General features: G+C 44.3%; 2 protein-coding genes across 3 annotated transcripts; both read right to left on the bottom strand.

Annotated features, from left to right (window-relative positions):
• Positions 1 to 5,463: 5,463 nt before the first annotated feature.
• Positions 5,464 to 11,387, bottom strand: golph3l (golgi phosphoprotein 3-like; the record flags this gene model as incomplete). The annotated part of the gene is made up of 5 exons (XM_080531624.1): positions 5,464 to 5,912; positions 7,420 to 7,534; positions 8,674 to 8,805; positions 10,493 to 10,682; positions 11,380 to 11,387. 5 exons carry the CDS (start codon positions 11,385 to 11,387, stop codon positions 5,464 to 5,466), a joined length of 894 nt encoding a protein of 297 aa, XP_080387750.1.
• Positions 11,388 to 30,717: 19,330 nt separating this feature from the next.
• On the bottom strand, positions 30,718 to 48,465 carry LOC308158643 (synaptic vesicle glycoprotein 2A-like; the record flags this gene model as incomplete). Of its 2 annotated transcripts, none has more annotated exons than XM_080532323.1 (12): positions 30,718 to 30,901; positions 31,531 to 31,690; positions 33,428 to 33,631; positions 34,323 to 34,456; positions 34,699 to 34,863; positions 37,462 to 37,550; positions 39,261 to 39,368; positions 39,944 to 40,033; positions 42,774 to 42,907; positions 43,417 to 43,568; positions 46,779 to 46,959; positions 47,784 to 48,465. In XM_080532323.1, 12 exons carry the CDS (start codon positions 48,463 to 48,465, stop codon positions 30,718 to 30,720), a joined length of 2,283 nt encoding a protein of 760 aa, XP_080388449.1. The 2 variants fall into 2 exon arrangements, with proteins under 2 accessions (XP_080388449.1, XP_080388450.1); XM_080532324.1 differs by having other exon boundaries at positions 47,817 to 48,465.
• Positions 48,466 to 72,089: the final 23,624 nt, after the last annotated feature.

Raw genomic sequence — 72,089 nt, 5'->3', positions numbered from 1 at the left:
AGGGACACAGCACTTTCCCGTTTTCCACATATTGTCAGGGTCTTTGAGCCTCGGAAAAGCGCTATACAAATATAATGAATTATTATTATTACTGAGGCATTTCGAAGAGAGCGCCTCAGTCAACTTTGGACCCGGAAACACGTCACGACTTAACAACCAAATAGGATGAAAGGAAAACCCTGGCCCTTCTCCCTGCCACTCACACATCTCTCTCCTCACATGTTTCCACATTGCATCGCTGAAACAATCCCACTAGCAAGTCATTAAAGTAGGATGAGGAACAGTAGCCTTGTGGCTTCCCAAGCACACTAACTGTCAAGTCGGTAAACCACAGTGGTAAAACCTTGAAAACGGCATCCTTTTTGCAAACCCCAGAATGCTTTGCAGCTGGTATTTGCATAATATATTAATGTACCATTAACTAAGTCAATATACGTTTTGTCAGTGTGTTGTTAATGTAGCTGCTTGTCAATGTATCAGTTCATCAATGAGTGAGGGTGATTGATATTTTGGATATGGACTCATCATTAATTAGCCACCTTGCTGGGGGGTGGGGGGGTGGAGGAGGGTTTCAGGACGAGCCGTGACCCGTTTATCCCCGTGACCCTCCTCTCTCTAACGCTCCCACACGCTCACTTTGAGCAGGAATCGTCTGGACTAAATAAATGGCAGGCGGTGTCCTCCCTCTCGACAGGTTACCATGGCAACGAGATGATGAAGCGCGATATTGATCGAGGTGTCCAGTCGGAATTGTCTTGCCCCTGAACCACCATTTCCCCCCCCTCCCGCCGGTGAGAGAGCCATGGATCAATACAGTATACCATTTTGGGGCCAACACAGGTTTTTTTTTTGGGGGGGGGTCGTCTGCTTCTCTGTTAATTAAATGTAGGGCGCTAAGGAGGAAAAGAGGGAATTGTGTGAATTCAAGAAACAGGGTGAAATTCTATCTGTTGAAACCGAAAGCATTCATTGTCCACCAAATTGAAATTTCTGAGTCAAATCGTTTCATTCAGATCTGAAGAAACATTTCATGGTGGCTTTTCGTTGTAGAGTGTAGCTACAACACGTGTGTCGACTCTTTAATCAACAGCTATGAAATCAAGGCTTTCTAGGTGTCGTTGCGGGTTCATTCTTTGTTATGTTCATCACCCCATGGTCTTACTGAGGCCCAATTAACATGAAGGTTAATTAGGCTACCGTATTCAAAAACACATATATTCTATGAGCATTGTAAAGTAAGCTTCATAAATAATATTTGGGACTTATGACGTGACCCTCATGTGGAAGAGGTAACCAACCGGCACAATCCCCTTCCCTTCATCCTCAGGATTAGATTGGTGGACAGACAGATTCTACTGTATAAGGGAGGTCATTTCTACTGTCCATGGAAGGTGACCTGTAATCTTATGCCCTCCCCCCATCCCCCACCGTCTCCACCTCCACCCTCATCCCCATCCCTGCCTCCACCCCCACATTCAAACCAGGCATACACCATACGGAGAGGAAAGGCTCAAAAGAAAAGAAAGAGTGTGGAGAATGGACAGAGGAACACATTGACATCTCTACCACTTCATCCACAATACAAATGCTGTTCCCCAGGGAGCCCCGACAAATGGTGAACCTATTGTGATCAGCATCCGCTGAAGAACACCGTGTTCAAAAGGAGGGAGGATGGGTGGGGGGGTTTGGGGGGCTTTTTGTTGAGCTTTGTTGACGGTCCACATTGATTACACATTGTGGTGACAACCGGCACGTGGCTGTTTTTCTACGTTTAGCATGGGAGAAGAGATGGATGCCTTTCTTTTGAGAAAACAGTGTGTAATAGACTAGACAAGTGCCCAGGTTCAAATCCTAATAGCAGGAGGTCTTTTTTCCTTCTGTTTTTTATGAGTAGGAACAGAGACAGAAGTATCCACCATTATTTAAAGGAGAAATCTGGAATTCAATCCATAACAAAACATTCTCACCTGCCACTTTATTTAATAAACCACTTAGGGACGGGGCTGGATAAATGCAGCCACTCTAAAATACATACACAGAGCTATATGCAAGGCCTGACCATCCATGAGATCAAAATGATAGTTTTCATTATCAATGACTATATCAAGAATTGTAAAAGTCCAAAAATTGATGTACTGAATCCCCGATTGCCCTTTTAAGTATAGCATAGGAAGGTTGCTTCGGATGAAAGTATAGACATGGATGTCAAGGATCTCTAGATCTCTAGACTAAACATCTAGTCTAAAGGAGTTCATACAGGGACGATATGACAACATAGAATTGGCATTATTGACTGTGTTACATCATCATGCCACTGAAAACACCATGTAGGTCATCTGTAGCCCTAGCCCCTATAGGGTGGTACTGGAATACAATTTGGTCCCATTTCTACATCTACTGCCTTCTACTACTGTGTACCACAGAGAAGAAGAGATTTGGTGAGGCTGCATTCTCATTTTATGCACCCAGATTGTGGAATGCACTGCCAGTTTACATTAGGGATGCAACCTCAGCACATTATGTTCAAGTCAAGACTACAAACCCATCTTTTTAATATTGCCTTTAAATGACTAAATAATTAAATTATGATTCTATAATGATTGGAGCACTTTGAAAAAAAAAGTTGTTATTATTATTATTATTATTATATCTATGCTTCATGGCATATCAAGAGAGTAAAATGAGCATAACAGTCACAATGTATATGAACCAGAGTGACTGCACTAGCATAATGTTATTGATCATCTAAACGTTGATCTACTTGAGGAATGTACAGTAAAAGAGGATTATTTCATGTCACAGTGAGTCAACACCTCCGCGCATGTCCTCTGTGTTAGTTAAAGGATGGTAAGACTTTATAAACAACAATAGACATTACAAACATGTAGATCATATGTATGTCAAATGCATATCATGGGCTAGCTAGATGTGTGTCTCATGGCAATTGAACTCATAATATTGGACCCTTGGAGATTTTTTAAACAGGATAGCTACTGTGAGACATTCATTACTGCTATGGAGGCATCTGCACTGTAGTATATGAGGTGTTGGCGCCCCCATGTGGACGCAACAACGCATGACTCCCTGATCCTATTAGTCCGACTTGGCAATCAATTAAATCAAACTTGCATTAATGTCACTTGTCAGCTTTATTTCCCGAAATTCTTGATATTGAAATATATGTGTATTTTTTAAAATCAACACCCCCTTTCAAAGTGTGATCCATTTAGGTTAATAGATGATACATGATACATGCAGTGTGGCAGGTATAGCCTATAGATTAGATACATGCAGTGTGGCAGGTATAGCCTATAGATTAGAGCAACGAGCCTGCAGCAGAAGCGTTGCCAGTTTGAATCACAGTATAACAGGGACATCTGGCAGGGTGTGAGTGTGAAACCGGAGAGAAGCTGCCATCCCTCTCTCTCTCCAGTGCTAACTGCTGTCATCCCTCTCTCTCCAGTGCTGTCATCCCTCTCTCTCCAGTGTGGTCATCCCTCTCTCTCCAGTGCTAACGGCTGTCATCCCTCTCTCTCCAGTGCTGTCATCCCTCTCTCTCCAGTGCTGTCATCCCTCTCTCTCCAGTGCTGTCATCCCTCTCTCCAGTGTTGTCATCCCCCTCTCTCCAGTGTTGTCATCCCTCTCTCTTCAGTGCTAACGGCTGTCATCCCTCTCTCTCCAGTGCGGTCATCCCTCTCTCTCCAGTGCTGTCATCCCTCTCTCCAGTGCTGTCATCCCTCTCTCTCCAGTGCTGTCATCCCTCTCTCTCCAGTGCTAACTGCTGTCATCCCTCTCTCTCCAGTGCTAACTGCTGTCATCCCTCTCTCTCCAGTGCTAACTGCTGTCATCCATCTCTCTCCAGTGCTGTCATCCCTCTCTCTCCAGTGCTAACTGCTGTCATCCCTCTCTCTCCAGTGCTGTCATCCCTCTCTCTCCAGTGCTGTCATCCCTCCCTCTCCAGTGCTAACTGCTGCCACGTGCTAACTGCTGCCCGTCTTGGAGGATGTGGTGACAAGATTCCATTTGATAATAATTACGTTTTAGACAATTGTGACCCATTAAAGTAGACATTTACATTGTTGGCATTTAGCAGACCTTATTCCACTTATCCCTGCAACTTACAACAAATACATTTGACTCAGTAAGTGAACCATCTGTCCACCAGTCATAGAATCATCTGTCCACCCGTCACAGCAGGAAGAAGTCATCTCTGCTCAGGCCAGGGGGGAAGCAGGCAGTCGTCGTGGAAGCTTTTGTATTATTATTTTTTTTGGACCTGCTGTTTTCACATGATTACAAATCACATTTCGTCAGACTCATGACAGATCACAGAAATAACAACAGACTCGAGATCACACCCGAGACCACATAATCATAATAAAAATATTATATATTATTATTTCAAAATATATCTCTCTACATAGATACTAGGGTAAAGAATGGATAAAAAGGTCATAGGCACAGTTAACCAGTTCAATGAATGTATTCTTAAATAAACAATATCAAAGTAATCTGAGAGTCCTGAGAGTCAGCGAACCCTTTCACACCAGTAAACATAACACCACCATTGTTAAAGGTCAGGTTGCTACACCACCATTGTTAAAGGTGAGGTTGTTAGTCCACCATTGTTAAAGATGAGGTTGTGTTGGCCTGTGTAAGTGACTCCAGTCCTACCGGTCTGGCCAGCATAACAACAATACATTCAAATGAGTCAGAGGTATGTAGAGTACTTAAAGTAAGAGAAAAAAAAAAGGTCTTAAGGTCTTAAGAGAATTATGTGAACAGAAAGCAGCAACAAAAACAACTTCAATAGGAGGTTAATGTTCTTCCACAATGGAAGAACCCGTTGATATTATGATCAGAGAAAGATAAAGATCGCTTCTGTAAAAGTGGTTTCTGTAAAACAAAAAGCCAACCACACCCAACTGAGAACTGGGAGGTATTCCATCAATTTCGCTAAAGGACAAGCCAGGCTTATTTTGTAAATCTCGCGAGATGTACAAAGAAATCCAGCCTTATTTTGACAGCTCTCGCAAGACTTATCAAAATAAGCCTGGATTTTCCTTTAGCGACGTTGATGGAATATCCCCCAGTTTTCTTTATAATTATACAAGTAATATAATCAGACTGATTTTTCCTTTACGAGCTCAGTGACAATGATCGTGGTCAGATAGTTATGATGCTCTAGATTGAATCAAAAGTTGATGGGTTCGTATATAAAAGCATAAATAAAAACCCAGCCACATTAAACATTGAATAGCTACAGCTGCAACAAACACTGTAGAACAACAACAACAACAACAACAACAAAACGGAGAAATCAAAACAGAGGAAAGTAGATGAGATTTACGGATCTCAGGACTTATGAAAAACAACCATGAATGTTATCGAGTCGACCCCCCCTTGCGCTACTAACCCTCAGCCTAGAAACTGAGGAGTGATTCATCTGTCGGTGGTCAAGTGTCACACAGGCAGATCCACCCAGGTCCTGTTGAACGCGGCCAAGACGGCCCAGATAACTTCGCGAGGGCCACTGCTGCTCCGGCCCTCCACATTGGGGTCGCTTTTGACGAGGGCCTGGTAGCGGGCAGACACAACCTCGTAGCTCTCGTTAGGGAGCTGGGCCAGAACATCTTCCAGCACGTCAGCGCAGTGAGCCAGGACCAGCACGGCCAGCACCCTGGCCTCCATGCGCTGGTGGTCCTTCACCCAGCGGTCCAGCAGGGAGTCTTGCACCCGTCTGACCAGACGTTGCTTCTCTGTGGTGTTGGTGAGCGGGTGCGTGACCATGTCAAAGAACAGGTAATTCTGCTTGACGGTGGTGAGGACGCCCTTCTCCGCCAAGCTCTTAGCCAGGCGCTCGCGGACGTTACGCATCTGGTAGTGGAGCTTCATGGGATTCCATGTTTCGCCTGACACCAAAAGCAAGACGTGTGAAGATGAAAAGACTTACTTGAGATACTGTCATGTAGAAAGCACATCTAAGAAAACACATATATGCAGGGGTGCACATAACTGGTGCGCCAGTGCGCATGCGTCTCCAAAATGCATGCTGCGCGGCAGATCAGCCGCATGAACGCGCTCTTGCGCACCAACAGCTGGAAGCGCTGGGAGAGGAATTTACTTCCTCGAAATCCAACTGCTGACTGCTGCATCACTGCAAGCCCCACTAAGTAACTATTTGCCGTCCCCTCAGCCGAAGGCCCGACGAGTAATCCATCACAACAGTCGACCGATGACGACCACGGCGACTCCCCTCACGAAAACATTCGGAAAGTATCGTAACTCGTACTTTCATTCCACGTATCGCGTATCGCACGGTTATCACGCCGCCACGTGAAAATTCAGTCCCGAACGACTCGTCGCTAAAAGGGACACGTTTCTTTTCTCTGAAGCTTTCAAACGTTCAGACGTTTGTTTTACAGCTTCATTATCGCACCTAGACCCCTGACCCAGGATATGGTTGGGAATTCTATTAGAAAAAAAAGACTTTGTTGCACAATCAAAATAATGAGCTATTTAAAGTGATAGCCTAACATCCTCTACCATGGTTGAAATTGAGGACAGTGATAACAGCAGTCAAGAGAGCAGTGATGATGATGATTAAGCTTGTAGCATAAATAAATGCTTAGGCTGTAACTTTTTGTTGAAAAGTTGATTTCAGTGTTTACAGAACAGAGCAGTGCTTAAAGAGATGTCAGTTGATTTCATTGTGTTTAAAGAACAGACATTCAGTTAGTGCTTAAAGAGATGTCCGTTGATTTCATTGTGTTTAAAGAACAGACATTCAGTTAGTGCTTAAAGAGATGTCAATTGATTTCATTGTGTTTAAAGAACAGACATTCAGTTAGTGCTTAAAGAGATGTCAGTTGAATTCATTGTGTTTAAAGGAGTCTGACAGACTTTCATGCTTAAAGAGCAGTCATTTGATTTTGCATTTGTTTCTTTTGTTCTGCACACAATACTTTGTTCGTTCATCTTTATTTATGAATAAATGTCGTTTTGCTAATATAAGTTATCCATGTATCTGTTTAATGTAAATGTAAATGTAAAATGTATCCCTTTTTTATCCATCCTGTGGGACGGGTCGTGACTCGCGAGCTCGGGGAGCACCAAGCAGCATCCCTAGGTGCTCCTCTGAGCACTGGCCCCAAAAAGTTATGTGCACCCCTGCATATATGACTGAATGACTTCTGGACATTGAGCTACAGTTGACATCTGCGTACGTATCTACTAAACGATTATTATAGATTTTTTTTTACAGAATTGTGAATCTCTCTCAGGCTGACACCAACCCGGTCCCTGACAATTATGACTATAATGACATGTATATACTGTACAATGTTGTTGCTAGAGTCATTAAAGCATTACTTCCCAGGTTCAGATCAACTTCCTGTAAAGCGACACCCCCGTTCGCACCTGTGAGCAGCTCGATCCAGTTGGCGACGGTCTCTGCCGGCTCCGTGGCCTTGATGTGCTTCAGCGCCTCGTCCAGTAGCGCGTCTCCGGTGGGGGCAGCTGACTTCAGCAGCACCTGGTCATGTAGAGGTCAAAGGTCACCCATGAGTACACACGTACACACACGTATACACACACACACACACACACACACACACACACACACACACTCTGAGACTCAACAGGTTCAGAACCAAGTGCCTAAATCTTAGCGAAAGATTGAAAGGATAAACATATCAGCTGGCTTTGGTGCAGGAGTAGAGCCGGGGTCAAATGATCGCAAGGTTGGCAGATCGGCGGTTCGAGCCCTGGCTGGCCACATGTCGAAGTGTCCTTGGGGCAAGACACTGAACCCCAAATTGCTCCCAGTGAGCGGGCCGGCGCCCTGCATGATAGCTTGCCGCCATTGGTGTGTGAAGTGTGCATGAATGAGAGGCCGTTGTCAAGCGCTTTGGATAAAGGCGCTATATAAGTGCAGTCCATTTACCATTTCCATATCCAAGGATTAAGAAGGATAGTGTAACTTGCCAGAGTTCTTTATTCTATTGTGTTTATGTGAAGGAGGTGCGTTACCGTGTTTATGTGAAGGAGGTGCGTTACCGTGTCTATGTGAAGGAGGTGCGTTACCGTGTTTATGTGAAGGAGGTCCGTTACCGTGTTTATGTGAAGGAGGTGCGTTACCGTGTTTATGTGAAGGAGTTGCGTTACCGTGTTTATGTGAAGGAGGTGCGTTACAGTGTCTATGTGAAGGAGGTGTGTTACCGTGTTTATGTGAAGGAGTTGCGTTACCGTGTTTATGTGAAGGAGGTGTGTTACCGTGTTTATGTGAAGGAGGTGCGTTACCGTGTTTATGTGAAGGAGGTGTGTTACCGTGTTTATGTGAAGGAGGTGCGTTACCGTGTTTATGTGAAGGAGGTGTGTTACCGTGTTTATGTGAAGGAGGTGTGTTACCGTGTTTATGTGAAGGTGCGTTACCGTGTTTATGTGAAGGTGTGTTACCTTGTTTATGTGAAGGAGGTGTGTTACCGTGTTTATGTGAAGGAGGTGCGTTACCGTGTTTATGTGAAGGAGGTGCGTTACCGTGGTTATGTGAAGTAGGTGCGTTACCGTGTTGATGTGAAGGAGGTGCGTTACCGTGGTTATGTGAAGGAGATGAGTTACCGTGTTCATGTGAAGGAGGTGCGTTACCGTGTTTATGTGAAGGAGGTGCGTTACCTTGCGCTGCAGCAGCTTCTTCCTCCGGGTGGTGACAGGCTCCAGCTGGATGCGGCCCCGGAGGGCCAGCTCGATGACGATGCAGCCACGCAGTCCAGACGAGATACACTCATTCCAGAAGGACGTGTAACCCTAGGAGATGAACCAAAGGCAGGTGCTTCAGCAGTTTACTGCATCAGATAATAATAATAATAATAATAATAACAATAGTAACATAACAACAATAACAACAACAACAATAATAGTAGCATAATAATAATAACAACATCAACATCTAATGCCACCTAGCACATTTTTCACGATGACAGTGTCGCAAAGTGACATCCGTGTTAGTGGTGGCTGCATTCATTTGTTTCATCATCAACCCTGTTTTGTTTGCCAGTGTCAGATCTACTTTAAAGCAGTGGAAGGATCCACCGACATGAATAACAGGAAGGACCTGCTGTACCAGGGGTGAGCATGTAAGGGCCTTGAGAGCAGCAGCGTATCCAACGTCTGCAGTGTGTACTCTTTATCTGTTCATTTCTTATTTGAAGGTCCAACTAGGGACTGATGCTGAAAAAGCATGATGGTGTAATGCTTACTCTTGATTATTCAATGGGTCAAAGTTGTAATCACATCTGTCCCTACTGAAATAAACTAATATTTTTATTGTTATTATTAAACGTATTGCTTCAAGCTCATGATTAGCTTCCTATCTTGGTCAGTGTAGACTAGTGTTGGCATGGAGCAAAAGTCTGCACACACCTTTGTGCTACACGGAAAGTTGCTCTTGTGTGTATGTCAATGATAACATTAGTGATGTCTTTGTCCTTAAGAGCAAGGAGAAAACATACACTATATCAATGTTTAATTACCCTTTAGCAGGAATTGACTTGGGTGTGTCGGTTTGTAAACTATGCAAAGTAAAGCAAGCAGTGACGGACATTGCGAACCATTTGCAAACATTTCGTAAGAACATTTTTTTATTGTTATCCCAACAATAAAAAAGGATTGAAACAGGATGTTGAGTCTTGACTGGAAACAAAGCAATGTTAATATAATCAGACACCACCATCCTGGATGAACATAGAAGATTAGACTTTACATTACTCACAGATGAGCAAGACCCAAATTAAGACATATTAATATAATCAATTAACTTAATCACTGTCTTACGTTACTCAGCCACCCAATCTAGTTTATGAGCGGCCATAGGCAGCCATTTTCAATACATACGAGTCTCCACAAAGTTAGCTGACTTTGGGCTCCTATGAGGTTGCAGAGAGAGCCCCCATACTTTTAGAACTATTGGCTGAAATTATCCTAATTATTACTTTAATGATATGCCAGTTTATTCCAGAATAATGCCTCATTGAAATGTCTTATTGAGACAGAGTGTCTCCTTCATCTTTAAAGCTCGGTTTAATTTCAGTCTGTATAATTTTAATTTTGTATCATTCCTAAGCATCGATTAAACCAATGGGTGAATTTTCTTTTTTATTGTCAACAACTATTCTTAATGATTTATTTGATATTCTCTTGTAAATACAGCCTGCCACTGTGGATGTGTTTTCACAAGCCCTTATACCTTCCCTGATGTTGAACACACAAAGACTATGAAAGAAAACCCATTTCTGAAGTCAAGACAGGGGCAGCTTGGAGTGTTTATTCAATATCCATTGTGCTAATTTAAGGTTAGAGGTTAGGCATACGGTTAGGGGTGAGGTTAGGGTAATGGATTAGGGATAGTGTTCAATACCATATTTCACAGAGTTCTACTTTATGATTAGCAACATGGCCTGATATTGACGAGTGGTTCTGAGGGGGGTTTATGTACCTGGTCCTTGAGCCCCAGAAGCAGGATATCCTCCATAAGAGTGAGCCGAAGATCCTTTGAGTCCCCTTTGTCTTCATCTTCCACTACTCCTTCATCTTCCTCTTCCTTGTTTGGACCTCGCTTCTCCACAGGCGCCTCTATATGCCGGTTCCGACGGGTCACGGTAGTCATCCTGCCCCGACCAGACCACCTGGGGACACAGGGGGATTCTACGTCATTTGCAGGGGAGTGAAGAGGGGGGGAGGAAATGAGAGGCACAGTATTTTGATGCGTTTCTTTCTTTCTTTTTTTGACTCGTCAAAAAAGCGTTCCCGATACTACCACAGATTCGTCCGCTCCCTTTATGTACCTAGTCCATTTGTGGGGTATTAAATCCACTACACACGGTGTAGACTTTCCAGAGCTAATGCGGCTTTATCTTATCAAAATACTGTACGACGCAGCAGCCCCAAGCCCCGCCCTCATTTTAGTATATCCACGTAACTCTGTTAGTTTAGTTTATTAATTTAGCACATGATTAAACAACAAAGAACACATACATGTAAATAAGACAAGAGAAACCATAAACAAAAGCATATCCATGGGGCAAAACAGTAGGATAAAAAACGGGAAAAAAGACCAGGACAGGTGAGCACTTGTGTCACCTGTAGGACAGGTGAGCGAAAATCGGTCAGATCAAAGCAGCAAATACCACCTGGAACGAAAATGTTCAAGTTTCTATTACAGCAGGGTTGAGCGTGTTTTTCCATCAGAAGCCCGAACACTGCATCATGGAACGGCGACAACTTCGTTGGCATTACGTTAATCTTAGTCCAATTGTTATACAGTTCAATAAAGTTGCATGTCCCATTGCATTCCAGCAGGTAGACTGAATCAAATTGACCTACAGCCTCATCGTCACCCATCGATCGGTCACAGCTTTTAAGAAACTGTAGGTTGCTTACTTTCAGTAAATGTGCAGTTGTTTCGTCGAGTCAAAGGACGAGATTCGTTAAGTCTGTTGCGGGTTACAACCACGAAGTACTGTCAGCTACTACATAACTTCCTGGTAATGCAACAACCTACAAGAACACGGATGCTTTGGGTGCGTTCGTAAATTCGCTGAGAGCGCCGGAGCGCACACTGGGTTCAACGTTATAAAGCAAAGCGGCCAAGTCATTTGATTGGACAAGATGCATTCCATGAATGCTGATCAGAGTTCCAGAGCGTATTCACGAACGCACCCTTTTACGGTGCACTGAGCATCCGACCGTCATTGGCTCTTGTCCAGTCAGAATCATAGCAGGTGGATTTAGGTAAAGGTATGCTTCACAGCATTTTAAAGCATCACAGCAGTTTAAAGCGGCAATCTGGCATTCAAACAACAAAGCGAAAGAGTAAACTCTTGGTACACCAGCGGCACCTACCTCTCCACCGAGGCCGTGTAGATCCCTCCACCATGGCCATCGAGCGTTGCGTCAAATGTGCGTTGCGCCCGGAATTGGGATCAAATGCATTGTAATCAATGAAAGGTGCTCCACTTGCTGCGTTGCGTCAGCGTTGCGTTGCGTCCGATGGCTGCGTCAAAAGTAAAAATTCGGCGAAGTTTGATTTTTGATGGCGGACGCAGACGTCACAATGAGACCAATTGTATATTGACTGGTGAACTTGCAAACAACACTCACTCGAAGGGGAGAAGAAGTGAAACTTATTGTGTCAACAATATCTCGTTTTCGGTTTTTTTTCTTAACACCAACTTGAAATTTCACCAGGAGCTGTCACATATTGGTTATAATATAGCCTATTGGTTGTTTTCTGGTGTTGTTTTCTTGTTTTGCTCTGTTTGTAGTCTACTTGATGTATTTTTATCAGCTGTTAAATCACCACAGCGGTTAATCCACTAATAGAGAAGATACCAGATTGAAAATGCTTGTAGCCAACTACTCTATATTAGTCCGGGTAATATGTGAAAAAATAGTTAACTTTTTCATAAAAGCACAAAACTCGGTACACTTGTACAGTTTGGGGTCCTGAAATTTTTCAGACGTGGAGCCCTCGCAAAAACTCCTCCTAGTGGCCATGGCGGCCATTTTCCTTTCCGCCATAGCCGCATTGTGTATTTTGCTTCATATCTCCTGAACCAAACATGATAACACCGAACAGATGATGTCTACCCCTATGTTTTGAAGGTCAAGGATTACAATGATACCATATACAACATCATGAAGTGTTCAGGTGGCCATTTTCCTTTCCGCCATAGCCGAATAATGTATTTTGCTTCATATCTCCTTAACCAAACATTCAGTGTTATCCACTGAACAAATGTCTACCCCCATGTTTTGAAGGTCAAGGATTACAATGATACCATACACAACATCATAAAATGTTCTGGTGAATAGTTAGTGGTGAAATCAGTGACGTTGTGAGAATGATTAAAATGAAATCGCAGTATCTGAGAATATGCATATTCAATTTTCATAATATATTTCATGTAATAATTTATTCACTATAGTTCTCTAGGTCCAGAATTGTCTATTAGGCTATGAATGTAGGTATTTCAGTTGTTGCACCTTACTTGGAAAGTGTTGACAGAGTGGATGTGGTGTGGGACTGCTATGAAGCAAACAGCTTAAAGTCCCAGACAAGGCAGAAGCGAGGAACGGGCACAAGAACAAGAGTGGATGGAAAAAACAAGATACCAAACAACTGGAAAGGCTTCCTGAGAGTGGATGAAAACAAAACAGAACTGTTTCACTTCCTGGCCAGGAACCTTGTGGAAATGTCAACGACCAAACAAATTGTTTCCAGGTACGGATGGACCCAATGCTCTGTCAACTCACCCACTACTAGACACACATCATCTTTCCCCTTGCACACATGAGGAGGCAGATACAAGGATGCTACTCCATGTGGCGGATGCTACAAGAAAGGGGTATAGAAAGATCATCCTGCGCACTGTGGACACAGTTGTGTTGTGGTCCTAGCCATTGCACACGTGTCTGAGCTGGACATTGAGGAGCTGTGGGTGGCGTTTGGGACTAGTAAGAACTTCAGGTACATACCCATCCATGAGATCAAATCAAAGGCTCTTCCTGTCTTCCATGCTTTTACTAGTTGTGACAGTGTCTGCATTTGCAACCATGGGAAACCTGGAATGCCTATGACATGGCAACAGAGGCCTTCATGGCTCTGTCACAGGCTCCAAACAGCATACCGGAGGAAGTTATGTCTACTGTGGAGCGCTTCACAATTCTTCTCAATTTGCCTACAGAGCTAACAGGTCCACGGAGGATGCCATCGCCACAACTCTCCACTCTACCGTGTCCCACCTGGAGAGAGGGGGGGGGCTACGTACGGCTGCTCTCCGTGGACTTAAGCTCGGTATTTAACACCATCCTACCCGACAGATTGGTGCCCAAACTCCTAGACCTCAGACTACTAGACCACCTCCTCTGCCGGTGGTCCAAGGACTTCCTGTCTGACCACCCCAAGAGGGTCAGGATAGGCCCCCACACCTCCACAGCCATCAGCCTCAGCACCGGATCCCCCCAGGGCTGCGTGCTGAGTCCCCTATTCTATTCCATCTACACCCACGACTTCATCGCCGTCCACCCCAGCAACGCCATCATCAAGTTCGCTGACGACTTCTCTGGTGGGCTGCATCTCTGAAGGTGACGAGGCCACGTACCGCGACGAGGTGGAGCAGCTGTCAGTCCTGTGCAAAGCAACCTGCAGCTGAACAAGCTAAAGACCCAGGAGATGATTGTGGACTACAGGAGGAAGAAGACAGGGTCATCGATGGGGGCTGCGTGGAGAGAGTCTCAGTCTTCAGATTCCTGGGCGTCCACCTGGAGGATGACCTGACCTGGAGAACCAACACCACGGTGACCGTCAAGAAGGCACAGCAGAGACTCTACTTCCTGAGAATACTCAGAAACTACCACCTCAGACAAGACCTGCTTGTGTCCTTCTACCGCTGCTCCGTGAAAAGCATCCTTACGTACTGCATCTGCGTGTGGTTCCTCAGCTGCACAGCCGCAGAGAGGAAAGCGCTCCAGAGGGTCGTCAACTCGGTCCAGAAGATCATCGGATGCCCTCTCCCCTCCCTGGAAGAACTGTACAACTCCCGATGTCTCAACAAGGCAGTCAAAATCCTCAAGGACCCACACCACCCTGGCTACAAACACTTGATACGGCTGCGCTCAGGCAGGCGCTTCAGTATCATGCCTTATGTCTATTTATGTCTCATTCTTGTTTTTTATTATCTTAGGACTGTGTTTGATTGTTCGAACCTAGGGCTTGCATTTCAATTTTGTTGCACCTGTTACGATGACAATAAAGATCATTCATTCATTCATTCACTCTATAATCGCACCAGCAGCCAACTCAACATCGATGAAGCCCGACACGGTTGGGGACAAGCTCTTGTGGTTGCACCTAAGATGCCATCACCAACAGACTGGGGTTGGATGGATCCAAGTGACTGGAAACCTTTGTGGTCAACTCTTCCACAGGCAAGCCAGTCCATCCTTGAACTTTTGAGTTGTGGCTGCAAGAAAGGCTGCCGGGGGCATTGCAAGTGCAGAAAAGCCTCCTTAAAGTGCACTGCTCTGTGTCAATGTGGAGGAGACTGTGGAGACAGTGAAGAATAGGTGTCAGGGTAGTGTGTGGTGTCTTTGTTTTTATTAAACTTCCTTAAACTTGTTCCCTTGTCCCAGTGTATCTGCTTCGGTGATCCCTGGCACATTATGAGGTCTGAGGTCACCACTTAACTATTCACCAGAACACTTTATGATGTTGTATATGGTATCATTGTAATCCTTGACCTTCAAAACATAGGGGTAGACATCATCTGTTCGGTGTTATCATATTTGGTTCAGGAGATATGAAGCAAAATACACAATTCGGCTATGGCGGAAAGGAAAATGGCCGCCACGGCCACTAGGAGGAATTTTTTCGAGGGCTCCACGTCTGAATATGTTCAGGACAACAAACTTTAGGTTATTTACATAACCCCGGTTCTCTGAGTAGTATTCGTGAGTATCTCACTATGGGAACGCCCCTGCGTGACCTCATCAGAAGCTGAATTACACTGCGCCAGCCCATTGGCTGACGCTTGTATCAGGAGGGACGGGACCCTCCGCCTATATAAGGCTTACACACAGCGTCTGTCCTCATTCAAAACAAGCAACCTCTTCCTCGCTTCTAAAGCAAGGAGGGTGGTCCGGTGAGATACTCACGAATACTACTCAGAGAACCGGGGTTATGTAAATAACCTAAAGTTCTCTTTCATAGTATTCGTTTCGTATCTCACTATGGGAATATACTTACTCCCGTATTGCCAGACCTGCCTGCAAAACGACAACTGTCCCAGAATGGACCCTCACACTCTAGGAACTACGTCCTAAGAGGAACCCAAACTGAGGACTGATAGGGCTTTCACACCGGCAAAGAACCGTGCGTTCGCGAACCAAGTCTGGAACCGGCCGGCGCTTTCAGACCGAAGCTCAATTGGTTCGGAACCTGAAAAGTTGGTTCGCAGCGGGCACCAAAAAATAGTGGTTCTCAAGCGCGAACCAAAACGTAGAACAGTCACGTCGTCAGTGGGTGTGTCATATTCTAGGCTGCAGAGACCAGCAAGGAGGAAGTAGACCAAATCTAATCTAATCTAAATCTAATCATTAGTGATCAAACACAATATCAAAAGTCTCATTATTCTCTTTTTCTTCCTCACATGCTCAGCAAACAAACACACACGCACACGCGCGGACATGCGCGAACGCGAATTTCGTATGCCATTTCTATTCCAGTAACGGAGCAGCTGATTAGTAAAAGAACGCATATAGAAAGTGTCTTTTGTTTTGTTTCACAGAAAATTGTGTTTATTTCAGATACTGTAGTGGAAGATATTATCCTCTTTTCCAGTGAAGTAGCTGCCATCTAGTTGTGAAATGTTTGTTTATCCCGCCCCTTCATCACCCAGCGTTGATGACGCGGATGGTTCAGGTTACACTGGTATGAACGCGGGCTCGTTCGCCAGACAGCACCAACGTTCAGAGGTTTCCGAACGCGAAAGCGAACCGGCACGGTTCTTTGCCGGTGTGATAGCGTTGGAGCCGTAACATCCAACCTATAAAATCTAGCGAACGTGTGGGGCGAAGCCCAGCACGCCGCCGCACACACCTCCTGAATAGACACGCCTTTAAAGAGTGCCCAGGAGGCAGTGGTGTGCCGTCAGGGCCAGCAAGGCCTTCTCTGCTGGCCTAAACATCATCAGAATATACATTTTATTTTAATATATTTTTTCCACAAATATGTATTAATGATTCCCCATAGTCTATTCTCTTCATTTCATAGCTTTCCTCTTGGTTGCGCTGCTTCCAGTCTCCGATTGAGATTTGGAGGGCTGGCCTTTATGTTAGAGCTTTTATCCAATCAAAATGTGTTGCTAGGGGGCTCCAAAAATCTGCCCGCCTGCACATTAAACGGTGCCGCGGATACGACCTGTAACTTAACGTTGGAACGAGAAAACCTGTGGCGTACCTAGTAAACCTACGTAGATGCGAGCAAAAGCAACAACGGCGCCTGCTGTAAGGCTCAATGATGTCAGCACCCAGCACGTCTTTTGATTGGATACGCACTATTGATACGCACTATTGATACGCACTATTGATATTCACTATTGAGATGCGTAACTATGCCGGTAGATGTGAAACTTTTGAAAGTGCGCAGGGAAACGGAGCGACACAACGAAAGCTTTCGTTGACTGATCGATAATACTGATCGATTGTGTCCTGTTTTTGGGTAAACAATAACTTTCATTTAGGGGACACGATAAAAGCGCCAAGTCCACAAACAGAGGAAACTACTTTGAGCTTCTTTCTTTTCTGGCTGAAAACAACCCAGATTTACATTACCACCTGTCCACAAACAAAGTGTTTACTGGGACGTCAGGCAAAATACAAAACGACCTGATTTTTGCTATTGCTGAAGGGATGGGAGAAGAGATCAAAATGGAGATTAAAAAGGCACCCTTTGTCGCTATTATGGTGGACGAGACGACAGACGTGGGTAATGTAGCGATCTTAAAGATGTTAGTTTAACACTCTTCATTGTAAATGCGAATTTATTGATTAAAAATGCTTCGGAAATATTAATATAACTCTGTTGTACTTGTCTGACTATGTTAAGGTGATGCAACGCCCGGTTATACTGTGTTTCTGTCTAGTTTCTAGAGCCATGGCGTCATAACGATGGTATTAAGAGGTAGAATAATTCAGGTAGGAATGTGTCGGACATCACTGAAGGCCTAGGTGTGAAATGCACCGCCCGCCACTGCCAGGAGGTCGCCAAACCTCTAGTAGAGTGCGCACGTAAGCCCGCGGGGGGCTGTAGACCCTTACTAGAGTAAGCCAAGGCAATAGCCGCCACTACCCAATGGGAAAGGCGCTGTTTTGACACTGGCTTTCCCGTGTGTGGATTCGCCCAGGATACAAACAACTGGTCACCTTTCCTGCAACCCTGAGTCCTGTCTATGTCACGCAGCGTGTTTAGCGTTAACACTTTCACCTCCACCTGTTCCAGCGGTTCGAACGGTGGGCAGGAGAGAGCATCTAGTACCATAGGGAGGTCCCATGAAGGAGCTAACGGCCTAGACGTAGGCAATTTCCTTCGGGCCCCTTTCATAAACTGGCACACCAACGGGTGCTGGCTTATCGACTTTCCACCCAGGCCAATATGACAAGCCGAAATAGCTGCCAAATAGACCTTAACGGTTGAGAAAGCCTTACCCTTCTCAATCAGGTCCTGTAGAAATGACAGAATAACTGTCACAGAACACTGAAAAGGGACAGCGTGTGACTCTGAGCACCAAGTCTCGAACACACGCCACTTATGCCCATACAACTTTCTAGTTGATGAGGCTCTGGCGCACTGAATAGTGTCGATCACCCCTTGGGGAAGACCCACTAGTGCAAGGTTGATCCCTTCACGGGCCAGGCCCACAGAGACAATCTCTCTGGGTGGGGATGGAATATCTCCCCCCGCGCCTGGGTCAGCAGGTCCCTGCGCAGCGGTAGTTGCCATGGCGGACCGGATAGGAGTTGAAAAATCTCCGCCAACCAGTGCTTTCCCGGCCAACGCGGGGCTATCAGCACCATGGACAGATCTCCTTCCCTCACTCTGGCCAGAGTCGGGGGAATGAGTGCCACCGGTGGGAACGCATACAGGAGGGTCCTCGGCCACTCGTGCGCTAATGCGTCCACTCCCAGCGGGGCTCCCCGATCGCGCAGAGAGAAGAACAGAGGACACTGGGCGTTCTCTGCCGTAGCATAAACGTCCACGGTCGCTTGACCGAATCGTGACCAAATCTGTTTCACTACTTCGGGGTGAAGTCTCCAGTCTGCGTACAGTGGGTTGCCCCTGGACAACAAATCTGCTCCGTAGTTCAGAATGCCCGGTACATGGGTTGCTCTCAGCGACCGCATGTGTACACTGCTCCACACTATCAGTCTGTGTGCCATAGTGTGTAACTGGTGGGACCTCAGTCCCCCCTGTCTGTTTACATATAGGCAACGACCGTGGAGTTGTCTGTCCTCACCAAAACATGATGTCGCGGTGGGGGTCCAGGCCCAGAGAGGCCACCCAGCGCTGGATGCCTCTCATGTACAGGCGCCCCAGGGGTATGGCCACCACAGCGGAGGCCATCAAGCCTAACAACCTCTGGCATTGTTTGAGGGTAACTATGTTGCCCCTGCGAAACAGCGCTATAGTCGCGCGCATCGTCTCCACTCTTTCTGGAGACAAAAACGCCTTGGCTCGGATAGAGTCCAGTGCGAGCCCTATAAACGCGATGCGTTGAGAGGGTGTCACCATGCTCTTTTCCATGTTTATTTGGAACCCCAGACTCGTTAGGTGTTTCGAAATGACCGCTGTGTGACGCGCCGCCTCCTCGCGGTTGGTGGCTGCCACTAACCAGTCGTCGATATATGTGGCCACTCTGATACCCCTCTGTCTGAGAGGGGCCACTGCTGCCTCGGTGCATTTTACAAACACCCTTGGGCTTAGTGACAGGCCGAAGGGAAGGACCACATATTCGTACGCTATCCCTTGGAAAGCGAATCTCAGATATTTCCTGTGTGGAGGATATATCGGAATGTGGAAATAAGCGTCCTTCAGGTTGATTGATGTGAACCAATCCCCTGCTCGTATGAAACTTAGCAGGGAAGAGTGTGTCAACATCCTGAATTTGTATTTTCTGAGATTGATTGATTGATTGATTGTACTGTATTGTCCCCGAGGGGAAATTTGTCTTGGGCATGGTACTTTCATGCTTCAAGTGCAACAGTGACGATACATACAACATACAGTAGACAAAGTAAACAACAGGACAGCAACAAACATTGAGTGACATTGGCAGCAGTTTCCACCTGGACATGGCATCATTTGGTATAAATATATATTGCACATAACCCTTCAAGTGGTGTTTTCGAATATTGCACATGGCCCTTCAAGTGGTGTCTAAGATAAAGTGCAGGTGCTGGTGATCATGTCCTAATCATCGTTTCTGCTTGAGAGAATTTATTAGTTTAATGGAGAATGGGACAAATGATAGTTTTAAGAGCTTATAGTTACATCTTGGCATGCGAAGCCTTCTACCTAGGGGGAGAACTTCGTATTCTGTGGAGAGCGGATGTTGGGGGTCTGCGATTATCTTGTTAGCCTTGTCCAGGACAGCTTTTTCATATATGTTATTTAGGATCACATAGTCTCTTTCACCTACAATTTTCATAGCTGTTTTGTGAATGCTGACTAGTCTGTTTTTTTGTTGTACAGTTAAGTTGCCAAACCACACAATTATTCCATATCTGATTACAGATGCTGATTACAGATGCTGATTCAAGACGTGGAGGTCTAGAATAGCCCTCATGCCCCCCCCCCTTTCTTTGGCACCAGAAAATACTTCGAGTAGAAACTGTGGGTCTCCTCGAGAGGTACAACTGTTATATTCTCCCTTAGAATGGAAATTTCCTCCAGGAGAATATTGGCTCGTTCGCCCTGAGCTTGAGAGTGGATGGAGAGTGGGTGGAGCGACACAGAATTGGAGCCTGTAGCCCCTTCGTAGTGTCCTCAACACCCAGTCTGACTGTGTGCAGTCTGCCCATTCCCGCTGATGTGTGGAAAACGGGCTGACTGGCCACATCGTCACATGCGAGTTGTTGGCGCCCCCTTGTGGCCGGGGCGCGCAACAGCCGCCTAGCGTGCCTTCCCGCGCTGTGCGCGGTCGGGCCGCTTTCTGCATCACAGCCGCGGGACGGGTTAGTCCCACGGTCTGCGTTATGGCAGAGAAAGATTTGTTTTTCAACATCTCTTTTATTTTTATGTTTTTCAACATTGTTAACAACGCCCTTGGCACTCTGCCTGGATGCGCTTGTCGGGACATTTTTAATACATTGTGCATTAACGTGCTTGAGTGACAAACAACTTTGCAGTATGAACAGTCTCTCAGCTTTCCCCCGGAAGGCGTGTGAACACGGACGCCGACCGTGGTCTTGCACTTTGTATGGAACATGTCGTACCGAACTTGCTCTGGAACGGAGCTGGGAGGGTACAGAGCGGTCAGCGAGGGGGGCCAACTGGACTCGCTCTCCTCCCGAGGAGAGGCTGTCAGATCACCCGCTTCTTCTTCCTCGCCGATGCGGCGGCCGGGGGAGGGGGCGGGGATGCCTGAAGTCTGGCCCGGGGAGCCTGTTTCCTGGTGTCGTATATTTCTGTAGTATGTATGATCTATGTATGAATATGTAGTATATTTTAAACACACACACATACCAGGGCATGCAAGGACATGAATGATGCCCTCTAACAATGAGGGTTCTATGGCAACCAGATGACCAACTCTGGGGGTTGGGCAAAGACACACATGCACGCTGGCCCCTCCCCTCTGGAGCGGAACGGGGAGAGAGAGAGGGATAGCGCTCTCTTGCAGCCCAGGGTCCACGGGGAACAGACGTAATGTATAAATCTGCCTGTAACTGATTAAATTGTCTTAAACTCGATATCTGTTCTTTGATTCATGATCAATAGAAAAGAAGCAACACTGGCCCATGGGTTCTTGGGACCTCTGGGTGCCTGAGGCACTGCCTGCTGTCTAGCCGCTCTGGGGGTCTTGAAAGCAGGGGCCGGGCGAGAGACAGCCTGCGCATATGACTGCCGTGGCTGGGTCACGGGCGCTGCGGGCTGCGCTCTTCTCGGAAGGCAGAGCTCCATAGCCTCATCCTCTCTCTTTTTCTCCTCACATCTCTTCTGCATTGAGGTGACTGCTGCACCAAAGAGACCCTGCGGTACGATAGGGGTGTCGAGAATTTCTTCTCTCTCCTTCGCCGACAGGTTGGTGAGACCGAGCCAACGCGCCCTCTCCTGCAGTACCATGAGACCCATGGATTTACCCGTGGCTTGAATGGCCATCTTGTGGAGACGGAGGATGTGATCCGTTATAACGCAGATTTCTTCCCATAGGGTATTGTCTGGCTTAACAGTCATATCCTCCTCCAGCTCAGCCTGGTAGGCTGATAGGAGTGCGGAGGCATTGAGAGCCCTGGCTGTCAGTGCCGCTGCTTTGTAGCACTTGTCTGTAAGGCTAGCTTGAAAGCGGTCCGACTTGGAGGGTAGGGACGGGGCAGCCGAAGATACAGGGGTCTTCGGGTGCAGGTGGCGCGCCACCACCGGCTCGACCGGTGGGATGTGGCGGAGGCTGAGGGAGTCCATCCCCTCACAATCCAGTTGAGAACCCCCGATTATTGGGTGTTTCTTGCTGAATAGGGCTGTTACGATTATTCGACGTCGTCGACGTCACCGACTACGTCAATACGTCGGTTAGCGTAATATGCGTCGGTTAGTCGCAAATAAATAAAAAAAATATTTTTTTTTTTTTTTGGGCCTTTATTTTACCAGGCGAGACAATTAAGTGTATGAGTGAAAAATGGATAGCTACTAGCTAATGTTACACAAGCAATGTAGCTCACCACAGTTCGTATGTCTTGTCTTCTGGTGTTAGTAACGTTAGCTATGTAGCTGGCTAGCTACGGTAGCCTATTGTCATTGTGGTGCGAGCACCTACTGTACGTTATCTAGCTCGTAGCTCGCATGCTGCGTTAGCATCAATTTAGCTAATCATAACATAGCAGCGAGAGTAACGTTAGCTAGCTATGTGTTGTGGTGATGGACAGACTTCTAAATGGCCATGTTGGCATTCAAGTTGGCTAAACATAGCAGTGAGGTGGAGACAAAAATTTTTTTTTTTTTTTTTTTTTTTACAGTACAAAAATTATCGTTAGACTTATCGATAAATTAGTCGTTAGACTAACCGAATAATCGATAAAATAATCGCTAGATTAATCGTTAGAAAAATAGTCGTTTGGGACAGCACTATTGCTGAATGGCCGTTCTTTCCACGTAACTGCTATCTCATCGAGTAGCTCGGGGAAGAACGGCATAACTTGTTTCCCCGTCTTACCCGCCGTCTGCAGTCTTTTGCCGTCAAAGCGTGACTTAGCAGTTTCGGTTTGGGCGACGGGCCAGGGGATATTCAGCCTTTTTTCTGCTCGCTTGCACATGTCCTGCATGTCACAGTCCATGAGAGATGGGGCGGAGGGTTGGTTGCCTCCGCCAGGCGTGGGGGGCTTTTCAGCTCCGCGCCTACTGATTGAGAATGAGGAGTCCTCCTCATCATCGGTGGACAAAATGAGGTCAGAGTCGTGCGACCCTCCCTCATCATTGTCCCAGTCTCTCCTAGGGTCATAGCGAGCAGCGGTAAAGCTGTCAACTCCCTTGTCATCCAGTACCGGGAAACCAATGTCAGGGCTATGGGGCACTAAGTCCGCCCAGCATGGTGTCGGTAAACCTGGAGACATGTCCGACTGTGATGGCAGCGTTTCGGCTGCCTCACACAGAAGCGGATCTTCTCCCGACAGGCTAGCCATGCGACTTAGCCGTCGGCGGAGAAGTTTATTGGGGAACACTGCACAGTGGATACACTCATCGGTAGAGATAACAGCGGCCTGGGCGTGGGTTAATCCCAGACACGCTGCGCACTTAGAGTGAGTGTCCCAGCTAGCCATTGACTTGCCGCACGGGCAGGTCTTCCGGCTAGTCTCGGCTGTGCTAGGTCCGCTAGCCTCAACGTTAGCCATTGCTGGCTAGGGGGTTGTAGGCTAGCTGCTAGCAGGCCTCGCTACTTCACCCGTTAGCTTGTCAGCTATCAAGGGAAACAGAGGGGCCAGGGGAGGGATATTACTATCTACCCGCTAGCAGTGCGTTATAGAGAGAAAGTTATTTCTACTTTTGTCTCTCACACTGGGTATTGCTACCCGTAACCGTTCGGAGTATTCCTACTCGCAGAAAAGGGAGTATTGCTACTCGTGTCGTTCAGAACGAGGAGTATTGCTACTCTTTTAGTTCCGAGCAAGGTGAGTATTGCTACTCGAATCGTAACACGGGGTATCGCTACCCCGAGTTAGAGTATTCCTACTCTTCAACAGAAGTATTTCTACTCCTGTGAACGTCAACGTATGCAGTTTAGCAGCAAAGCGCCCGTCGGCACGAGTTGGTCGCTCGTATCTGTGGACTGTTTAGCTTTAGCCACCCGCACAGTTGTCGTCAGCTCCAGTGAGAAGCGAGAAGAGGTTTTTGAATGACGACAGACGCCGTGTGTAAGCCTTATATAGGCGGAGGGTCCCGTCCCTCCTGACACAAGCGTCGCCTGGGCCAGCCAATGGGCTGGCGCAGTGTAATTCAGCTTCTGATGAGGTCACGCGCGGCGTTCCCATAGTGAGATACGAAACGAGTGTACCAAGTTTCGTGCTTTTATGAAAAAGTGAACGATTACCCTAAAATGTTGCACATATTACCCCCACTATATCTCGTGGTCGCAGCTATTGTGAATTGCTATTCACGCTGTCAGCTGTGAATCACCACAGGTCCTTGACGCTTGTTGCAAAAATGGATGACGAACGGCTGATACTTGAGGTGGAAAAAATTAATTTTTTATATGCGCCAAATGACAGTGGAGCAGGTAGAACGTTGACGGTGACGCAACGCTCAGGTGGAGCATGGACAACGGGAAGTTGACGCAACGCCGATGGCGAGGTGATGCAGCGCAGTAGGTGGAGCTTGGGCATTAGATGGCCCCCAAGATACAGGATCCCAGCCATGTCTGTGCATTTGGGTGTGTGTCTTTTGCCCAAAGGTTAACCCGGGAAGATATTTTTATTTTTGCACACACAACAGCACTGCACTACATCATGTGCATGTACATACAGTGCTCACTAAGATATTTTCACAGAAAATAACAGGTAAATGTTTTTACTTTGTTTTTATTTCCATAGTGATTTATCATTTTCTTCATAGAACTGGAGAGATAAAATAGCACACAAGTGCAAAATCCCAGCATAAACAAATCACATAAAATAAATACAGCACCATGTCAGCATCACTGTCAAATATTCTCAATATCTCATGGGAGTACTTAATGAAGAATTTATTCACATCTTTTTTTGTTAATTGTCATTTACAAAACACACAGACAACATACAATAGTGTTCTGCCATGTTGATACATTTTTTTCAACTTGTTTTTCCTTTATCTTTTTAGCCCACATATTTTATACTCATACATACAAACATCTACAGGTTCTACACAGTACAATGACAGCATGTTGATTTGTAAGTCACATTTTAAAAATGGCAAAGTGCTTGACGTAGGGCGCTCTTTTGATGAGTATGTTGTCTTTTAAAATACACACTCGACTTGACTATGACACCCGTGTGTTCTCAATAACGTTCACTGAGAAAGGACGAGGACAATTCCCTTTTATTGCTGTTATTTCTATGCTCCCAGTAATAAGCCCACCCATCATAGCCCCCACTGTAAACAGAGATAAACACGACCATTAAAACAGTAAGGAATAGGCCAAAGACTAGAACTGCATACTTTGGAAATAACACACACTAAAACTTGCACCAAGTCATCCCACTCTGATCAATGCTGATCATAGAAGCGATACACCGATCCAAGTATTACCATACTACCATACAACAGGAATACAAAATCAGTTCCTGCTTTGGATAAACCACAGAGATCAGATACCACAAGCATGCTTTGACATCCTGCCTACTGAGAGGGCTATGTTAGATGCTGATTTGGGGCTGTTTCACATTATTTCTCCCTAATGGTTTAAAACGTTTAGGACATGGTGAGCATACAGGTGAGCTGGTCCTACTGCATCCATGCTGTGGAAGAATTCCCCCCCTACTGTCACAAACCTGGTGCAGGGACCGTTTACTTTCAATGGGAGGGAGCAATAGTGACAATACAAACATGTACTGGCTTCCATCCAATCAATGTCTTAAAACATCAGTTCCTACAGTCCCTGTTAATCAGTGCCTCCAACTTGAGACCTAGTTTCAGATTCAATTCGTTTACATCGTGTATTTGTGTAAACAACCTACTCATTCTGAAAGCTGGAAACATCCACCCTAAAGAAGGATGCTACCCGGTGTTTCTGACACAACACCAAAACCACTTGTCAATTGTATCTGACCACAGGGAGAAAATAATGTTTCTACTTTTCTGCGTAAAATGTGATTCATGTTTGACTGAATCAAGCCACTGATAGACTTTGAGGGTGACTTCACATGGGGTCCTCGTAATGACCTTGCAATGTCAAGCTAGGAAACCAAAACCCAACGTGTTAACAGTACTGTGTGCTTACTGGACAGTACCTTCACAGGGAAAACATTTCTATTTTCATTCAGTCTCAAGGGGAGTGTTTATCGGGGCATAATCGGCAAAAGAGCGCCCAAGTCTGACACTACTGTATGAAGAACATCACATCACATCTATATCTATTGCATTAGTATTTTTGTTCATAGATATGTTATACAGTATCTGCCCCTATTGAGCTGTGTTCGTTCTTAGGGATGAAAATACCAGAACAGAAGAAGTAGAAAAATGTTTGTCACACACACGCACACGCACACGCACACACACACACACACACACACACACACACACACACACACACACACGCACAGACACACTTAATACAACAGAGATCACAAACTCGATCTACACACACACACACACACACACTGAATGAACACATTGTGTTACACTTATCTTTCGCACACCCCCGCAAACATACACAAGTTAGAACTAGAGTAAGAATAGGGTAGAATGAGCGTCACTCCTATGTGCAAACGCGCACGCACAAATAACACCAAATGTAACTCACAGACATACAGTATACACTACTACAGAGATGCAATTCTTAGAAAGCATTACAGAACCAAGTCAGACACACTCACATACACCAAGCACACAGCAACATGGACATCACAGCATCAGTCAGCACATTCAAGACAGCCCAGTCATTCTGCACTTAGCCACTTCACACTCACACTGTACTTAACTTAAGCAATGGAAGAGATCTCCATCAGCTGATTGTCACCACACACTTGTGACACAAAGATAAGAATGAATGCCGTGATCATGGTAACAAGTAAGCACTTTACAAAAGGCTAAATCCAAACTTTAGATCAACTGTCATATTGATATCAATGTATTATTTACATGAATGTCAAAGTTAGCCTACATGTGCAGACCCAAAGTTAGGATTCAGCCCAATGTGCACAGACTAAAGGGCCAGACTGAATAAATACAGCAAAAGTCTCAGCAAAGTAGGCAATGCACTGTTTTTGTTGACAAAATTGCTACCCATGTGCACACACACACATCTCTTATTTTGGAAATGGGAAGTATCTACCTGTGAGGGGAATCAATCATCAAACATCTCTTTTTACCACAGGGAAAACTACTGGGAAAAATCGATTCAGTTGAGCCCTTGATGTGAATGACTGGTTGCTACACATTAGAAAAAGAGGTTCTACCCAGAAGTGTTTTCCTGCTTGTCTGTGTCCTGTTTAGGTTATGAGTAAAAAGGGAGCACTCTCTACCCTGTCAGCACAGAAATTACGGCCCAGATCTGGACGACGTCTGTTTTTTACCGGTCTCCAGATGTGGCCCAGGTACAAAAGAAGTGGGCCGGCTTCTGGTCCAACTCTGCTCAGAGGGTGGTAGCGGATCAGTGGAGGCTGGCGGAGGTAGAAATCGGAGGACGAGTTCATTGTAATATATGGAATGAGGAATGTGATCAAACACACATGTGTTTATTACCATTTTGTACGCATTACAATGAGCCCGTCCTCCGATTTCTACCTCCACCAGCCTCCACTGATCCGCTACCACCCTCTGAGCTATTGGTAAAAGTCTATCTGAGAGTGCATGGTGCTATTCCTGTGAGTGGTATTTAGGCAGTTAGTTTAGATTAATTTGTGCTTTTATACAATGTTTTATACAATGCATTGTTTCTGGAAGAACTTGGTCCACCTCGGGCTGTTTGAAATCATTTGCTTGTACTGGGATTTTTTCATTTTCAGGATTAATTCATATTATTATAAGGTATTATGTAAAAAAAAAATCAAATGGTCTCAAACAAATATAGGTGTTTAAGTTAGCTGCCGGTTTTTGACAGTGATTGCTAAGTGTGTGCTAAGTCCTGTGCCTGAAGCCTAGGGAACAAGACGCTTTGAATTTCCACAGCTGGGGGCGTTCAAAGCCTGCCTGATATTGGATCTCAAGTTTGTTTACATTCTGCTGTTTGCAAGGTGGCAAACTAAGACGAGACACTAGCAACACATGTCAACTAGCCTACTGACGCTAACAGGCGGAGGTCACTTTTAAGCACTTTATGACCATTGTATTTGTGAAACGGGCAATACAATACAATTTGACTGTAAAATGATGCAAATAGTGTATCATAAAAAGACTCAACCACTCACAGTCTCTGTTCCTCCATCCCTCTCTCTCATACACACTACACACAACTATTTGAAGATATATTTAACCTTTTCTTTTCTTTTACATAAATGTGACACAGACAAACATGTGTGGAGTTGTTTTTTTGCATATTAACAAAACCAATCCCTTCAAACTGCCATTCATAAATAAACTACAATATCTACATTAATCGTGTTAATATTCTCCTTGTTAGGATATTGAATAATCATCCTGAAAAAATAATATCAAAATAAATATTTGATCATAATAATAATTTAATCATTATTAATTTGAGCTTTTATTTTACTTTCTATGACTCTATCAGTGTTGTAAGAAGGTGAGTAAAGCTCTTGGGGCCATATTCTCCACTAAGAGAGCAGCAAATTACCGTTTGGTAAATGTCTTCCCAATGTATCCCGAAGAACTACATTTTTAAAATTTTAATATGATCATAAAAAAAACAATAAAAAAGTCATTGTTTGTGTATTGTCTCTCCTCTCATTCTAGATGCAGGGTCCAGGCTGGGGCTTCCCTACCCAGATGGGAAAACTTAAGAACATGGCTAATATAGAAGTGTAATACTCCTCAGGGCCAGGTAGCTAAATTAAATGAATAATAGCCGTGAAAACATGTCAGTGAGATCGAGGAAAACATAAACAGCTCGGTAGGAATTTGTGTTAATTGTAGTAATCGTGCGCAATGTCAATGTGTCAAAGTGCAAGAGCTCACCAATTATTGAGTTCAGATTACGGAGCGAAAACGTCAATTGAAATATTTCTTTCAAAGGATCTCACTCCCTCATCTCTACCGATAAACATTGTCAACATATGTCGTTTAGAACCGTTAGAAAGCTTAGAAAGAATGTTACACATTGCACCTTTAAGGCTAAAGCGCAAATTAACTGCACCCCCAGATTTTTCTCTTATTATGTGCAAAAAAGAAATGCCGCTACTGGGTTTACACCACCGCAAAGCTGCGTTGGTCTGGCCCTTCATCTGTTAGTTTGGTATTTTTTGCACACAAGCATAGACAATGTTCCCTTACAAAACAGTGAATTACAGTAAGAAACCCAAGGTATTTGGATTAGCAGAACAATCATCAACCTGCTTCTGTACATACTGTAGCCTAATGATCTGTTGAATCTAGATTAAGACAAAAAGGTACAACTTTTACAATAAAAAGATAAACAGCACTTACAAAAAATAAATCGAGAGATAATCAAGACATAAGGTAGCAAATGTAATGTCATTAGTGAGGTGCAATCCTCAATAAAAAAGTAAAGTTAGAAAGGAGAGGCTCTGGAATACACCTTTGACTTGATTATTTGGATGGTTTGAGACTTGGCTGAGTTGAGCGTGACGGAATGTTCTATGATCTAATATCTTTCTCTAGAATCTACATATCTACAGTATCGTCATCTGGCAGTGAAACTATCTCGAGGCATCTCTCTATATCCTTTGGCAGTGGTTTACTGTTGGAGCAGCAATCTCAACTCAGCCGATCAATAGTTGATCTTCAAGCTAATCAAATTGTTCTAGCGCTAGCAGTGGTGACAAACGAATTAGCCTGTTCAATTGTTCAAAATACCAACTGGGTTTCTTGTCTGCGGTCCTTTGCAATTTCTGTGTCACCACTGATATGATAGGACTGGATAAGTGAAAGCAATTCTCATCTTGCTCTCCACATAATCCACAGCATATTATTTGTATCATCTATCGAGTCCTTTCACATCATTGTTGTCAAGGACACAGGAAAGTGACCCGAACCAGAACCAGACCAGAACCGTACTGTGCTGGCTTGGATATTTTCTTTTTTCACATTGTCCTTTCCAGCATCGTCACAGCAAACTACGGTGGATGCCTAACGTTGGCCTACACAGTACAGCTCAGTTTGAACAGAGCTGGATCCAGCCCTGCCGTGGGCGGGTTTGGGCAATAGAGTCCAAGAGAAAAGGATTGGTTATCAGTCCATTATCCCAGACTCTGGGGGTGTTTGGGTCGTTAGTTCTAACTTGGTGTTGATGCCAAGTGGTGTTTACACTGGCTACTTGAATTAGTAGAATTCATGACATTATGAAGAAATCTATAAAAGATAAAAATATAATGAAGCTGCTCTTAGATGGAGAAATACCGTTGAGTAATTGATTCTAATGTGCGTCGTTGCTTATAAAAAGCAGACGTTTTAGGTTTACTTTTAGAGTGATGCTAGCCAAATGTTGTTATCACTCATTTTTACAGGAACTGTTGTTCCACTGGTGTTGGCGGTTGTTGGTGTTGGACGGGGGGGCAGTGTTGGATGGCGAGCCTGGAGGGCTGAGAGGGTGAAGGTGGGTCAGACCGAGGTTGCCACACGTCCTACTGCAGCACCTGGCCTCGTGTTTCAGGCAGCTTCAAGGCCAGGAAGCTGCCAGCAGCGAGAGCACCCGAGGCGAACAGGATAGGCACGGCCTTGGTGATGCCGACGAAGGACTGGAAGATGCTGATGCCCAGCACCGCGGCTAGCTTGCAGAGAGCATTTAAGAAGCCAAATGCAGTGGTCCTAAGAACAACAACATAATGGAAACATTATAATGACATTATTACATTATTTTTTTTATTTTTTTCCCCCATCTAAGATTGAATCTCGATTAACAATTGCAATACATTCTTTTGGATTATTGGCTTTAAATGAATGAACAAAGTTGAATATTAAAATGGCACTGTATTAAATGCGTGAGATATACGGCAAGGTTTGTAAAGAGGACGCATGAAATGATGATGATTATGAAAATAGAATAAATATTCTATACATAAAGCTAGACTTCACAATTTCTATATTGAGTACTCAATACTGAATTATCTAACTAAGGAGAAGTCATCTGTAAAGCCAGATGGCCACTGTACAACAATCACAGACAAGCCCAATCGATGATCTCATACTGCACGTTAACTTCTCAAAGTCACGCTTTCTTGATTATTTATCGGTAATATTGTTCAATGATCAGTGGCTATCATACGTATAAATCCCCAAATGACTGCCCCTTAAGAATACAAATACTTCTGTGGGCACAACAGTTCCATTAGGGAGCCATTCCTTGTGTGTGGGAAGGGATTCCCCTGACTTCTGCTTTTCAGCAGGTCGACTGAATGAGGCTCACGGCTTGATGAGCTGAGATGAGATGAGCTCACCTTTTGTCCGAAGGGTACAGCTCTACAGTCAGGACGTCCAGGGCGTTCCAGGAGGCAATGCTGATGCCACCAAAGAGACACAGCAGGGCTATCATACCCGACTCATTGCTGCCAAACAACAGGAAGAAGCAGCTCACACAGGATATGACACTGGAGCCCGCTGTCGAAGAGTGAGAAGAGGTTGAGATGGGAGAGAGCAAAAGAACATTAGAGAAGGATTCAAAGGTGGGGGGAGAGTGGGGGAAAGGGAGAGAGGAAGGAGATAAAGAGAAATGGAGAAGCAGAGTTGGTTCTAATAATAATAATAATAATAATAATAATAATAATAATAATGATGATAATAATAATAATAATAATAATAGTAATAATAATACTAGTAATAATAATAATAATGATAATAATAATAATAATAGTAATAATAATGATAATAATAATAGTAATAATAATAATGATGATGATGATAATAATAATAATAATAATAATAATAGTAATAATAATAATGATAATAATAATAATAATAATAATAATAATAATAATAATAATAGTAATAATAATAACTTGAATTGATATAGCGCCTTTCAGGGGATACAAGGCTTTACAAGAGAGACAAGAACATAACAAAAAACAGTCAGGCAAAGTCAGTCAAACAGTCAGGCAAACAAAAACAATAACTAAACTAGAGGCCGAAGGCCTTGGCAAACAGCTGGGACATGAGGGTCGTTTTAAAGGCATTCAGGGTGGGGATGTCACCGCAGGGAGAGAGTTCCAGAAGGTGGGGGCAGAAAGCTCTGTCGCCGAAGGTCCGCAGGTTGGTGCGGGGGGTGGCAAGCAGAACCGGGTCTGAAGACCGCAGGTTCCAGGGAGGGGCATGTGGGCAGAGGAGGTCAGATAAGTACTGGGGGGCGCAGGCATGGATGGAGGGGCTTGTAGGTGAGGAGGAGGATTTTGTAAGAGATGAGGGACTTGACCGGATGAGGGTGGGGGTGATGTTCTGCCACGGCTTGGTGTGTGTGAGAACCCTGGCAGCAGAGTTTTGGACATACTGAAGCCTGTCCAGGGTTTTGTTGGGTACCCTGAACAGTACACCATTGCAGTAGTCCAGGCGGGAGGTGACATAAGCTAGGGAGGCTGCAGGGTTGTTCATTGACTACTTTGAATTTTGTAAGCCCGCTCAATCAGGAACAACACAACATGATGATTGAAATTGAACATTGAGTTAGCGGTAGTTTGGGCAGGGTTAGCGGTAGTTTGGGCAGGGTTAGCGGTAGAAGTTAGCGGTAGTTTGGGGAGGGTTAGCGGTAGGAGTTAGCGGTAGTTTGGGCAGGGTTAGCGGTAGGAGTTAGCGGTAGTTTGGGCAGGGTACTCTCAGTCAAACGGCCCAGCTGTACCTCAGGTGACAAGACAGCTAGATCACGAGCATGCAAAAACACCTGTTACATGTTCAAGGGACAGAGGCTTAAAAGCAGTCTTTACAGGTTTACACTCCTCAGCGGGAACAGTGGGAATATTGCCCTGGCTATGAGAGTAACTGTGAGGTCCCCCCCCCCCCACCACCACCACCCTTAGCTTCCACCCAATCGGTCGCTCATTATGTAGCGTTCTTACGGGGGTCCATAGATGGTGCCAGTGAAGCTGGAGGAAGAAGATGTCGAGGAGAATGGCGTGATGGTGAAACAGGAAGAAGAAGTGGAGGGGAATATGCCATATTGTACACTTGTATGTTAGGGTTACTCCAGGCAGGGAGCTCTACAGAGTGGAGCCATCCAATTATGCTAAGCTAAAACATATGACCATTTTCATGCAATACGTGATTAAACTGACATGAGTGACCTGATTGAAATAGACATTAAATGTACATTTGGCATACATTTTATGGTCGACTGTTGTTGTGACTTACCCAGCATCCTCAGGCGACCGATTTTGTCCATCAGCAGGGCGGATACGATGTTTCCTGGCAACACAGCCAGCGTACCCAGGAAGCTGACGAAGTAGATCATGTAGGCGTTGTTGTCGTCACTGAAGTCGAGCATGCAGCCCTCTTTGTTGTGTAGGAAGGTGCTGTTCACTAGTTTGCTGTTGACGATCCTGTATTTGAACAAGTCTGAGGAGGGGAGGAAAGTAAGAGAGGGAGGTGTTAAGAACGGGGAAAGGACACATCATTATCCTGATCGTAAGTCGTCAGCAGGTCTCCACCCCCCCCCTAAATGTTATGCCTGATCCTCTTAAATGGACCGCACTTATATAGCGCCTTATTCCAAAGCGCTTTACAATGGCCTCTCATTCACCCATTCACACACACACACACACACACACACACACACACACACACACACACACCAATGGTAGCAAGCTACCACGCAAGGCGCCGGCCCGCTCATTGGGAGCAATTTGGGGTTCAGTGTCTTGCCCAAGGACACATCGACATGTGGCCAACCGGGGTTCGAACTGCCGATCTGCTGACCGATCATTAGACGCCAGCTCTACCTCCTGCTCCACAGCCGCTTGATCCAGAGCCACGCCCCAAAATAGAAATTGTCCAATCATATCACAGCAAAAGTCACTACTTGTTCTTTAAAAAACATGTCTATTACTTGCTGTGGTAAATATCATTGTAAGTCATGGAATGTCATTCAGTCACAGTCGGTCAGTCAATCACTGTCAGTGAAGAATTTGAGCGAGCGTTGTTTGTTGGTCCGAGTTTTCAAAGGGGGCGCGGCTTAGCAATAGGTCTATTGAGTAGGTTCCCTTAGCAAGGCACCAAGGAAGTTTAGTAGGTATTGTTAGCGGCTTACCTGTGTTGTAGAAGAGGGTTGAGATGAAGGTGCAGTTTCTGAAGAAGGTGTTGCTGGAGGTGATGTCCTCAAAGTAGCATTCCTCAAACATAGAGTCTTCAAAGACCATAGACTTCATCTTGAGGTTCATGAACCTGTGACGGAGCAGTGGGGAACACGTTCAGTGACCCTCCCACATCAGAATGCACTTAACTGATTTAGCAAAACCAAGTGCAGCACATTTCATCAATCCACATTTAAAATAATGCATTTTCTCATAATGAAGATTCCAGTTTTTTTCTCATCATTTTCTCACAATGATTTTCTCACAATTTTCCTTACTGTCCCGACCTGTTTTGGGCTTGAACGAGGACTTACTTATCGTTAAAGTACTTACTTATCGTTAAAGTACTTTCCTCCGCGATGCACCTGATTCTCCAAGGTGAAGTTAAAGGTCACGTGTTCAACTCGCTCCTTGCTGAAGAACTTGGTGCGCGAGGCGTATTCCTGCTTCTGGATGTACTTGATCATGTCGGGGAACCACACTGTCAGCCCGTAGTAACTGGGAATGAAGTCATATACACAGATTAACACTAGAACAGCCATGAGGAGTAAAGAAAAAAATGTCAGGACTTTTCCTAGATATGTGCGTTCTACCACCCAGTATCTTTACATTTTTAAAATCACATCAGGATAAGCTAATATAAAGCTATTTTGCCGTTTTCTTCTGTGTAGAAAGCAGGCTAATTTACAAGCGGCCAACTAGTGGTCGTTGTGTGAAAATAGCAGCTTGAGCATTGTAAAGAGGGGGTCTTTTGTAAAAAAGGCACGGCTGTTCTAGTGTTAAAGGGGCAGGTCTGGGATTCAAACAACAACAAAGCGGTCTTTTCCCGCAACTTGTTTTGGTAAACAGCTGAGGGACGGGGCTGGAGAAATGTTACCACTCTCAAAGCAATGGATGCAAGGACTGAGAATCCCTGAGATCAAAATCACGCTTTAACGTTGCGGTTTGGTCCTCTGCGCCACACTCGCACTACGCATTTGGGCCAAGCCCCATCTGTGCATTGATGAGCGGAAAAGCCCGACGCCGGTCCGGAGACGATTGAGCCTCACCCAGGATAGCCTTGGCAAGTCCATCCCGAGGGGCTCAGGGCCGGCGACTGGGATGTGGTCGCGGAGTTTGGAGGTGTTTGCCTCCCACTCCGCGCGCCACATATAATCCGCCCATCCTGCCGCACTGATGTTAAGATCACTGCATTGCTGCCTGAGATCCTGTGCGGCAGGCACAAATGTGTCTCGACTTGAGACGCCGGGAGGGCTCCTCTGTTATAGTGAGCCTATCATGGATCAGATGGTTATTAAGCTTCACGGCCCGGCAGGCGAGACGTGCTGTGGCTCCCATGCGGCGGAGGCCTGCGGGCTGGATGCCTGCTAGGATGGGAAGGTTGTCCACGGGAGTAGGACGCAGGCATCCTGTCACAATGCGCAAGGCTTCGTTTATAGGCGAGTCAATGAGGCGGGTGTGGGCACTGCGACACCATACTGGGGCGCAGTATTCACTAGTTGAATAAACGAGGGCTAGGGCTGCCGTGCGCAAGGTCCTTGCGCCGGCGCCCCAGCCCGAGCCAACCAGTCGCCTCATCAACGCCACACGAGCTGTTAACTTCTTGCGCAGTGACTCGAGGTGCCGGCGAAACGTGAGCGTCCTGTCCAATGTCACGCCGAGATAGATTGGCTCAGCGGAACATGGCAGGGGAGTTCCATCTAGGTGTACTCTAAGCTCACGTTTAGCCTCCCTGTTGTTAAGGTGGAAGGCAGCCGACACCTTCTTTGCCTCGCTAAGCATCAATCTCCATTTCCGGAAGTATGCAACTAGTGTCTGCATGTCCTGGCTCAGAATCCCCTCCACAGACTTCCAAATTTCCAGCAGAGTACACCACTGCGAGGTCGTCTGCGTAGGCGTACTTCCGTGAGAGTGTGTTGGGCAGGTCATAGGTGTAGATATTATAGAGGAGGGGGGCCAGGACCGATCCCTGAGGGACGCCGTTCTTAAGGCGTCGAAGCCTGCTTAGCTGTCCGCAACCGGTGGTGAGGGTAAAGCTGCGGTTACGGATGAGCTCCATGATCATTCTGACCATGTGCCTGTCCGGCAGCAGGCGGAGCAGCTTGCAGGTGAGGCCGCGATGCCATACGTTTTTTTTTTGCCGAAAAGCAATCCTCGATGTCTTGAGTCATAAGGGTGACTTGATCTACGGTCGACCTCCCGCGTCGGAACCCGGCCTGCTCACGTGGAGCAACCGATTTTGGGGATCTTGAGTTGGCGCAAACAGGAAGCCTCCACCGCTGGAGTCAGAGGAATGGTCCTTCTCACCTTAGTGGTTTTGTTAAAGGTTTCACATTCATATCCATTCTTAATCCCAAAAGTCGTTCATTTCAGCACACCTTCTCCTCCGATACGTTTCTCAGTGAGAAGGAGGTGCGGATCGATCATTGCTATTTATCCCAAAAGTGTCATAACAGCCTCGCGTCCTCGCTTCCGGGTGCTGAAGGACGGTAGACGTGCTTCTTGCTTGCTCCCCCCTGCCTATTGCTTTCTTTGCTTTTATTCTATTTTCTTAGTTTTCTTTTCTGCTGTTTTTTCCCCAATCTTTTGCCTACCATGCCTGCTATCTGTCAAAGTTGTGTGGATCTTTCAAAGAGAGTAGACTTATTGGAATATACTCTCCAGAGCCGACTCTCTGCACTCGAGAATCGCTACGCTAATGGTTCTCCAGCCACGCAAGCCTTTGAAGAGGATTTAAATAAAAATTCACAAGCTAACGAGGCAGGTGACAGCTGCAAAATTCACTGGACAGATGAATTATCCCCCGGCAAAACTACAGAAAAGCAGCCAACTGAAGTCCTCGTTAGCATCATTAGCAACAGATAGGCCCGAGCCTTCTCTAGATATATTGGAGGAGAAGGTGGGCTGAAATTAAAGACTTTTAGAGGGATGAGGCCCTCTACTGCCTGACTAAAATGATGATGTCAGAAGTGGCTTTATCCAAACTAGTAACAAGAAAGAATGGACTTGTGAAACCTTATACAAGACCCTCTGTAACAAGGTGAGTAGGGCCTGACATTTTTTTTGTGAGTGTGTCTATAGCCTTAGTTCTCTTACCTGAAAGACATGGTGAACCACACAGCCATCAACATGAACGTGGTCCGTTTGTATTCTGGATTGAAGCAGGCCAGGAAGTTACTCCGCACCTATCGAGACCCACATAAAAGATGTCTGTCTTTGGTTCATTCCTGACACAGGGATAATTAATACACTGCAGTCCTAAACTATCACTGACCCTATCGATAATATAAACTTGTGGTCACGTAAATGTATTATTGTGCATGATTGTATACACTCATAATCAATACAGTATACTATGTATTTTCGTGTGGAAAACCAATATTTCCCAAAACAATTGTCCCTATGACCCAACGTTTGCAGGAAAAGTGCTATACAAATAAGTGTTATTATTATTATTATTATTATTATATTTTCCCTACATTCTTGTGGCCTACCCAATAGACAAAAGAAGAAACAATTCTGTTTCCTTGCATAATAAGCTGTTTATTTCATCTTGGTCCTGTGTTAATATTCTTATAGTAGAATAGTTTTCTTTTCTTTCTTTCTTTTTTTTTCTTTTCTTTTAAATTCTTCATAACTTTTTTCCTTTCCATGATTTTTGCTGTTATTTCTGTTTTTCTTTTCTTGATGTGTTTTGAGCAAACTATGTATCCTTGTGTCCTCAGTTTCCCTTTTTTTGTGCTATCCTACCTTTTTGCCCCATGGATATGATCTTGTTTGTGGTTTCTTTTATCTTATTTACGTTATTTATGTATCAAGTGTTCTTTAGGTTATATTGAAACCTAGCTATTGAAGGGAGTGGAACTATGTACAAGCCTTCTGGGCTTCGTCCCCTCCTTGCACTGTTTCATGTGTGCTAAATAAACTAAACTAAACGAAACTATAAAAAGTAGTGAGGATCTCTGCACTGACAAGCTACTACTGCGCAGCACTGTACCTAGGCTAGCTGTCTGTCAAGGACCCCAATTGAAATAAGCCAGTGGCTTTCTTGGGTTGTTTATCCTTTTAGTTGACCTTGTATGTAATATGTACTTTCATGTACCTACTTCTGCAAATCTTCTAATAAAGTTTTCAATCAATCAATCAAAGCTAGGTGGCTAGGTACCACCAGCATCCAAAACTATACAAATCCATTCACCATATCACTCCAGTCCTCCAACAACTTCACTGGCTCCCCATCAAATTCCGTATTCACTTTAAGATTCTCCTTCTCACCTTTAAGACTCTCCATAACCTAGCACCCTCATACCTCTCTGAACTCCTTCTTACTCACACTCCCTCCCGTAGTCTCAGATCTCCTCTGCCAACCAACTTGTCATACCTTCTGCCCCGCCTAACTACTATGGGATCTAGAGCCTTCAGCCGTTCTGCTCCCCGCCTCTGGAACTCTCTGCCACCCAACTTACGCAATATTGACACTCTCACCACTTTCAAATCCTGTCTTAAAACACACATTTTCACAATGGCATACTTGGTTTGATCTCCTGTATTTTGTTTGTTGTTATATCTGATTGTTATATCTGATTGTTATCTGCTGTTTTTATCTAATTTTGCTTTGTTGATTTTAATGTTTTGATATGTGGTTTTAAACTGTCTTGTAACGTGTCCTTGAGAGCCTTGAAAGGTGCCCATAAATAAAATGTATTATTATTATTATTATTATTATTATTATTATCTATACAAATGCTTTTCTAGGTGAAGCTAGATTTGACCACTCTATACTACAGGTCTAGACTGACCCACTCTATACTACAGGTCTAGACTGAGGACCAAGATGACTTGACTTAAAACAGCTGAGATGTGGAGGGTTTTCTCACTGTGGCCGTGACCCTCACCTGTTGGAAGAGGCTGGTCAGCTTCAACCTGTAGCGTTGCCAGGCGGCTGTGTCACCACCCATGTCCACCAGCTCGTCCATCTGCTTCACAGTCTTGATGGTGGTGACCTGCGAAAGTGACATGTAAATCAGTCTTGATGGTGGTGACTCTTGATGGTCCCCCGATCAAATCTGGTAACAAGGGGAGATGGGGCCTTTGCAGTGGCAGCTCCACGGCTGTGGAACGACCTCCCACTGAACATCAAGACCTCCCCCGATCTAGAGACTTTCAAGACTCTGCTTAAAACTCACTACTGTCATGAACTAGGCTACTGAGATGTTCTGATGTGTTATATATAGTATGAATGTCTGTCTTTAAATGTGTGCGGTTATGAATTTTAGACGTCCTCCATGTTTATTTTGTTTGTTTATTTTATTGTCCTTACCCGTCTGTGTTTCCATATTCAATCATGTTTTCTCTCTGTTTCAGAGTCCGCGCCCAGGGCGCCCTAAACCAGTGTAGTTTGGTGCGTGTTTAAATAAATTGACTATGACTATGATTATGACCTGGGAAAGTGTAAATGTAAATCAGTCTTGATGGTGGTTGACCTGGGAAAGTTACATTAACAATAATGCAAAAATCAAAGACAAATGATAGAGACAGACAGAGGTTTTGCCCCACAAATGTTCTCATAGATACTCACTGAGAACACTCTTTCTGGGAGTCCCTTGGCTCGCATGTTGGTGTCGTGAACTTGCTTCAAAATCATCCAGCCTTCATCGTGCTTGCCATTCTGTTTTAGAAATGAGAGCATACACACTTGCATTTGAAAGATTACAACATATAAAACATTTATCCTGGAAAAACCCTTCTGTCCACTCTTTAATGTTATCAGGGATGCAAACACAACTATGGTGAAAAAAGAGAGAACTACCCGAAGTCGTTGCGGACGGGAGGGGTGGTTCGGCGGGGGCTAGTGTTATAAAAAGCGGTTATGACTTAAATCAATCGTTGCTCTTAAGAAGCTCCTCTCACAAAACCATTAAGTCAATGTTGTTGGCTACTCTTCTCGACACTCACACAACCCACCTCTGCATTGGATATGCTGGCAGGTTAGGTGCAGCACTTTGCCTGATCTTCTCAGCTGCTTGGTTGCTGGGAGTGCGGTCTCCTTTCTGAGGAGCTGTTTCACACTTTGTGTTGTTATGATAGTGGTCACCTTCTGTCTGTGGAGCTCTGTCTGACAGTGTGATATGCACGCCCTTTCCTCCATAATTAATCTATTTTGTGCATAATACACAATTAATCTAGCATGTCCATTTTTATCTTTTTTTTTGTTCTTCTTTAAGTCAGACAGTGGTGGTGAAAGTCGCCAATCAAAAGTCGCCAATCAAAATGTTCAGACTTTTAATTTGAAAACGGAAATACATCAACATTGTTGAAAATCACATCACACTCGCTAGTCAAGCCAAACTATTGCAATGCATTGGATTGGGTGAGTAATCCCCACTGCTACCTAGTTAACTAGCAGTTAACTTAGCAGGCTCACAAAACAAGCTGTGTTAGTTGACTAGGGATGTGTCATTGATTTTCAACAACGCTTAGCTCACGCTTTTATTTTCAATGTCGGAATGAGCCTCTCGTTGTTGTTCAAAGAACAGATGCCAAACTACCAAAATGTTTGGTGTAATAATATGATTAATATGAATATGATATTTTAGAGCTGACTACAGAGATGGTGAACCCAGGGCTGCCAAGTTTCACCAAAAGTTTGGAGTGAGATTTTTTGGCGGTGGAGCGACCCAAAACTGTGCGCGTTTTGGCAGCCACCCAATTATTTGTGCTAGTTTCCTGCAATTTTACATGTTGTTCATAATAAACCAGCACAAGAAATGAAAATAATTAACATTTTATAAAACAAGAAAAAAAAATCTGACAATATATCATATTTATGAAATCTTAATAAACAAATAGGCCTACAGTAGCCTACAGACTCTAAAAGAAAAATGGGCCCCATCAACAGGACTCAGCCCCTTGGTCAGCAGCAGAAAGACCCTTGGTCATCATCTTATATACAGTGCATTGCTCATAGATGGCTATCATGTTATACAGTACATATCAGGGTATTTCCTGGGTCAGAATGAGGGCTTGACGGTTGATCTTGTGCGCGCACAGCGCGGCCACATTTTTTTTGAGGGACCCCCAATTGTTGTATTTGTATTGTACATTGTAATTATTATTAATTATTATTATTATTAATGTACCTGGTTATGTTACAGTAGAGAAACAAAAAACTGTTACCAAAACCGAGTATTTACTAGCTAAGATTGGCAAAAGATTGGCGTGGTGCAACCGAAATTAGTAAACAACTAGTTTGAAATTAGCTAGTAACAACTAGGGGTTTAGTAACTACTAAATGCCTGCATTTAGTAATGACTTACGCCAAATTGGTGCAACCCAGTCCAGTAGGCTACCAGATACGATGTTGTAATGTATGCACATATTTTGCTACCACGGTTGCCAGACGGAATTGACAATGTCCAGCCCAACCGGTCTAAAAGCTGCCGAATCCACCCGTCCAGTGTGACCAAAAGTAGCCCAATCTGGCAACACTGCTTGCTACGTTCTTGCAGGTTCTTCCATCAGCGCTCGCCTGCCGCTTCGATTGCAGACTCAAGTTAACGCACGTGCAGAAAGATGTCACGAAACTCATGTCCGGTAGCTATCTTTCAAGGAATTTCAAAAACAAAAGTCCCGTAAAAACAATTGTTATTTCTCGCCGTGAGAAATAGAGGTGCGGTGTGAGAGCGTGAGAACTGATTGAAATGCGTGAGTCTCACGGCGATTGCGTGAGACTTGGCAGCTCTGGTGAACCTTAGCACTAGCTAACACTAGCTATCTATTTACCTTAGCTTGGTTCCGTTTAGCTAAATATACAACTCGTTGGTGGACACAGCCTAAGTTAACTTATCTAGCCAGCTAGCTAACGCTATAACGCTGAACTGCTCGAACCTGCTGAAAACCTTGAGGTCCAGTTAAGCTTAGAAGCTGCTCTGACACGGAATACAATAACGTTAGCAAAAAAAACTACAGATCTAGTATTGACTGTCCAATCAAACTGCACGCAACGGAGTGACGTTTCCGGTTCACAGCAAGTCCTGACCCCTGACGTTCGTCTGTCACCCCCCCCCCCCGAATAACAACTCTTCGGATAAAGATTCACACAAGTCACCCAAATTGACGTGAAAAAAGCGAAAAGCGGTGGAAAGCGAGTTGTTTGCATCCCTGTGTTATAGACTAAAACCCTACTATTAACTAACCCTACTGTAAACTATGACTCTCTATCAGTACGAAACATTCACAGTTTCCAAGGTGTAGGACCCGGGCATGTTCATGTTTTAGTGCAATTGTGACATTTTAAAAATAATGATCAGCCATTCAACTTCCAACATTTTGATTTGATTCTATTTATCCTTTATTGATTCAGGTGAGTCCCATATGAATCTCTGTTTTTTACAGGTAAAAATGCGTACCTCCAGGTAGAAGCGAGGGCTTTCTGGCATGGTGTTGAGAGCGATAATGGCCGCCACGGACGGGAAGGCACACACCAGCACAAACACTCGCCAGCTGTGGAACTGGTACGCTGACCCCATCTGGAAACTCCATCCTGGGAGGGAGGACAGGAACAGACGGAGAGAAAGAGAGAAGTAGAGACTAAGTGGGATGAAACACAGACAACTGGTTTGTTGAGGTTGAACATGGGGAGAAATATCACACAGTTTAACTCCAGTGAAGATCCATGTAGGTTAGCGCAACCGGCCCATTGCATGACATGACTGGATTTAGACACCAGCAATCCTGTGGTGCAGTATGAACGGTTTGACTGCTGATTTTGAAATCAAGAGTTAACTAGAAATCAAATACAGTTCTATCTTGACGATGCTATGTACAAGAGATGAATCCTGACCCCCCGGTCTTCTACACTACATTGATATCTTTATTGATTTTCCCCAATGATTTGTCAGCTTGAACAAACAAATCATTCCTGTTCCAAAACAGACAATTAGATTGTCCCTTTAAAGGAGACCCAGGTTAACACGAAATATTTACTTTGATACATCTCAATAATCAATTTTTAGGATTGTTCTTGTTTGAAAGCGGCTTCAGGCTGCTCACCGTAGTGAGGGATGATGGCCCAGGCCATGGCCGAGGCGTAGATCCCCCCGATCATCCAGAACATGCACAGCCAGCTGAGGTGCTCTCCTCTCTTCTCCTGGGCTAGGAACTCAGAGTAGTAGGAGAACACGATGGGGATGGAGCCGCCAATCCTAGAGAACATTAACATGGATTTTAGCTGGAATAAGAAATGTGTCGAATCTGTATAAGTACTGTGTGTTGTTTGTGGGGTTGTTGCAAAGTTCCTGTGAGTTTACGAAACTTTCTGAAACCATGGAACTTAACCAGCCACTTTGGCGCAACTATGGTACAAATAAAGTCTGAAGGTTACATACACTTCAGTGTAAGTCATTAAAACTCGTTTTTTTTAACCACTTCAAAGATTTAATATTAATAAACTATAGTTTTGGCAAGTCGGTTAGGACATCTACTTTGTGGATGACACAAGAAATGTTTCCAACAATTGTTTACAGAGATATTATTTCACTTATAATTGACTATATCACAATTCCAGTGGGTCAGAAGTTTACATACACTAAGTTGACTGTGCCTGTAACAGCATGGGAAATTCCAGAAAATTATGTCATGGCTTTAGAAGCTCCTAACATCATTTGAGTCAATTGGAGATGTACCTGTGGATGTATTTTAAGGCCTAACTTCATAATCAGTGCCTCTTTCCATGACATCGTAGGAACATCAAAAGAAATCAGGCAAAACCTCAGAAGTCTGGTTCATCCTTGAGAACAATTTCCAAACGCCTGAAGGTTCCACGTTCATCTGTACAAACAATAGTACGCAAGTATAAACACCATGAGACCACCAGTGGAGGCTGGTGACTTCCAGAATTGAGGAGGCCATTTTTTTTTCCGCTTGCTCGCTTCACTCGTGATGGAATGTTCCCTGTTCTTCTTATCTGTCTTTGTTAAAAAAATATTAATTTGTGTTTGGCAGTACTGAAGGGATTGGGACACTCTCAGGATGGTGGATGAAGCAGCTTTTATTGCCTGCACAATGGGTCATCAAATAAACAAAACAATTGGCATGAATCTCTGGTCCGCCTGCAGCAGCTATTGTCCCTTCTGCTCAGGCTCACAACATTCACCACAACATATTACATACAATCAATGACATGTCAAAAGCACTCAAACACTATGTCAATCAGACACACAACATACAATTCAGAACAATACTTCATCCATTTCTAATATTTATCCTGCAGAACAGCACTCATACACGCGTGTGGCGGAAAAAGGTACTACACGTGGAATGCAACATGACGTTACTGACTAGCCATGCCCTAGCTCGCGAATGCTAGCAACACCACGAGTGGACTCTTACAAAATGCACCAAAACATAGAACTCAAACAACATATGTAATAAGTTACCTGCACAATGGGTCATGGTCCGCCTGCAGCAGCTATTGTCCCTTCTGCTCAGGCTCACAACATTCACCACAACATACTACATACAATTATTAATTATTAATATTAAAAATAAAACTGTTCAATAAATCCTAAATGTTGTCTACCTATTCGATGTATAAATCGCGCCAGAATCTCGCCGACTTCCGAGGTCATTTTAAGCAAAAGTATTTGGCCAAATGAGCTATTATTTTCAGGGATAATAGCCATGGGTGTTCTAGCGTGTCCTGCACTGAAGTGACTGGCGAATTCTCAAAATGGCTTCATGTGATTGGACGAACAATCTTTCAGCCCTGGACTCAATGCATGGTGAGGCCAGGCCTCATGTGCCCACCCATTTTCAGTGATTTGGCCAATCACATATTGCCATGAAAAAAATTGCATTACATTGACTTCTATGAGAAACCACTTTCCGACAGGAGGCCTGGACTTTCCGACAGGAGGCCTGGCCTCCTTCAATAGAAACGGATAGGGATTCTGGCCTGTAGGTGCTTTACAATAGCAATATTGGGTTTTAGCCATGGAAAAATTCAGATTTATGAACAAAACGGAAATAATATTAATATAATATAATATGTTAAATAAATAAAATAAATATAATTATTGCTTTTTTAAATCTCTCTCTCTTCTCTCAAATTATTGGGGAGGCCAGGCCTCCTCCACCTCTATGGAGGAGCCTCCACTGGAGACCACACAGCTGTCTCCTAGAGATGAAAGTACTTTTGTGCAAAAAGTGCAAATCAATCCCAGAACAACAGCAAAGGACGTTGTGAAGATGCTGGAGGAAACAGGTACAAAAGGATCTATATCCACAGTAAAACGAGCCCTATATCGACATAACCTGAAAGGCTGCTCAGCAAGGAAGAAACCACTGCTCCAAAACCGGCATAAAAAAAGCCAGACTACAGTTTGCAACTGCACATGAGGACAAATACTTACAGTTTTTTTTACAAAGGTAACGGTTTGGCCATAATGACCATCGTTTGGAGGAAAAGGGGGGAGGATTGCAAGCCGAAGAACACCATCCCAACCGTGAAGCACAGGGGTGGCAGCATCATGTTGTGGGGGCTTTGCTGCAGGAGGGACTGGTGCACTTCACAAAATAGATCATGAGGAAGGAAAATGTTGTGGATATATGGAAGCAACATCTCAAGACATCAGCCAGGAAGTTAAAGCTAATAGTCGCAAATTTGTCTTCCAAATGAACAATGACCCCAAGCATACTTCCAAAGCTGTGGCAAAATGGGTTAAGGACAAAAATGTCAAGGTATTGGTGTGGCCATCACAAAGCCGTGACCTCAATCCTATATAACTTTTGTGGGCAGAACTGAAAAAGCGTGTGCAAGCAAGGAGGCCTACAAACCTGACTCAGTTACAGCAGTTCTTTCAGGAGGAATGGGTCCAAATTCCACCAACTTATTGTGAGACGCTTGAGGAAGGCTACCCAAAACATTTGACCCAAGTTAAAGGCAATACTACCAAATACTAATTAAGTGTATGTAAACATCTGACCCACTGGGAATGTGATGAAAGAAATAAAAGCTGAAAGAACTAATTCTCCCTACTATTATTCAGACATTTCACATTCTTAAAATAAAGTAGTGATCCTAACTGACCTAAGACAGGGAATGTTTACTAGAATTAAGTGTCAGTAATTGTGAACAACTGAGTTTAAACGTATTTGGCTACGGTATATGTAAACTTCTGACTTCAACTGGAAGTTTATTGAATTGAACTGGAAAATCCTGTAGGTCACCTCTTCTGCCTGTCTGACTGTATGATCTTACCCGACACCAGAGAGTAGACGGTTTCTGCCTGCCTGCCTGCCTGTCTGCCTGTCTGTCTGTCTGTCTGTCTGTCGGTCTGTCTGTCTGTCCGTCCGTCTGACCGTCTGTCCATCCATCCGCCCGCCCACCTGTCTGTCTGTCTGTCTGTCCTTACCCAACACCAGAGAGGAGACGACAGAAGAGGAATGTGCTGTAGCCCTGGACGAAGGAGGAGAAGAAGGAGAAGACACTGTTGATGGAGAGAGAGATGAGGAGAGACTGCTTGCGGCCAATCCGGTCTGCCAGTCCGCCCCACAGAAAGGCCCCGACCATCATCCCCAAATATACAATCAGACCTGCAGAGGAGAGAGAGACCCATTATGTGACACGTTCTAATGCTTTGGTCCGCATATCGGGATCTGATGTAATGATCTGACTTTTCTTTCGGAAAATGTAAATACATTTCCACGTTGTTGACACATCGCTAGTCAACTAAAGCAGCTTGTTTTGTGAGCCTGCTAACAATGTAAAGTAGTGTTATAGTTAACTAGGTAGCAGTGGGGATTCCATTGCATTGCAGTATTTTGGCTTGACTAGCGAGTTTGCGTTGTGATTCTCAACAATGTTGAAATGTAGTTTCCAAAGAAAGTCTGAACATTTTGATTGGTTGCCAACATGCGGACCAAAAGTCACCAAAAGTCACACCCTAACCCTAACCCTAACCCATAAACAATATATATGAGTGTGAATTTCTGAATGTGAATATTTTTCTAACCATATATTTTCTATGATAAAATTATTTTAAAAGGTTCTATAGAATAAATGGATAAAGCTAATTGTATTTCTATTCAAGTAAATACTACTTCTTGGAATTCCAATTCCAATAAAAATATATACAGTATGTGTGTGTGGGTGTGCGAGTGTGTGTGTGTGTGTGTGTGTGTGTGTGTGTGTGTGTGCATGTGTGTGTGCATGCGTGCGTGTGTGCATGCTTATGAGATGATGTATGAGAACAAGCTCTGAGAACACTAACACCATGCCCAACCAATAAAAGAAAGAAGAAGAAGAAGAAGAAGAAGAAGGAGAAGAAGAAGAAGAAGAAGGAGAAGAAGAAGAAGAAGTAGAAGAAGAAGAAGAAGAAGAAGAAGAAGAAGAAAAAGATAGACCTCATGTACTGTACCTGGCGTGCAAAAGAAAACAGGATGAAACTTACCCAGCATGCCCTTGTTGGGCTCTGACAGACACATGTCCTTCTCAGCGCTGGGGAGCACGAAGCCGACCACGAAGATCTCCACGCCGTCCGCCATCAGGGCCAGGCCCAGCACGAAGTACAGACTCCACTGGAACTTCCCGTGGCCGCACTCCTGCAGGATGACCTCATACTGCTGGGCCAGCTCTTCCTGGTCCTTGCGTCGCTCCACCTCCGAGAGGGCCACATCCCTGAATTGCTGGCCCCCCGCCCCCACCATCGCGTCGGGCCGCCCTGCTCCTAACTGACCGTCGCTGGCCTTGCCCGTGGCGGAGTCGGCCCGGGGGATCCCCTGGTACTCGCCCTCGTAGATCTCGTCGTCTTCGTCGTGGCCCTCGGTAGAGTCGCTGTGTCCGCCTTCCTCCTCGTCGTCGTCGTTGGCCGCCTGGCTGTCACCGCGATAGAAGCCGCCGCCGTCACCGCCGCCGCGGACGCCGGGGTAGTCGTCATCGTCGTCCTCTTCGAAGCGGGCGTAGGAGCGCTTGCTGTACTCATCGGTCATGCGGTCCACGCCGCGGCCAACCTTCTTGGCCGCCTGCCTCTTGACCTCCTTGGCGATGTCCTTGGCGCCCTTTATGAAGGCGGTCCGGTTTTGGTAGCCACCTTCCTCCATTTTCTTCTTTTTTTTCTGGGATTGAGGATGAGGGACGGGGGTTGTAAAAGGGCTTCACCTGAAGAGCGGCTGGAAGCTCAGGTGAAGTCTGTCAGGGGTGGTTGGTGTCAGGTGGTGTTCCAGGGTCTCCTCAGAGGGTAGCGGACGGTTGGGCTCTATTGGATCACAGTGCCGATGAACATTCGACTCATAATAGCGTCTCTTGTGTCTGAGAGGAAAAGCAAAGGCACATTTATAGTATGTTAGTCAGCGTGAAAATCGAACACACTTTTCAGTCATCCTCCTGAATTGAAAATAAATAGACCAGACTATGGGTCAGTTCCATTTTAATTACACTATACTTGGCATACCTACTTCAAATTCAATAACACATCCAAAGAAAGGCAAGACATGTTTATTTGCATAGCACATTTCATACAACAGGGGCAATTCTAAGTGGTGTACATACATTATTAAAAAATACAGCAAGAGCAGCATAGTAAGAAAAATTAAATTGACAATGAATAAAAGCAAATATAAGAAGCAAGGTGCTTTACATATAGCATTAAAAGAAATACAGAAAAAGAAGGATAGTAATTTAAAAAATAAAACCTTTCACCACACTCCCTTTGTTGGCATAGTGCACCACGGGCTACAACATGGTTTCCGTTAGAAAAAATGTGTGCCGGTCAACGTGTCCGGGAAGATTACAATTTATGTTATGTTATGTTATGTTAATTTTATTTATAATGCGCCCCCCATCCAACTTTTACATCGGCCCGGGGCACAGCCCGGGTAAAGGAACAGATAAAGACAAAGATAGATAGATAGATAGATAGACTTTATTTGTCATTGTTACAGTACAGGTACCAAACAACGAAATTTAGGAGGGGAGGCTCCCCTGGTGTTTAAGAAAGGAAAAAGAAACACATTTTGGAAAAAGCATAGATGCATAAAATCACAAGAAGGTAAGGAGCTGGTTTACATCAATAGAGGCTATGTACACAATCCACTGTACTATACTGCACAGATAGTCAACTAGGGTTGTCATATTTCACAAGAAAGTATTTTTTCACATTTTTTTAAAGTGTCACAGTTTGCAGGCTTGAAAATGTACATGTTTGTGCCTCAGACAAGACACAGCTCAAAGACAAGGAACACAGAAAGCAGTCAGACACAGACGACTTAAACGTAAATCTCAGGCATACAATTCACAACAAATAGGGAGTAGATTTAGGGAATGTCATTTAGGAAGAGGTGGGTTTTTAACTTGGCTCTAAAGGAGTCCAGAGTGGGAGCAAACTTGATGGCAGAAGGAAGCGCGTTCCACAGGGTCGGTGCTATCACCGCAAAGGCACGGTCACCCTTCCTCTTGAGGTTGGTACGTGGGACCCTCAGGCAGAGTTGGGCGTCGGACCTGAGCCTGGGTCTGGGCCTTGAGGAGGTAGACTGGTCCAGGAGGTCCTTGATGTATGGTGGGGCGAGACTGTTGAGAGCTTTAAAAACAAAGGTGCAGATTTTGAACTTCACTCTCTTCTTCACTGGGAGCCAGTGAAGGGAGGTGAGGACAGGGGAGATGTGGTCCCTCATTTTGGTGCCTGACACCAGCCTCGCAGCGGCATTTTGGACTAGCTGCAGGCGGTAGATGGTCTTATAAGGAAGTCCAGCATATAGTGAGTTGCAGTAGTCGAGCCTAGATGAGATTAGCATGAGGACGACCCTCCTCAGGTCGCTGGGGGTGAGGAAGGACTTGATCTTGGCTATGATGCGTAGTTGGTATAAACATGCCTTCACGACGGAGCTCACTTGTCGGTCAAGGTTAAGCTCGGAGTCAAAGATGACACCGAGGTTCTTGACATGTGGTCTGACAAGGGTGGACAGGCTTCCCATGTTGGTGCTGAGCTGAGTGATGGCGGTGGTGTTGCCGATGAGGAGGATTTCCCCCTTGCTCTCATTCAGCTGTAGGAAGCTCTGGGCCATCCACTCCTTCACACAATTTACCGGACAAACGTGAGAAATTCCGGTCATCATATTAAAATATAATATAGCTGTTTGTCGCGGTGATTACTGTTGTGTAGCCTATACAGTATATGCCGTTTAATGTCTATTTCTCATCCGATACGATTAGATGCGAGCTATATAATATAGGTGCAACCTTCCTCTTCCGGTGCGTGCACGGCACGTGCTACCCCAGGCCACCCCCTGGACACGCCCATGGCTGCACTTGCATTAATTAGTTAGGCCACATCATTAGTTAGGCCACATCATTTTGAGATACAACCAACGGAGAACAGATTTTAATAGGCCGCATTTTGAGATACAACCAACGGAGAACAGATTTTAATAGGCCACATTTTGAGATACAACCAACGGAGAACAGATTTTAATAACAACAGCAGAAACAATTGTCATCTTCACTGTTTTATTCGCTGTCAATAGGCCTATCAAACTAGGCTATTTTACAACCCGACGGCAGTGCGCTTCAACGTTCATTCATTTGGAACTGCGAGAATGAGTAACGTTAGCCCGATTGCACTTGCATTAATTATAGGCTACATTTTGAGACCGGTCGGATCTATTCATACAACAAGGGACACAGCACTTTCCCGTTTTCCCCATATTGTCAGGGTATTTGAGCCTCGGAAAAGCGCTATATAAATATAATTTATTTATCAAAGTGGGTGTGGCTTAGACAGTTAGGGGGAGTGGCTTGTATCAAAGTGGGTGTGGCCTGTCGGTGGGGCCGAGCCGAGTCGGAAAATATCTGAACCGTGTCTGTGGCACCTACGGTTGCGACGCTAAAGTCCTTTAACCTTTAATGTCACACTAGACTAGGCCCAAAAGCCTGAATTAAAGTGCTGGGGTACGTTTGGGCCCAGGGAACGGGCTGCGAAAGAGTCACACTCACCAAACTTGACACACTCCTTCCCCTTCATGGGCCATTGTACAATTTCAACTTTCACCCTCCTAGGCCATTCCCTAGAGGCCCTGCACACGACGCGGCGGACAACTGTAGGGAGGTTCTAGTGCTTGATGTGAAGTGCCGTTTGGAATGAGACATCTTCTCACACGTACAGGCACACAACGAGTACAACATGTTGCATTTTCATGCCATTAGGCAACTTGCTTCCTAGCATAGCAGGTCCATTTGGACTTTGAAATACGTCCATGACTTTATATGGCCACTGTGTGTGTCTGTGGAGAAAAGGGTACGTTTGGGCCCAGGGAAGGGGCTGCGAAAGAGTCACACTCACCAAACTTTACACACTCCTTCCCCTTCATGGGACATTGTACCATGTCAACTTTCACCCTCCTAGGCCATTCCCTAGAGGCCCTGCACGCGACTGCTATATATTAGCAGGGACCTGCTATGCTAGGAAGCAAGTTGCCTAATGGCATGAAAATGCAACATGTTGTACTTGTTGTGTGACTGTACGTGTGAGAAGATGTCTTTTTACAAACGGCACTTCCAATCAAGCACTAGAGCTCCCTACAGTTTTCCACTTCGTCGCGTGCAGGGCCTCTAGGGAATGGCCTAGGAGGGTGAAAGTTGACATGGTACAATGTCCCATGAAGGGGAAGGAGTGTGTAGAGTTTGGTGAGTGTGACTCTTTCGCAGCCCGTTCCCTGGGCCCAAACGTACCCCAGCAGGAGCACCTTTCAGTCAAAGGGCACAGACCTATGAAGGCCTCTAGTGAATGGCCTAGGAGGGTGAAAGTTGACATGGTACAATGTCCCATGAAGGGGAAGGAGTGTGTCAAGTTTGGTGAGTGTGACTCTTTCGCAGCCCGTTCCCTGGGCCCAAACGTACCCCAGCACTTTAATTCAGGCTTTTGGGCCTAGTCTAGTGTGACATTAAAGGTTAAAGGACTTTAGCGTCGCAACCGTAGGTGCCACAGACACGGTTCAGATATTTTCCGACTCGGCTCGGCCCCACCGACAGGCCACACCCACTTTGATACAAGCCACTCCCCCTAACTGTCTAAGCCACACCCACTTTGATAAATAAATTATATTTATATAGCGCTTTTCCGAGGCTCAAATACCCTGACAATATGGGGAAAACGGGAAAGTGCTGTGTCCCTTGTTGTATGAATAGATCCGACCGGTCTCAAAATGTAGCCTATAATTAATGCAAGTGCAATCGGGCTAACGTTACTCATTCTCGCAGTTCCAAATGAATGAACGTTGAAGCGCACTGCCGTCGGGTTGTAAAATAGCCTAGTTTGATAGGCCTATTGACAGCGAATAAAACAGTGAAGATGACAATTGTTTCTGCTGTTGTTATTAAAATCTGTTCTCCTTTGGTTGTATCTCAAAATGTGGCCTATTAAAATCTGTTCTCCGTTGGTTGTATCTCAAAATGTGGCCTATTAAAATCTGTTCTCCGTTGGTTGTATCTCAAAATGATGTGGCCTAACTAATGATGTGGCCTAACTAATAAATGCAAGTGCAGCCATGGGCGTGTCCAGGGGGTGGCCTGGGGTAGCACGTGCCGTGCACGCACCGGAAGAGGAAATAGATAGACTGTTCTAATGTTTACACCTGCGTTCGCCCTGCTCAGGACTTGTTTAATTATTGTCATTTCATTAAAGCAAATGAACAAATAATCCAGCAAAGAGGAAGACCCATGTATTCGCGGACATCGGCAAATAACACCACCCCGGAATCTGTAAGCAAATGGAATATTGTTCTTATTTAGAATCTATGTCATGGTATTTGATGTACTGTACATGACCACAGATTGCGTAGTTGTAGGCATCTAGTGATTTATATGCTCTCAATTTCTCACGGGCCTAGACGCTAGGCAATGCAAACTTGAATGGCCAGGTAATGGATTGGAACAATATCTCGTTAACTCCGACCACTCCCCCAGATTTGTTTGTTTAAAGAATAAATATATTAACGCTTTATTAATGCAAGTGCAATTGGGCTAATGTTACTCATTCTCGCAGTTCCAAATGAATGAACGTTGAAGCGCTTGTATCTCAAAATGTGGCGTGCAGCCCGACAGGCGCACATATCACGCGCACCCCTGCGCTTTCAGAGCTCGTTTTCTCGTCGGAATTCGACGTTTGGAGACGAACGACAGACGTCGAATACTGACGGCTTCCGTGTGAGACCAGGTTGATAGGTGACAGCGTCTGATTAATAGGTCCCCATCTCGGCCATTTTGAAACCTCGCAATCGAGCCAAACAAGTCTTGTTGTGAAAAAATGTGTTTTCCGGTTTTTGGCATAGGACGACAAAAGAAGCGATGAAGAACCCACTCGATATCATATCCAACAGTTTTACATTCACTAAATACCTACATTTAGTTAGCAAAGTCGGGTGGGGGGTATTATTCGTAATATTGTGGCAGTGTGTGTAGCCACGCCCACTCCAGCCGTATTTAAGTAGCCACCTGGACCTGTTGACAAATTTACAAGATGGATGCGGATGCTCTAGCAAGCTAATGCTATAAACCGAATTTATGAAGCCGCTAGAAATATCGACAGTGGGCAATTAATGAACTCCTTCATACTGGACTATACATAACGGGAACTCCGAGCTCCGAATCTGACGATGACAAGATGACAACAGGATTTCAGATATTGATCTCCACATCAGTTCACTTTCATGGGACAGTCGTCTGCAGACAGACCTTCTGCTGTGTTCTTGGGTAAGTTTTAGTGCAGAGGCGGATTTAGGATTGTAGGAGATCCGGGGCTTAGCCCAGAGGGAGAATATAATGTGCGCGCGGGGCGCGCTGGAAAAATTTGCCTTCAACCTTCAACTTACCACCACCTTAAAGCGGACAAAAGGCTGTATTACAAAATAGACAGTTAACACACACACACACACACGTCAGTCACCATCATTTATATTTGTATAGAATTACTTTGATGGGCTGAGGCTAGTTATGTTACAGTATGTATATCAGGGCAGACTCTGTGCTCACCACTTATATTGTATTTAGAGTCTTGTCCTGTGTTATATGACGATATATTACATGTATTGTTGGCCTGTGTATAGTACTGTGAAATCAAATCCCCCCTGGGACATTAAACAAACTTAGTTAGTTAGCGTTACATCTTAGGATAGATTTGAGTCATGTTCTGTATACATACATACTACCATAAGGGCATACTTAATGTGGTTACTCCATGTTTACTAGCTGTAACATTAACGTTACATCATTCTTTTTCACTTGTTACTCAGTCAACCAGAGTGCAGATATCAAAGACTATCAGCCTGTTATTCACTTTATTTGTATAAGTATTATCCTTAGTTTGATTTCTTACCATGTACCGTAACAGTACCTTGCTATGTTTCATTTTCATTATAACATAACGTTATGTTATGATAGCCAGCTAGCATTAGCAAACCGGAAAAGTAGTGTCAGTGAGTCAGTCACCTTTCTAATAAGATTCACAAACCTGAAACATCATCTATGTCATCACTGCTGGTGATGTCATTGTTGTCAGCTGCTGATACTGCTGCTGCAACAGTTCTTGGCTCTTGTTTTGTTGAAAAAAACGTTTGGATATCCATCCTTACAATTTTGCAAGTCAGGCACAGATTGAGATTCTTCAGGGCAGGGCAGGCTACACAGTACGCAGGCAAATGTCGCGCAGCTGCTGCCTCTCTGTTGAACTCCGGTACTGCACGTTACTCACGAGTGTTTTTTTTAAATTTATTTTTATTTTTTTAAAGTAAAACATTCGGGGCTTTTCAGAAAACATCCGGGGCTTGAGCCCAAGTAGCCACCCCCTAGCCCAGCCCCTATTTTAGTGAGTTACATGTGTTGTATACTAGGATTTTGTGTTGTTTACTTAGGATAGTCAAACAGTTATTTGTTGTTTTGTGAACAAGGTAGATAGCGCCGTTGTTGATTTCTGTCATTTCTAACTGCAATTGCGGCACTGCGCCGACGTGGTGGCGGGGGCGCTGTTTCGCAAATAAGTTAGCTTTCGTTTTTGCTAGCAAAATAGCTGATAGTTGATATTGACTGCTCAAGGAGAATACATATTTGAAAGTACAGAATGCCTGAGAGCCTTATATTGCATTATATTACATTATATTTTGATTTGTCATCTGGTGCCTGAATATTGTGTTTTCCTTTACATAAATAATGACATTTCCACCATCAGTTGATGCAGAAAGGTCACAAATTGGTGCATATCAATTCACCAGAATGCAAGAAATTAAGTGTTTGATGCTCGTTTAAGGACCCCCAGACAGCCCCGCTTCATGGGTCCCCCCCGATGTCAAACACCACCTCCGCCTCATTTTGAGCCAGGAAAAACCCTGGTAATGTTATGTGGAATCAAAAAGAATGATTAATTCATTGATATGTAGATTTGCTGTAGAATAATACTGTGAATTGAAATGATTTCACTAGCCTACTTCAGTACAAGTACAGTACACTGAGTCTATGGAAAACCTACACTAGAGAAGTGTCCACACCTCTGACCTGAAATGTGTGTTACAGAATGAGGAGGTGAGAGGTTCTGAGAGATGACACCTTGATGAGAGTCACCAGCACTTCAGGTATTTGTCATTGTCATTGTATAAGCAATTCTATTTTATGAAGATAGTAGTAGGCTATTTCGTAAAAGTGGTGTTGGTAACAGTGGGCAATCATTTGAAATGTACTGTCCTCTTTTTTTATTACAGCTTTGATGCCCAGATGGGATGGGAAGGAACTACGCCGAAGTCCCACTAGATGCTTTATGGACTATAATGATAAATGCATGCACACGGACAACATTATAAATTTTTTCCATTCTATTATTGTATTGCTCAATTGTATCTTGCCTAATTTTTTCAATAAAATGATGATGAATCATGAATCTTGAATTATTATTATTATTATTATTATTTAGCTATTTAAACGTGTCAGCCCTGCAATTTTGCTTCCTGAGGGTTAGCTGACAACCCCACTGACAGATGACAGGTAGGTAATGACAGGTAGTGTAATGGGGGAGTGGTTGTCTTGAGGGTGTGGTTGTCTTGAGGGAGTAATTAGAGTGGAGTTAACCAGCTATTGTTCCCACCCATTACCTCTGTGAAAAACGTCTCTGAAGAAGTTTGAGGCTAGATATCTCAGTACGGTGGTTCAGGGGGTATCACCATTAAACTATCCATGACTTCTTCAACTTGTTTCAGATTTCAATGTATGACACATCATTTTAAAGCTTACAATCTACCCTTTCATAATCCGGAAAAAACAGAAAAAAGATTTTGCCCTAGTTGAGGACTTTTTAACCATGCCCTGTCAGGCTTTCATGATTCGCATCCGCTATGCCATAATATTATACCCAGCGCTGAACGCGGCCACACTGGGAACTGAACAGACTGCATCGATCAATGAACGGACTCCACATTACGTTAACTGAAGTCTGTTAAATTGTTTGGGATTAATGTGAGTTTTCTATTTTCTCTTTCCAGTTTTACCCTTTTTTATCAATAAAACAACGTCATTTCTATAACCAGGTCTCGCTGGTTGGGAAGGCATTTAGTTTAGCTGCCTGCAGGGGTGAAAGTGGTTTGAGTTTCTTACAGGAACTATAGGCTACTACCCCAACCTTCATCGTTTCATATTGTTCTCCTCCTGCCCCCAGCTTCATGCATCCCTGAACACACACATCGTGGTGTTGGTGTCGAAATTAGAAACACTTTAGGGCTGCCAAGTTTCACCAAAAGTTTGGAGTGAGAGTTTTTGGTGGTGGAGCGGCCCAAAACTGTGCACGTTTTGGTAGCGGCGGCCCCTCTCTCCCACACAATTATTTGTGCTAGTTTCCTGCAATTTTAAACCAGCACAAGAAATGAAAATAATTGGAACATTTGATAAAACAAGAGAAATTCAGATAATATATCTTAAGTCTTAATAAACAAATACAGTAGCCTACAGAGTCTAAAACAAAATTGGGCCTCATCAAGTGAACTCAACCCCTTGGTCAGCAGCAGAAAGACCCTTGGTCATCATCTTATATACAGTGCATTGCTCATAGATGGCTATCATGTTATACAGTACATACCATGTTTTTTCCTGGGTCTGAATCAAGCCTTGGAGGTTGATGTTGTGTGCGCGCAGTGCGCCCAAATTTTCTTTGAGGGACCCCCAATTGTTGTATTTGTATTGTAAATTGTAATTATTAATAATAATAATAATAATAATAATAATACGATGCGATTTGAAAGTACCAGTAGGCTACCAGATACGTATGCACATATTTTGCTACCAGGGTTGCCAGATGGAATTGACAATTTCCATCCCAACCAGTCTAAAAGCTGCCGAATCCACCCGTCCAGTGTGACCAAAAGTAGCCCAATCTGGCAACACGGCATGCTTATGAAAGCATAGTGGACTAAATTCAAATGTTAATGCAATTTGAGATTGCATTTGCATGTTCCACTTTTGCATGCATTCTTTCAGACAATATTCAAATTCAAATGCAATTCTAATGAGCGGATGTGTTTCCTAGAACATATAAATGCAATTGCTAATCACATTATTGCATTACAATTTGAATATTGACTCAAACAACGCAGGCAAAAGTGGCAAATGAATATGCTATTTTGGGATTGCATAGTCATTTTCACATTAGAATGACAATTTGAATTTTGTCAGCTACAAAGCGGATGTGTTAACTAGAACATGTAAATGCAATTGCGTATCACATTATTGCATTACAATTTGAATATTGACTCAAATAACGCAGGCAAAAGTGGCAAATTAATATGCTATTTTGGGATTGCATAGTAATTTTCACATTAGAATGAACTTTTGAATTTTGTCAGCTACAAAGCAGGGCATGACTTTGAAAATTAAATGTCAAATGGCTTTGCATTATCATTTTAATATTGACAGCGAATGTGCACATTCGGTACATGAAAATGAAAATGCAAATCATTAGAATTGCATTTGAATTTGAATATTGTCTGAAAGAATGCATGCAAAAGTGGAACATGCAATTGCAATCTCAAATTGCATTAAAGGAATTTCAAGTCCCGCAAAACGAGAACTGGTTGAAATGCGTGATTCTCACGGCCACCTACTGTAAGGTGCGACTGTCCCCCCGCCCCCGGCGCGACTGTAATCCCGGTCGGACTGTCTCAGTGCCCAGTGCTGCCCACCCAACCACGTCGCGTCGCGTCGGGTCTACTGTAAAGCGGGTTAACGTGTCCTTTTCAAAGGTATTAAAATAGACGCAAGGAAACATAACGTCAGCCATGTGTTTCCTTGTTGGAAATGATGGATCGTGAATCGTGATTGCTTCTGCACTCTGCAGCAATCGGATTTTGATTGACAGGCAGCTGCATCTCTTCCCCCAACGGCGTTCCGGCACAGAAAGTCTTGCCGGAACGCAGCACCGGACCGTTCCGGCCCACTTTCACCTATGGCTGCCTGTCAAATCATACTTAATCGGACTCGCGAGTATGACAATGAGGAGAACATAACTGTTTATTGAGAAACGATTGATAGGCAGGCTGGGATACGTATATAAAGATAAAAATACCACAATGTCTAGATTTATTACATTTTATTGAAAAGTGCAAGAGGTTACATGTAGGCTTCTGGCGTGACACATAGGCTAACCTAATTTCCGTTCATATGCCTTTTATCAGATAAAATAAAATAGAATAAAACTCTTTGAAAATAAATAGGCTTTAAATGAACTTAACTGCTTTCAGTAGCTCAGTCAGTCCCACATACTGATGACATGCGATGCCATTTTTTGCCATGTGAAATGCAACTTGTAGCTGAGAGTGCAGCTTATTGTTAGCCGTTTCATTAGCCTGCTCACAGTGGCCTGACCGCCGATATGTGCTCACTGCACCGCCTGTGATCAGTGAGAGCCGACATTCTCATATTCGTTTCTCCTCTCGTGAATCCGTTATTCCTCCCCGATTTTTTGCACGTGAGCAGACATTTTTTCCTTCCCCATCTAAACGCAGCCAGGGGAAATGTTCTTTCCATTCAACTCGGAACCCTCGAGACTTTCTGGCTGGAGGAGCCACTACCTCCATCTCTTTAGAGCCATACTTCTCCTCAGACTCATTGTAGCTTGGTTTCATTAAGTCATTGTTAAGCTTACTTTGTCTTGCCATGTTTACCTCGCTCGCTATGGTGCACTTTGAGCTGCAACGTTTGCAGGTTAAAAGCAGGGTTGCCAGATGGGCCGGGTTATCGCCGAATGGGCTACTGGGTTTAGCGGTAATAGACTGGTTAGGCTGTAAAATCCCATCTGGCAACCCTGCCACCGCTGTTTCACGGAGTCATCATCATGCCGGCGTCAAATCATATAATAATAAAATAAATATATAGCCTATATATTCGTCTTTTTTAATATAGAAGGAATCAGAATGTGACAATTCAACTTTAGCGAATTGTATTCAAATTGTGCTTAGAGGGAATTATTTTCACCGGACATTATGACCGAAGAGGTTTCAATTTGTCGGACTTCAATAGATTTTACCGGACAAAGACTGGTAATTACCGGTTAACGGAAACCCTGGGCTACAAGAGCCTCCACATTGTTAATCATCCTAATCACCACTTGTATTGACAAAGAAAGCACCAATTAACCATAAGCTTTCATACGCTTGTCTTGCTTGATCCACAAGATATCACAGTTCCCAATACAGGGACCCTGTAGCCTATCCTGTCAGCTTAATCACCACTTGTACTGACAAAGAAAACTCAAGATCACAGCACTGTATCTGTAGGCTAAATGACTTGTATTTGTCAACGTTAGCTCAAGAATACCAGTATCCTTTTGTATCTCAATCACAGACAATACTTATAGGATTAGGACAGACTATGATAATAGTTAATGGATAAAAGACATTGATAGAATGTGTAGAATAGTGTTTGTGTTTAATCATAACTGCTGCAAAACATGAAGATTTTTAGCTTAGCTTTAAATATTTTTAGGGTTTGAGACTGTTTGATTTCTTCAGGGAGTTTGTTCCAGGAGCCTGCGGCAGCATGACTGAAAGCTGGGGCCTGTGTCTCGAAGCGCAATAGTGATAGTGTGCGAGATAGATAGATAGTTTGATAGTGTGCTATTTAGATAGATAGATATAGATAGATATCATCTATCTAACATCATGTTTCCGGAGGTCCAAGCTCCCAAAGACCTGGCGCCGTGCTTCCGTCATAGCCTTGCCAAAGCCAAACAAACCTGCCGAAGACCCGAACTCCTACAGGCCCATCTCTCTGCTCTGTGTCCCATATAAGATCCTGGATGGCTGATTCGCAGCCGCATCGAGCCAGTGGTGGACCCACATCTCCCACCGGAACAAGACGGCTTCCGCCGAGGCAGGTCAACAGTGGATCAGGTAACGCTACTCACTCAGGACATCGAGGACAGCTTTCAGGATAACGAGAAAGCTGGAGTAGTATTCCTGGACCTGACAGCCGCCTATGACACCGTGGACTACATCTGAAACTGTTGAGGACAATCCCGGACCGGCATATGGTGAGGTTCATCATGGAGATGCTATCAAACCGTAGTTTCATCCTAGAGACCAGTGATGGCCAGACAAGCAGGCTCCGAAGGTTGAAGAACGTTGTCCCGCAAGGCTCCGTCCTCTCACCAATGTTGTTCAACATCTACATTCACGACCTTCCGGATTCAACATCTAGCAAGTACGGCTATGCGGACGACTTGGCCATCATGCTTCGATGCCCAACATGGAAGGCGATGGAAGATGGCCTCAACCGAGACATGGGCATTCTGGCAGCCTACCTCCAGAAGTGGCACCTTCAGCTCAGCATGGGCAAAACAGTGTCTGCAGCTTACCACCTCTACAATCGGGAAGCAAGAAGGGAACTGGACGTGCATGTTGGCAACAACCGCCTGTAGTTCCAGCAAACCCCCAAGTACCTCGGTGTAAGCTTGGACCGGACACTGTCCTACAAGCAACACCTGGATGAAGTGGAGGCCAAAACAACAGCAAGGGTCTCACTCATCCCCCGCCTGGCAGGTTCCACTTGGGGAGCTTCTCCCCAGACCCTACAGATATCCACGCAAGCCCTGGTCCTTCCCGTATCAGAATACTGCGCCCCTGCCTGGAGCAGAAGTCCACATGCAAACAAGATTGATCCTGTCATCAACAGCGCCCTCCGGATAGTAACTGGTTGTCTGAAACCCACCCCTGTGTCCTACCTGCCAGTCCTAGCTGGAATTGCCCCAGCCAGTCTCCGACGGGACGCGGCTACCCTCGCCCTGGCAAGAAAAGCCCAGAAGAGACTGCTGAGCACATAATCTCCGGCTGCCCGATATACAGCCCACCCTCAGAAGCTGGCCTTTTCGACTTAGGGCCGGAGACGAGGGTGTGGCTGCACAACACTGAGTTGGCCATCTGATGATGTAGGAAAGAAGAAGAAGAAGAAGATAGATAGATAGATAAATAAAATGCAGCGTGGTGTGTTTGGCACAGGGGTTAAGGAAGCCAGCTTGCAATCAAAAGGTTGCTGGTTTGATCCTTGCCTCAGATGAGAGGGGTTGATTTTAATGTAATGTTTATTTTCTTGACATTTAACAGACGCCTTCATGTAACTCGATTTACAATTAATACATCTGTCTAAGTAAGTGAATCATCTATCCATCAGTAATCATAAGAATCTATGCCAAATCCAGGGTCCAGTTACAATGCTAGAAGAACATCATTTACTATTCAGAAAGGCTTCAAACACTATTGTAGTTATGTCAGTTCTCTAATAAATTAGCCTACACCATCATTTTAAACATACATTTTTAGATTAGATTACAAGCATCAGACAAGATTAGAGTACAAGCATCAGACAATGAAATGCAATAAAAAAGTGTATGTCAGAAGCGGGATTCGAATCCCCATCTTAAAAATAAGACTGCGCTGATGGCAGATACCACTCTGCCATCCTAGTAATCTGATAAGTTATAGCCTGCTGCTGATATCACCACAGTAGTGAATGTTCATTTATTACAAAATTAACATAAAACAATAAGTAGGGGCTAGTATGACCTACGCATTTAATCTGTCAGCAATTTCTTGCCAAACCATTTCCCTTGCCTTGTTAATTATTAGCACTATTTTACATCTTATTTTCCGTCTTCATAAAGATCAATAAGTAGGAGGGCTGCGCTGTCACTTTCCAGTCTAGTATCTTCTTTTCTGCAATCGGCTCTTCTGGGCTCCTTCTACATGCGGGCATGAGCCCAAATTGAGAATTTCCAAACCGGACTTGTGTGAACATAGATGACACAAGCCTGATTCTCATTCGAGGAATCACTTGAGGCTTGAATCCCAATTGAGAGTTGCCTGAACGAGACTTTCCTTTTAATTGCAAATATACTAATCAATGTACGTGGAACAGCCCCCTGCTGCACCGTGTTTTGTTTTCACTCTTGGAATGAATAGTTGATTAGTCTCAGCTGACCTTAGGGGGCTTGTGGGAATATAGGGTGGGAGGAGATCTGATATGTATTTTGGTCCAAGACCATTTTGTGATTTGTATGCAATTAGGAGTACTTTGAATTCAATTATCTGATAGGGCGTTCACACCGGCAAAGAACCGTGCTGGTTCGCATTCGCGAACCAAGTCTGGAACCGGCCAGCGCATTCAGACCAAAACTCAATTGGTTCGGAGCCTGAAAAGTTGGTTCGCAGCGGGAACCAGAAAATAGTGGTTCTCAAGCGCGAACCAAAACATAGAACAGTCACGTCGTCAGTGGGTGTGTCATATTCTAGGCTGCAGAGACCAACAAGAAGGAAGTAGACAAAATGTAATCTAATCTAAATATAATCATTCGTGATCAAAAACAATATCAAAAGTTTCATTATTCTCTCTATCTTCCTCACATGCTCAGCAAACACACACACACGCGCGCGGACATGCGCGAACGCGAATTTTGTAAGCCATTTCTATTCCAGTAATGGAGCAGCTGATTAGTAAGAGAACGCGTGTAGAAAGTGTATTTTGTTTTGTTTCATAGAAAATTGTGTTTATTTCAGATACTGTGGAAGATATTATCCTCTTTTCCAGTGAAGTAGCTGCCATCTAGTTGTGACATTTTAGTTTATCCTGCCACTTCATCACCCATCATTGATGACGCGGATGGTTCTGGTTACACTGGTATGAACGCGGGCTCGTTCGCCAGACAGCACCAACGTTCGGAGGTTCCTGAAAGTGAACGCGAACCAGCACGGTTCTTTGCCGGTGTGAAAGACCTATGAGAGGCCGGTAAGCCAGTGTAGGGATCTCAGTATTGGTGTAACATGTTCAAACTTCTTAGGCCCAATCCCGATTCCCTTTTCTACCCCTATGGCTCGTTTTCGAGTGTGACTCGATTTCAAGCCAAGGCCTTTGAACAGAGCCACAAGCCATAGGGCAGGGGTCGGCAATTAAGTTTGGCTTCGGGCCCCCCAAAAAATAGCCACTAGATGGCGGGCCCGAACCTAATCAAAGGCTAATTTAAGTAATATATTGTTTAAAAATTGGACACGTTCTAATGCTTTGACTTTTCTTTCGAGAGTCAACTAATACAGCTTGTTTTGTGAGCCTGCTAACAATGTAAAGTAGTGTTCTAGTTAACTAGGTAGCAGTCCAATCCATTACGTTGCAGTATTTTGGCTTGACTAGCGAGTTTGTGTTGTGATTCTCAACGTAGTTTCACCCTTTTCCATATTTTTGAATAATAAATGTGTGGACTGACGATGTAGCGCAGCCTAACTTATTCTAATAATTATTTAACATAGTTTTATTCTGATAATTATTCCCCCTCCTCCCAGACAGGGTCACATTATTATTGGATTGGTTGTTTGCGTGTCGGGTGAAGTTAGCTAAACATTTAACCTGCTAGCTAGCAAGAGAAACATAATGTCACTCTCCAAAGGTCTAAAGAAGAAAGTTGACGGTGAAAACAGGGCATTTAAAGAGGAATGGTCAGCGAACTATATGTTCATCCTATCTGGTTTCATCAATGCAAAGCCGTTGTGAGACTCACATTTTACGTGCTCACAATGTTCCCTTTATAGTCCTTGGGCCAAACCCCCAAATTGAACATTTCATTACCAAATTCTGGGCAAATTCTAGATGTGATTTTTTTATTCCTATACATCCCTAGATTATGTTTTGATATGATAGACCTTTTGGTTTGGCAGCTTATTAGTGGTTATCACCTCATAAAGGTACGGAGTGCTTTTTTTCAAAACCGGAGTTTTGCCTAAAAAAGTCCCCTGCCATATCTTGCTCCCCTTCGTATGATTCGCACCTAGCTGTGGTGTGGTCATGGGCGTCAGCAGCTTTTTGAATGTGGGGGGGCCACTTTTTTTTCGGGGGGTCTGGGGGTCCCCCCCCCGAATTTTTTTAAATAGTAGATTCAATTTCCTGCATTCTGGTGCGTTTTACACCCAAAATAATCTCCCTCTTTCTTTGTTTTTCCTTGGAGCTGGCATCGTCTGCAATTACTGACTACTATTATGTTTTGGTTTAACTCACAGAGGCCTGACACTGACACGTGGCACTTTTTAGGTACTTTATTAAATATGAAGATTCAAAAAGAATCAAAGAGTGAATTAGAAAAGAATGAGGTAACTTTGAGTCAACAAATTGAATAAAAAGTTATGAGGAAACATAAAATATGTACCTAGGCTACTCAGAGCCTATTACAATCAAACTTAGCCCTCTTCAGTGCATTGCAGAACATACAACTATAACAAACAAACAAAATCAAAGAGTGAATTAGAGCTGTCTCCACTGCCCCTGCCTGCTGCCCCTGACTCACTCTCACTCTCAACCACCTATATCAGGAGAAATGGGGATGCATTGAGCACTTGTTCATATTGTTTTTCTCTAATAGAACATTTGACATAGAAATACAATCATCAATACAAAAAATACAATCACAAGCATTTTAGAAATAGAAAAATAAATGGAACAGGTGTTTTCTTCTTATTTTTTAACCCTAGCTCAAGCAATCAGATGCAAAATTGATTCTTTGGGTGGGTGCAATGGCCAAATTAAATTGTGCAAATGCTCAGGGCAATGAACACGGGCAGGAGATGCAATAATGACAGGACAGGTAAGCACTGTGAGGTGTTTGTCGCCATTCTGTGCTTTTGATGACATTTCGCCTGTGTCTGTTCTGCATTTAAACATGTCTAACCGCACTAGTAATGCCTAACAAAACTGCTAGTGCCATATAGCTGATCTAGCTCGTATTTGGTTGCTAGTAGGCTATGCTAATTCTATTGCTAATACAGAGAATGTCTCATAAGGTGCTAACATTCTTATCAGAAAAGCTGGCTGTGTTTGACCTTGGGAGAACGCAATGTTGCTGTTTGGCCACTCACGGGAAAACTTGGATGACTTTGACTTACTTTTCTCTTCTTAGAATTTTTTTTCCTTATATCCATCTTGGTGGATGATCTAAATATCATCTTGCCTCAGTCTGAATGTTTTGAATCTGCGTGCGTGTCTGATTCTGCTGCTGCCGTGTTAAAAACAGAAGTAAAACGCGGAGTGGACTTCTGGATATGGGCAATCCCCTACTCATAAAGTGGAACGGATTTGATTGTGAAGCAATGAAAATAACGCTGACCAGTCATGCAACATATTTTTGATGGCAAATGTGGGGGGGTCCAAACGACCTTGTTTCAAAGGTGGGGGGGACACGTCCCCCCCCAAATATATGGTGGTGACGCCCATGGGTGTGGTTGTGATAGAGACATGAGCCTTTTCATGATCTTTATGCGCCTGAGTCTCCTAAACACGTAGAGACCAACCCCGAGTCGATCAAAGCTTCCTGCGCTGAGCTATGGTAACTTTACCGCACCTACCCCCTACCGGTGAATGCCTAATTTTTGCGGTTTTCCGGAGGTATTGTGCGGTAGGTGCGGGAAAGTTACCATAGCTCAGCGTAGGAAGCTTTGATCGACTCGGGGTTGGTCTCTACGTGTTTAGGAGACCCAGGCGCATAAAGCTAACCTGGCTCATGTCTCTATCACAAGTTCACAACCACAGCCCGAGCTATGCGCGACTGACGCGAAGGGGAGCAAAATATGGCAGGACACTTGTGGACCCGAATGCAGGACACTGAGGCGGAGTCAGATGAAAGGTCAAACCCATGGATGGGTACATTTATTATTTTCTGAATGTGTATGTTTAAATATACAAATGATACATTATCTACTTAAAATATGCATTAATTTACATAGTTTTCCAGAATAAAAATCTAAAACAAAGTGCTTAAAACAAATAAAGTGTGTGTTTACCTCCTCAAATAAATTAACTTAGCCCCAGCCAGATCCATATTTAGAGGTACGGTAAGTTACCTCAGGTAACTTTAGCTAGCAAGCTAGTTTAGAGTTAGTGGTAATGTATAGCTGGTTAGATAACTAAGCGACCTTGGGTTCCCTGAAAGGTGCTATATAAATGCAAGTTATTATTATTATTATTATTATTATTATTATTATTATTATTATAACTAGCTAGCTAGTTTTTTCCACCATAAATCATCTCCTGAAGCCACAACCATCTCCCACTACTGAGGCTACAGAGCAGCGATGTAACAGCTTCATTGACTTTTTCAGATCCAAGGTCAACAACATTCGCTCTCTGATGCCCAGCTCTTCCTCTCTGTCTCCCTCTGCTACCAACCCCTCGCCTGGGAGTTTGCCATCTCTCCCATGTTTCACAGAGGTTCAACAGAGCCACATTATGGAAATCCTTAGAGGAATGAAATCATGCACTTGCGCCCTGGACCCCATTCCCACTGCTCTGCTCAAGTCATACACCAACCTTGCCTTCCTGTCCAAGGTGCTAGTGAAGGAAGTTGCTTCCCATCTCCAGGATCACCTCAAACACAACAACCTGTTTGAAAGATTTCAGTCAGGCTTTCGCTCAGCCCACAGTACAGAAACGGCTATGCTAAGGGTGACGAATGAACTGCTGATGACATCCTCCTGGACCTGACAGCAGCATTTGACATGGTGGATCACACTATCCTCCTAGAGCGCCTCCACACCACCATTGGACTCTCAGACTCTGCACTGAAGTGGTTTCAGTCCTATCTCTCTGGCAGGACTGAATACGTCTCACTGGGAGGATGCAAGTCCAGACTTCTCCCTGTTACCTGTGGTGTTCCACAGGGGTCGGTTCTCGGCCCCATCCTCTTCATCACCTACATGCTCCCCCTCGGTCGTGTCATCACCAGATATGGGATGTCTTTCCATTGTTATGCTGATGACACACAGCTCTACATTAAAACTGCCCCAAGCCCCTCTGCAGCCATGTCATGTCTCACCACCTGTCTTGAGGAGATAAAGGCATGGATGAACAACAACTTCCTTCAGTTAAACAGTAACAAATCCGAAGCTCTTCTTGTTGGCACCCCACACCAGGTTCAGTCTTCGCCCATATCACAGCTCACCTTCGAGGGTCAAGTCATCCCCTTCTCCTCCTCAGTCTCAAATCTGTGGGTTAGGTTTGACCCTCACCTGACCTTCAGTGACCATATAAAACACCTGTGCAAAACCTCCTTCTATCATCTCAGAAATATTTCCAAACTCTGTCCCACTCTAACCCTGTCAGATGCAGAGAACTTGTCCATGCCTTTGACTACTGCAATCCGCTCTTCATCGGGATTCCTGGCAAAAGCATACAGAAGCTGCCATACATCCAGAACAGCGCTGCCAGGAGAGTCCACAAATACAAGCACATAACCCCCGTTCTACACTCACTACACTGGCTCCCTGTCTCATTCAGGGTTGACTACAAAGTCCTTCTTCTCACCCACAAATGCATCAACGGACACGAACCTCCCTATCTACAAGAACTCATCACTCCACAAACCTCCACCCGCACCCTCAGGTCTTCAAACAGTTTGCTCCTCCTGGTCCCCAATACCAGGCTCCGCACCATGGGGGACCGAGCCTTCTGTTCGGCTGCGCCGTGCCTGTGGAACAGCCTTCCTAGCCAGCTAAGGGCAGTACAGAGCCTGTGCAACAGCCTTCCTAGCCAGCTAAGGGCAGTACAGCGCCTGTGGAACAGCCTTCCTAGCCAGCTAAGGGCAGTACAGAGCCTGTGGAACAGCCTTCCTAGCCAGCTAAGGGCAGTACAGAGCCTGTGGAACAGCCTTCCTAGCCAGCTAAGGGCAGTACAGAGCCTGTGGAACAGCCTTCCTAGCCAGCTAAGGGCAGTACAGAGCCTGTGGAACAGCCTTCCTAGCCAGCTAAGGGCAGTACAGAGCCTGGACTCTTTTAAGACAGGACTTTGACTGTTGAACTGTGTTCATTCTTGTGATTTATTTTGTGTTTTTTTACTATGTTTTTAACTTATTGGGCCGGTTTCAGAGACAAGGCTTAAGCCTAGTCCTGGACTAAATCACACTTTCAATGTAAAATCTCCATTGAAGATGTTTTTTAGTCTAGGATTAGGCTTAAGCCTTGTCTGTGAAACCGTCCCATTATGTTTTTGTTTTTTTTACTCTGTAGCACTCTGAGATTCTTTTGAATGAAAAGTGCAATACAAATGAAATGCATTATTATTATTTATAGTTTTAACACTTTAGTTAGCTAGCTAAACTAGCAAAGTAGCCTGTTGTGTACCCAGGCTTGAGACAGGGTATACAGGGTATACAGATATTGTAGTAATATTAATGTAACTTAATTTACATTACATTTACAGAAGATTCCTTGTTTGTAGCCCCTCTAAGTTGTAATGAGATCTGCCCCAATTACTGCACCCTGACAATATTTTAGTTTAGAATAAGGTTGGTAATTTAATGTCAAACTAGATGTATTCCTCTATTTCAGAGACCCACATCATCAGCAGTAAGTGTAAGTCTAATGATGGATCCAACTTCAGGTGAATGCAGCAGCAACCTGCCAAGAAAGCGGCATGGACAGCATCATCCACTGCTCTGATGATGGACAGCATCATCCACTGCTCTGATCATGGACAGCATCATCCACTGCTCTGATCATGGACAGCATCATCCACTGCTCTGATGATGGACAGCATCATCCACTGCTCTGATCATGGACAGCATCATCCACTGCTCTGATCATGGACAGCATCATCCACTGCTCTGATCATGGACAGCATCATCCACTGCTCTGATCATGGACAGCATCATCCACTGCTCTGATCATGGACAGCATCATCCACTGCTCTGATCATGGACAGCATCATCCACTGCTCTGATGATGGACAGCATCATCCACTGCTCTGATCATGGACAGCATCATCCACTGCTCTGATCATGGACAGCATCATCCACTGCTCTGATGATGGACAGCATCATCCACTGCTCTGATCATGGACAGCATCATCCACTGCTCTGATCATGGACAGCATCATCCACTGCTCTGATCATGGACAGCATCATCCACTGCTCTGATCATGGACAGCATCATCCACTGCTCTGATCATGGACAGCATCATCCACTGCTCTGATCATGGACAGCATCATCCACTGCTCTGATCATGGACAGCATCATCCACTGCTCTGATCATGGACAGCATCATCCACTGCTCTGATGATGACTCCAACTCAAACCTGGTGTCACCCCAAAACCTGGACTCATGGAGAACTTTGTTGAGGGCGGCAGAAATCAGAAAACATCTCCCAATTTTGGACCACACCTACCACCGGACTCCATACACCTACAGCTTTCACTGCCTTGTGGGCTAAATAAATGTAACTGTCCATGGGTTTGACCTTTCATCTGCCTCCGCCTCAGTGTCCTGCATTCGGGTCCACTCCCGTACAGAACGTAGGCTAACACACATTTTAAATGACAGCAGTCCATACTTTAAGAGGGGATAAGGTATTAAACTACCAACAACAAGGTCCAACAAGGTCTATCACATCAAATAATAATCTAGGGATGTATAGTAATTAATTACTGTCTTTATCCAATCTGTGGTCCAAATGTTTTTTAAAGATATGCAAATTGACTCATATTTTAAGTAGATAATACATCATTTGCATATTTAAACAGAACATTTCTGAAAACTTGTAATACAAAAAAATATTGTCTATTAGTATATAGTATATAATATTGTATATTGTCTCTTAGGCATTCACCGGTAGGGGGTAGGTGCGGGAAAGTTACCACAGCTCAGCGTAGGAAGCTTTGATCGACTCAGGGTTGGTCTCTACGTGTTTAGGAGACTCAGGCGCATAAAGAACATGAAAGGGCTCATGTCTCTATCACAACCACAGCACAGCTACGCGCGAATCATGCGAAAGGAAGCAAGATATGGCAGGGGACTTTTACTGTCAAAACTCCGGTTTTGAAGAAAAGCACTCCATACCTTTAAGAGGTGATAACCACTAATAAGCTGCCAAACCAAAAGGTCTATCATATCAAAACATAATCTAGGGATGTATAGGAATAAAAAAATCACATCTAGAATTTGCCCAGAATTTGGTAATGAAAAATGGTTTGGCCCAAGGACTATACATGCGAGTCGTCCTTTTCGTCAATGAATGCGATAAAGACGCACGAGAGGAATCGATTGATGCATAAAAACCTTGAGAACTGCCTGCGGATTAAAGTGACGTCCATATCACCAGATATCAAGCAAATACTGACCGATGGGAGATGCCACTTTTCACATTAAGTGAGTACCAAGCCTGTCGTTATTGTATTTAATAACCTAATTGTATTTTGTATATGTTGAATGAATGGCTCATTGTAATTATTATCCCTAATAGCGTGTTTGCTCTGTCGTTTCAGGAGCGTAGATCGAAGATCAAGCGGATTCTGCTTTTTGTTTGCGCCGATTTTGTTGTCAATGTTTTTCAGAAAATTAAACAGAATTTGCGTTGTTACTGTTCATATGTGTGCTGTAGTCACATATACGTAAACATTACGTTTGAATGATTTACTGAGCTGGTGTTATTTTTTATATTTTTTTTTCTTCGGTGCACCCCGCTGCCTGATTGTCTGTCCCTGTGTCATTCACTCTCAACATGGATAAAAGTACAATAAGCATTATTCAGGTGGAGGTAGATTCTCTATTTGGACATTATAGGCGCTATATGTGGGACTGTCGGTCCGATATTGTAAAAAAAAAAAAAAGAGAAAAAAAAGAAGAAGAAAAAAGTGAATTCTCAAAATAATCTGCTGGGCCAAATATTATTGGTGATGGGCCAGCAATGGCCCGCGGGCCCCCTATTGCCGACCCCTGCCATAGGGGTAGAAATCTACCCCGATGAATTGGGACAGCCCTTCATGACGGATACGTCATCAGCAGTGGTTTAAATAGACGCGGTACGGATGACGCGTTATGTTGCCGGCGAATTCTCACATCTCGCAATGCCTTCTTCAGCTGTGTTTATTTCTGTTGCGTGTGCTATAAGCATATTTTTTCGTTTATTATCAACACACCTGAGAAATCATGGAAGAGGGACAACCCTTCAAGACTGATACGTCATCCGGAATATCGTAGAAAAGCATTGACGCTCGCGACTCATTCACAACTTCACTTTTACGCTATCAATCGATCAAACAAGTAATAAAATATATAAACATTGTCAGACCATGACAGAATAACGGCGCTCTAACCTGTATGAAACCTGTGCTCCTACCCTGCCAGTCTGCACTGATTTAGGACAACAGTGCAACAACTTCGCGGCTAGATTGCGAGTTGTTTTGGT

Source organism: Nansenia antarctica, assembly GCF_963989245.1.
Source record: "Nansenia antarctica genome assembly, chromosome: 5".
NCBI classification, from domain to species: Eukaryota; Metazoa; Chordata; class Actinopteri; order Argentiniformes; family Microstomatidae; genus Nansenia; species Nansenia antarctica.
This window is presented reverse-complemented; position numbering and strand designations above follow the sequence as displayed.